At 32.1% G+C, this 72089-nt stretch overlaps 4 protein-coding genes across 6 annotated transcripts; 3 read left to right on the top strand and 1 right to left on the bottom strand.

Moving 5' to 3' along the window:
- The first annotated feature begins 12249 nt into the window (after nt 1–12249).
- LOC108321593 (uncharacterized) lies at nt 12250–25280 on the top strand. Of its 3 annotated transcripts, XM_017553393.2 has the most exons (13): nt 12250–12406; nt 12799–12969; nt 13050–13165; nt 14497–14526; nt 14639–14775; nt 20471–20650; nt 21481–21544; nt 21673–21780; nt 22056–22209; nt 23204–23293; nt 23560–23615; nt 24097–24154; nt 24765–25280. In XM_017553393.2, the coding sequence occupies exons 2-13, from the start codon at nt 12888–12890 to the stop codon at nt 25028–25030; spliced, it is 1341 nt and encodes a 446-aa protein (XP_017408882.1). In that variant the 5' UTR covers nt 12250–12406; nt 12799–12887; the 3' UTR covers nt 25031–25280. The 3 variants fall into 3 exon arrangements, 2 of the variants coding, with proteins under 2 accessions (XP_017408882.1, XP_017408884.1); XM_017553395.2 differs by lacking the exon at nt 24765–25280 and having other exon boundaries at nt 24097–24159; XR_008245227.1 differs by lacking the exons at nt 12250–12406; nt 12799–12969; nt 13050–13165; ... (7 more) ...; nt 24097–24154; nt 24765–25280 and adding an exon at nt 16263–20277 and having other exon boundaries at nt 20471–20599.
- A 15215-nt stretch (nt 25281–40495) lies between these two features.
- Nucleotides 40496–41194, bottom strand: LOC108321590 (dihydroneopterin aldolase 2). The gene is made up of 2 exons (XM_017553388.2): nt 40884–41194; nt 40496–40803 (listed from the first exon to the last, which is right to left on the bottom strand). The coding sequence occupies exons 1-2, from the start codon at nt 41099–41101 to the stop codon at nt 40602–40604; spliced, it is 420 nt and encodes a 139-aa protein (XP_017408877.2). The 5' UTR covers nt 41102–41194; the 3' UTR covers nt 40496–40601.
- Nucleotides 41195–56627: 15433 nt separating this feature from the next.
- Nucleotides 56628–58455, top strand: LOC108321586 (uncharacterized). The gene is made up of 3 exons (XM_017553384.2): nt 56628–57024; nt 57255–57310; nt 57495–58455. The coding sequence occupies exons 1-3, from the start codon at nt 56875–56877 to the stop codon at nt 58099–58101; spliced, it is 813 nt and encodes a 270-aa protein (XP_017408873.1). The 5' UTR covers nt 56628–56874; the 3' UTR covers nt 58102–58455.
- Nucleotides 58456–60593: 2138 nt separating this feature from the next.
- Nucleotides 60594–64816, top strand: LOC128193863 (uncharacterized). The gene is made up of 4 exons (XM_052868050.1): nt 60594–60665; nt 63714–63860; nt 63952–64056; nt 64136–64816. The coding sequence occupies exons 1-4, from the start codon at nt 60594–60596 to the stop codon at nt 64652–64654; spliced, it is 843 nt and encodes a 280-aa protein (XP_052724010.1). The 3' UTR covers nt 64655–64816.
- The last annotated feature ends 7273 nt before the right edge of the window (nt 64817–72089 follow it).

Genomic DNA, 72089 nt, shown 5'->3' with positions numbered 1-72089 from the left:
TTATAAAAATATATATTAAAAATCTTTAACAGTTTTCGAAAACTGTGAAAGATATTAACAGTTTTTGAAATCTAATAAAAGCCTAAACGATTAATTAAAAGTTAATTATTATTAAAATTTAAATTAAAAAACAAAAGTTTTAAAAATATTTGAAACTTCGAAAATCGTTTGACGTTTTTAAAGTTTTTTTTTAAATTAAAATTAATAAATAAATAATTTATTTTGAATATTTTAATATAATTTAATATTTATAATATATTAAATAAAATTTCGTATTATTATTACTTTTTTTTATTATTAGTTTTATTATTAATTTATTAATAATTATTAAAATAATAAAATACATTAAATTTCATCAAAATAAACTAAAGATTTTTAAAATTTTACAATATAAGTAATTTCAAAAGTTTGTTAAATTAAAATGAAACAAAATTAAAAAAATATAGTAAATTAATTATTTATTAAAATTTAGATTAAAAAAGAGAATTTAAAAAATATGTTAAACAGTTAATTTTAAAAAAGTATATTAAAGTATTAAATAAATGAATTATTTATTTTAACATATTAAATCTTATTAAAATGTTAAAATAAGTTGATTATTTATTAATTTTAAATGAAAAAGAAAATTTTAAAATATGTTAAAAGTAAACCTAACTTTCAACGATTTTCGGTAACTGTCCTTCAATTATTTTCGAAAATCTTGAAGTTTTGAACGATTTTCAAAAACTGTTCAAACCTTCGAATGATTTTGAAATCCATTTAGGCTTTTAATGTATATATTTTCGCAAAAATCACTAAAAGAAAAATTAAGAATTTGATTTTCTAGAAACTGAATTCTAACATTTTTTGTAAAAATTATTGAAATAAGAAGTGAGAATTCAGTTTTCCAATAATCAAATTCTCACCTCTTACAAAATTGTGCATATTAATTACAATATGTTATTTTTGTAAATTAAAAAGAAAATTATGTCATATGAGACAAAAAATTGTAATCCATAACTTTCATGTTCTACTCCTCTTAGTGGACATGATTTCATATGTATGTGATTAATAAAACTCTTTTGTTTCCTATTTTCTATAATAATAACAACTCGTGTTGTTCAGAATTCTCTTATATTGGTGCTTCATAATTATTTTATGAACTTCAAATTAATTTTAGTTTGTTGTGTCGATGTAGGACTTCTAATATATCTCCTCACATCGAGATATATACATTTTGAGCATGAGACTAGACATTAATGGGTGATCCGATAGTAGTTCGATAGCGAGTGAAACAATATGTTCACAATAATCTCGCTATGATAGGTTCTAATCTGACTTAGATACCATATTAATAAGTGGACTTTAAACCTAACTCACTCATACAAAATTGACTGTAAGATGAGATTTGCACCTACTTATATACTATAAATTAGTCTTTCTTAAATTTTTTTTTTCATTTAAAGGTGTTTAACTCCAAGAAAATTGTCGATAGTAAGCTAATTGAAGGATTATATATGTTATCTCTTTCAAATTTTTCATAGAATAAATAATTATATTCCTTCTAAATAATTATATTTCTTTTAATATTAGTACAAATGTTTCTTTTCAAAATATTGATTTTTTTGTAAGAATGCTTATTTAAGATTTGGACATGTCTTAGATAAAGTCTTTCGATTTTTAACTAATGACACTTCTTTTGATGTTCCATATAATTTTTTTATTTTTAATCGTCAAATATTTCCTCTTACAAGTTTAAAGGATTATTGTTCATTTCACATTATTTGATATATTATATTTTGACATTTAGGAATCTTAAGGTAAGCCTAGTTATAATGACAAGTGATTTTATCTAACCTTGGTAGATGATTATAATCATTTTACTTAGATATTTCTCACTCAGATATTTAAAATTGTAAGTTGTCAATATTATAAAACATATTTTTTTTTCAAATAGTTCAATCTTAGTTTGGGGGCAAGGTTTCGGATCTAACAATGCAAAACAACTTGTTCTTACTATTTTTCTAGCAGAACAAAGAACCCTCCATCAATTTTCTTATTCTGAAAGACCTAAACAAAATCTAGTAATTGATAGAAAACATCAACATTTATTGAATGTAGTTGGAGCTTTTTTTTTCAATCAAAGTGGTTAACTCAATTTTGGGGGAGTGTTTTTCAACCGTTGCTTTTCTAGTTAACAAGATTCCCTTTCCAATACTACACTATAGAAATCACCTTACTAAGTTCTATATAGATTCAAACTTGATTATCAATCATTGAAAGCTTTTAGATGTTTGACTTATGCTTATGCAACAACTTTGTCCTCTTCTAGAAATAAATTTACTCCTTCTACCATTTCATCCATTTTTGTTGGATATCCTAAAGGCTACAAGAAATAAAAATTGTACAACCTATAGACCAATAAATTTTTTATTTCAATGGATGTTTTCCTTCATGAAACAATTTTCTTTTTTATGGATGAAACCACTTCTAAAGGTTCTTCCTCTTTTATCGATGATGCAATAATTTCTTTGCCCATTATTTATAATTTACCTTAAGATACTTGTGTTGTCCATTACTCTAATAAGCCTCATGATGCATCTGAAACATTAATATTTAATATTGATGGTTAAATCTTCTATTCGAAAATCATGTAGGGTATTCAAGAAACCCTCTTATCTATCTAATTATGTGCACTTTATCCCTTTAAACCTTTATCCCATAAAAAAAATTATTCTTTTGAGAAATTCAATCCTAAGTACAAAACCTTCATTAATCAAATTTCCACCACCTATGAGCCTCAATTTTATCATCAAGCAATTCCCTACCTTGAATGGATAAATGTGGGCTTAACAAATTAGGTTTAAACCCTCGGGTAATCCTCATGTTTGTTCAGGAATCTCAATTCAGTCATTTCGTTTCAAACGATCCCAATTGGATCCTAAATTTTGTAAATTAGTAACAGTTAAGCCTTTCCCGTTAACTGGTAAGAAGCGACGTCAAAACCTACTCATGTGGTGCACAATAAACATGTCGATGTGGATGCTTTTATTATGTGGAATTGGGATTTAAATTATGATGTGGAATTTGAGGTTTAATTTATGAAGTAACATTATTTAATTGGATACCGTGGTTAGGAAAAAAAATTAGGGATTTGGTACAGTGAAAAGTAGGGATTTTGTGCAGCAAGGTGGCTTTTCATGGTATGTTGGTGGAGGCAAAGGCTTTGCGAGGAAGTAGATGATGAACATTCTTGCGTTTTGGTTCGTTCTTCGCGGTGTTCCTCTGGTTCCTCTCTGGCTTATGGAGGCACGACGGAGGAGAAGACACGTTCGCAATCTAGGTTGTGATTTGAATGTTTTTGCAGGTTCCATGGAGGTGTTGTGCTTCATAGTGAGATTGAGAGTTTAAGTGATTCGAATTTGCATATTTGTGACTTGATTTTCTGTAGGTTTTGGACAATGGTGGTTGTCACAGTGGTTGCGCAAGGAGGGAGATACAAGCGGCACATAGAGGTGAGGCTTTCGCGGAAGAGATGATTGAACTTGCGATTTTAGGGTTCTCTCTTTGAGTGCGACGAAAGGTTTCAAATCCACTCTTGCGGTGGTTTTTGGTGGCCTCGTGGTGGTTCTGTTTAGGGCTGGTTGGTCCGGTGGCAGCTTCTGAAGTTCAAGATAATGACGTGGCGGGGTGTATGACGAATAGGGAGAAAGAGAAAGCTTTATTCCTCTTTCCTTTTGCTTTTTTCTTTTTTCTTTTCTTTTACTTTACCGAATTTCACGTCATAATTTAAATTTCATTTCCATATAATAAAATCATCTACATCAGTCTTGACGTTGTTTCTTACTACTTAATGAACATGGCTTAATTGTTATTAATTTAAAAAATTTAGGACCCAATTGAGACTGAGATGATCAAATTAAGATTCCTGAACAAATATGAGGATCATCCAAGAGTTTAAACCAACAAATTAAGGCTTTTGAAGATAATGACACTTTGTCTCTAATCCCTTTACTAGAAGACAAAGATTGCATAGGGTAGAAACAAGTTTTTAAATTGAAATACAATGTTGATGGCTTAGTTGACAACAAAGTTTGGTTGTCAATCAAAGGCTACACACAATAGGTTAAGATTGATTTCTTAGACACCTTCTCATTAGTATTTAAACTCACTTCTCAAGAGTTTTATTGGTTATTGCTACTATGGAGAAATGGAGTCTACAATAGTTAAATATCAGCAATGCATTCTTAAATGGTGATTTACTTCATGAAGTATACATGGATATTTGCCAGGACTACAAAATAAGAACAAAAGGATTAGTTTGCAAGTTGAATAAATATAGACATATGGATTAAGACAAACTTCTAAACAATGATTTTACAAGTTCACTTACTACAACATGGTTTTACACAATCTAAAAGTAGTTATTCTCTATTTACTCACAATTTAGGTTTTTCATCGGTCTTTATATGTTGGTCTATGTGGACAACATCATCCTAGCATGTCATAATTCTTCTTATGTTGATAAGGTCTAATTAACATGATTTTTTTTAAGTAAGCATTCTTGGTTTTCTTATATACTTTTTAGCCTTATAAATTGTCAAATTCAACAAAAGTATCACTTTAAGTGAGAGAAAATTTATTTTACCTTTACTTGATGATATCGATTTTTAGATAGCAAACCATACCTGTGGATCTTAATTTAAAACTCAGCCTCAATGATGTTGACTTTCTTAAGATCCTTTGTATATAGAAGATTATTTGGAAAACTTATGTGACAATTTCAAAGTTAGTTGTCACTTTTCGATTAAGCACACATTTAGTTGTAGGTCATCATTTGTTACCATACTTGAAGTCCATTCAAGGTCAAGGTGTATAATTCCTAATCAACAACAAATTCATATTGAAGTAGACTTTGTAGCTCTTTAGATACCAAAAAATAAACTATTAACTTTCATATTTTTCTTGGCGATTCTCTAATTTCATGAAAGTAGGTCAAATAAGATATTATATTCAAGTCTTCCGCAGAATCACAATATCTTATTTTATATTTTATGGTCGATAAAATAATTTGGCTATAACGATTACTCTAGTATTTTAAAGTTTTAATCCATAATTATGGTATTTTGACATATCAAATTCACCATGCATGTTGCTTCTAATATCTCTTATCATGATAAGTCCAAACATATAAGTATTGAATATAATTAAATAATTAATACATCAGCAGAGGTCTTTTGTACAACTTTCAATTGATTTATTGAAAAATTGAAAATTACTAATAATTTTCTCTTGAGAGATATTAAAATGAATATAATTCGACACTATAAATATTATATATAATATTATATTATATATATATATATATTACATTATATATTATATTATATATAATATTTAATTATCTAATTTTTAAATATTTTATATATTACAAATATCATATATAACCAATTCTATAGTTTCTGAATATTCTAGGTATTATATATAATAATTTATTATGTTTCTTTTTATATTCAGTTTGCTAATATATTTTTCTATTATACATGAGTATTACTTTTCTATAAATAATATATCTTAATTTAATGAATTATTTTCTTACTTATAAGTTTATGCTCTTGATATTTTAAATTAGAAATAGCATTTTAATTTTTACATTGATTTGATTTTTATTTTATTAGTGTTCAATCCATCAGTCTTTCTCAACAAATTTGTAAAAAAAACCTGACCTAAAATTCTCTCTCTATATATACACGGCTTAAAAAAACTTCATATAAATGCTTGCTCTTAAAACGGTCAAAATTATAAAACTACATATTTTAATAGATATCAAAATTTATAAAGAATTGTGTAGATTTCAGATCCTTATATATTCTCTCCTACAACTATAATTGTCTCAAAATGAAAAAAACAAAAACACTAAGAAAAGTTTGAACGCACTACGAAGTCATTTATTGAATCTAAGTGGGTCAGAGAAATTTATATAAACCAATTTATAAAGTTCTGTGGGTCATCATCTTTTGTCAATCAAGCACAAAGAAGGAACTTTTGCTACAAAAAATTAAAGACAATTTTCTTCAATTATTGAGATCTATTTAAGATATTGATTTTTAGTGGATATTCTTTCTATATACAAACTAAAAATTGAATCTCCAATTGCGTATTTAAAAGATAAACTTTACCAATCACATCAACTTTAGGCAAATATGAATTGACAAACAAAAAATGGTGCTTGCTTTTTAAATTATTAAAGTAGAGTGTTTCAAAAGAAATAACTATATAGAGTATAAGTTTGGTTTGGTAAAAGAAAGCTTTTAATTCTACGATTTGTAAATGGCAAGATAATTTTGCAGAGATTTCTAAGGGTCGTAATTTATCTTTTTAGTGATAGGAGAAGTGATGAGGTGTAAGCAGAAAATGATAAAGTGCAAGAAGTAATTCCCGTCTGTATAATAACCCCACAGTCTTGTTTGTTTCTGTTTGGTTGGGCCTTTGCATCTTCTCCCTCCACCACCCCATCTTCTCCCTCTACTTCACCATTTTTTTCTAAATTTCAATCTTACCCCTTTTTACTTTTACCTTTACCTATTTTACTTTTTATTTTTTAAAACCCTAATCCTCTTTCACTTTCACTCTTTCTCTCATAGGCAAGCCCCCTCCACCCACTTTTACTTTCTCTTTTTCTTTTCAATTTTCACATCCGTTAACACCTAATATAATTAATCCCTACAATTTTCTTCGTCAATAGTGTCACGAGTCCCTTCATCTTCTCTATGTCACCACCATATATCACACCCTGTGACTTTGAATATCAGAACTAGTTTATTGAATCTACACCACATTCAGAAATCCTCACATCCACATATGTTGACGAAGTATCACATGAAATTTGTTGTTCAAATATGACAAAAGCGATCAAACCATATAAATATAACGTAACTAAGCTTTCAAGAATAAAGAATGAAGAAAAGGCAAAAATGAAAAATGGTGTTAACATATGTGAAAATTGAAAAGAAAGAGAGAAAGTGAAAGTGGGTGGAGGGGGGGCTCGCCTCTGAGAGAAAGAGTGAAAGAGAAAGAGGATTAGAGTTTTAAAAAATAAAAAGTAAAATATGTTAAAGTAAAAATAAAATTGGTAAGATTGGAATTTAGAAAAAATTGGGGAGGTGGAAGGAGAAGATGGGATGGTGGAGGGAGTAACATTCTCGTTTTGATTACAACATCCCATTTCATCTGTTTTCAATTTTCGCACTCCGCACTTTATTACTTACACCATTTTTTTTAGGTTTAATAGGTTCGGAGGTCCCTATATTTGTGTGTTCATTTCAATTGAGTCCTCCAATTTTGGAAGTGATCAATTGGATCCCTAATTTGGTAAAACTGAATCAATAATGTCCTTGCCGTTAATTTTAGTGGACGGTGTTAAATTTAATGTATCGTAGCATGCTGACGAATCAATTAATTGTGACGTGGTTCATGGGGGTATAATTTATTTTATTTTAAGTTTAAAATAAAATCCTTTCTAGGGTAAACACCTGGCTCTCACACTCTTCCTCTTCCAAATCCTCTTTTGACTTCAAACCTTCCTCACCTTCTTCTTCTTTTCCATTCTAATCATATTATTTTCATTTTTCTCAAACCACTGTCAGACATTCCAACAAAACAACACCAACTCTTCCATTAATCGGTAACCTCCTGCAGATCGATTCTCTTTAGTTTTTCATTTTTTGTTTTATTTATATATATAAGCAAACCACACCATCTAAACATAGATTGAGATTGCGACAATGGACGACCTGTAATCGACAGTGGAAGAGGAAACCAGGACGAAAGCGTGAGCGGCTCTTGTGTGATGCTGGAGGTCTGTGTGCCTTTTTCTACTGTGCGAAATGAGATGGGAGAGGAAAACAACGAAGGAAAATGAGATGCGACGAAAGAGAGAGAAATATAACTCTGTTGTGCACTGACCAATGCAGAATCTTTTATGTTGACGATTTCTCCCTTTTTTTTGTCTGTTTGTTTCCTGCTTTGTAGAATCTGAAAAAAAATTCTTTCAATTGATTTCTGGGAAGATCTGGTTGATCCGATCCTCATGGGGAGCGATTTAGGTTGTCAAAAAAAAAAATTGAATCGAAAAGTATGACACTTTCTCTCCAAGTTTTCAGCTTTAGTGAGAGACAATGGAATTGAACTCCCCAAGAACGAGAAATTCCACTGCAAAAAGGGAAAGTGCAGAACTTTGAATTGGGAGAACCCATAAACGAAATTTGAACAAGAATGGGACCTAATTGGGAACGAGGGAGTGGATTGAGAATTAACGAAAATTTGGGAGAGGAATGAGACAAATGATCGAAGGAAGAAGAAAGGAAATTGGATGAGGGTTCTGAACTGGAGATGAAAGGGTTATATATTAAGGGTATGGTGATTGATGAGTGAAATTTGATGAAGATGATGGGGCTACTGGATTTCATTACATGAGAGAGAGAGGTAACAAAGATTGAGAAAAGGCTCAAACGGTGCGACCTGGATGCCTCAGCTTGCCACCTGTTAAAAAAGGTTAACGTTGTTAACTACATTTAACGAAAAGGCTATTATTGAATCAAATTGACCAAATTAGGGACCCAATTGATCACTTCCAAAATTGGAGGACTCAATTGAAACGAACACACAAATATAGGGACCTCCGAACCTATTAAACCTTTTTTTATACATGTTTGGGTTGGTCTCTTTACTTTTTATGATACATGTTTAACTTTTTTATATATATAAAAATATTAAAAAGAAGATTTTAAAAATTGTTATATTTTTTGGTTTTGGCGTTTTGGTTATTACACTTGTAAGGCTTATAAGGCATATCTTTCAATTAATATATATTAAGAAAATGCTTTATGAAGGTAGATAGTTAAATTAGAACAAGATTACAAAATAAAAATATTGTAACATCCCAAATTATATAGAATCATATAACATAGTAAGTCCACATTTATATAAAAGAGAATAGTTAGAGTAGACTGTAAATAAAGTTTTAAGCTTACAATCATCCCAAATTGAGTCCTAATTTAAAACTTAAACAAAATAGAGTATTTCAAAAGATAAGGAATAACTGATAGAATCCTAAGGAGACTAAGCAGCAACATCATCTTTCTCCAAAGCCTGCTTTAGAGACACCTCATTCATCTCTGCTCACATCCAAGTGGATGATCATTGCAAAAGAAAGCATACCCAAGCAAACACAAACACACAAGCAAGGGTGAGCTAGATATAAAAATTATGTTATAGCAGTCACAAGCAATATGCAAGCAAAGACAGATACAGTACACTACACCCACATGACTTGTTGCACTTAAACTTGACTTGTCCGGACTTAGAATGATTGTCGAGCTATGGCGGGTCATGCACTCGTGGTGGTCTCTACTGCTTTGCAAAGCCATTGCCAATGGGTTTCACCCTACCACACTCACGAGGTTAGTTCGTTATCACTCACCTTGGGCCATACTGGAAGCACCCAAGACTAAGACCTCCTGCTACTACTCACGACATGATTCAATCCTCTCAACTTGAGAATGATTGACCATTATAGTTTCAGGATAACCCCCAAGACTGAGCTACCATGCAAATCATTCTAAACACTGAGGGCACCACCATGTATCCCCCCTTGAGGATCATGGAATTACATCCAATACTGATACTTTTCACTTTAACACCAACATGATAATGCACACATAAGCCCTTAAAGCAACTGGAACAATTAAGTAAAATAACATACTGGAATAAATAGGAATATACGCCGAACGGAAAACATCAACACATAATGAGAAAGACCGAACACCCTGTGAATGGTGGAGACTGAACGGTATCTCACTTCCCAAAGGACAGGACCGAACGGTCTATAAAAGGTAAGACTAAAGAAGTGGCCGAACACTATTTAGGACCGCCCACTAAGAGAGACCGCATGCTACTACGACCGAACGCTACTTGAGAGATCGAACGCTACCTAAGATCGAGCACTATCAAGACCGAACGCTACCTAAGAGACCGAACGCTACCTGAGACCGATCACTATCAAGACCGAACGCTACCTAAGAGACCGAACGCTACCTAAGAGACCGAACGCTCAACAGCGCATGGCCGAACGATTATCAGTTCACTTCCGGCGAAACTGCATAATTCTGCAGAATTATGAACAACACCTAACATAACCATTCCTAACCATTTTTACTAACTTCTAACACCCATAATTCTTGTTTTATACTTAATTAAACTTATCTAAATGATTCTAAACATTCCTACTACCATTCTAAAGTGATTAAGACTCAATTTCAACTCTAAAACACCAATTTTCCCAACTTAGGGATCCAAAACCCAATCCTACTGCTTTGCACCTATTTTGATCAATTTAGTGACTCAAACAAGTCACAATACACTAGCTAAGACTGCCCCAATAGCCCAATTGCGCTTTAGGCCCCAAATGCCCAAAATCACTACCTTACTTCCCCCAATTTGCCCTAAAACACCATAATTCCACTTAACTTTCCATTTCATTCAAGCTATAACAAATTTATCACTCTAAGCACTTCCAACACGCCCAATTACAACAGTCAGATTCAACCAATTCAGTTTACAGACCTAACGCTACAATTTCATACATCACACGCATCAACATGTATGACCCACTTACTTTAGAACTTAAACAAGCAAACCAAACAACACACCCATTAAGGAATTTAACATACATACAAATACTGCAAGCAAATTGAAAACAATATCTAGCTCCCCTTACCTGGAAAACTCCACAGCACAGCTTATAGTACTGTTCTCTACAGCACCTCACACAGCAAGGGCACAACCCCACTCTACAAATCACTCAAGTGGCGATAGAAATAGCTCTTAGAGCTAGAACGAACAGAGGAAAAACATAAAGAAAGGTACACTAGGCACATGCAACTTGCCCTAAGTCCCAAACAACGGAGAACAGTGAAGAGCTACTTACCCGCTGAAGAATGAAAATCTATTCGGATGGTTGCGAAAGTCACTGCACCGCGGTCACTTAAGCACCACCTAATCCAACATGCAATGGCTGAATGGGAGGGAATGGTAGAGAGAAGGCAAAGCAAGGTTAGGGAAAATAAGAATTCTAGAGAGAGAAGGGAAAGTTGGTTAATGAACTCAGATTTTGAAAAGATTCCTTCTAAGGTCATGATGTCATTAGTTTTACGGGCCTGATTGCCTCAACCTAAGGTCCAATAACCCTACATTTTCAGGCCCTTACAAATATAACTAACAAATAAATAAAAATATATGATTTAAAAAATGTAAATACTTAATTAACAATTTTTTATAATTTACAAAATCTATAATTTGAATTATTTTTTTTAACAATTGTATTCCTTTAATGTTTTAAATTATTTATCATATGGGTAAAAAATATTAAAGTATAAAAAATTAAGACTTAAAAACTAAAACTTTAAATGAAAAATTTAGAAACTAAAATTACGAATTTCATGGAATATTTGAATTTATAATCTATAACTATATACACAGAAAGAATATATATAGGGGAGATACACATGTTTGGATTCTTATTTTTTTTTAATAATTGTATTCCTTTAATGTTTTAAATCATTTATCATATGGGTAAAAAATATTCAAGTATAAAAGAATTAAGACTTAAAAACGAAAACTTTAACGAAAAAATTTAGAAACTAAAATCACGAATTTTATGAAACATTTGAATTTATAATCTATAACTATATATAAAAAAACGATACATATTTGGTGTTTTGTTTTTAATTTTACCTTCTTAATTTATTTTTTAAATTTAAATGATTATTTATAATAAAAAATATTTTCAAGTTTTATCAATAACTACATTTTTTTAATTGAAATAATTACTTATTTATTTATTATTTTATCATAAATATTTTTTCAAATTTAAATAATTACTCATAATAAAAAAAAGTTATTTACATAATATTACTTACATTACATTTATTTCAATATATTTAAAATTTATTTTATCTATAATTATATATACATTTTATTTTTTCAATTTTATATTTTAATTAATACTTTTAAAACATAAATAATTTATAAATATTTAAAAAGTACATATACGCATACTTGTGTATATGTTAGTATATATAATATAAATTCATCATTCTTTTAAGATAAAAAAATTAGTTGAATGAAATTTAAAAAATAAAATAAAATTGTAAAAGATAAATGGGCCAATTATATATAAACAAAACAATAAAAGATTAATGGTGTTTATTCATATAACAGTTTTTGTCCTCGAGCCTGGTATGTGTCGTGCTGTGTCATCTCCCTCCTTCTACCCTAAATAAACCCTGCGCCCACTTTCTATTCTCTTTCTTCTATTTCTCTCTATTTCTCCTTCTCAATCTTGCGGTTGCTTTCAACCTTCTTAAACGTAAGTATATATATGATTTTTTATGTTTTCTTCGTTATTACTTGGGCACTTCTCTCTGTTATTGCAACGTAAGTATAACTGTTTTTTGTATAATGAAATATTTATCCTTTTTTCTTATCATTTGTCATGTATGGTTTGTCTAACTGTTCTTTAGCTAAACTGCGTGTTTCTATTACATCTACTGTATTTATTCATTAAGGTTAATTGAACATTGGTTTTGTTTTTGATGTTTAGTTTATGAAATAGAGGGTTTGCTAGGTTTCGGAAGATACTTTTGAGTGTGTTTTTGTTGGGAGAGTTCGTACTTTCCAAAGCATGAACCCAAGACTTTGTATCGTTCATGTTGAATGGATATTCACGTAATTGTAATTGATACTCAATCTGTCTTTCAGTAGGATCTTCAGGCATTGTTTTTATCTAACTAAGCTTAAGCTGCCTTCAACGTTGCCCTTTTCGTCTCTACATTACTTGACTGTGAAAGATGCCTCGGACAACCACTCTGGAGTGTTCCGGTTGCCCTCCTCTACGCGCTTTGACATTTGACTCAATTGGTCTCATCAAAGGTGTTGCCTTTTTCAAATGCCCTTTTCTAATTGTGCCACTTTCTTTTTCTTATCTTTTTTGGTTTGGCTTGTGTTTTTAGTTTTGGAGGTCCCTGATAAGCAACGGGGAGTTCCCCAGGTGGTAGAGAGATGGGGCGACCCTGAATCATCCAAATGTGTGATGGCTGTTTCAATGATTGATCGCAACTCTCAACCTGTATGCATTGAGAAAATGTTTTCTTTTTCTTTTTTCTGTTCTGAGCATGTTTATTGTTTGAGTACTTATTTGTGTTTATGTCGTGTCTTCTAATCTAGATGAAAAATTGGGAAATTTAAACTAAGATTCATGCACTCGTTGACTGTTGAATTTAGTGGGAGTTGGGGTGCAATAGAGAGAGAGGGAGATAGGGTGAAATAGAGAAAGTGAGTGAGATAGGAGTAAATCACCTTATTGATAATGTGTTATGTAGTACATGTGTTTTGCAGAACAACATTCTCTCTCTAATTGAGGATTATTTCTTAGAAAAGTTTTAATGGGTGTGACTTCATAATCCTGAAATACTAATTCCTGTGATGACTAATTGTTTTGTAACAGGTGTTTCATGAACTCATTTAACATGCAATGCATGAATTTCACGTTAGCTAATACAATATCATTCAAACCGTATTCATTATGTTGGTGATTCCACATTGACTAGAGATATGACCAAATTATCATATATAAGGGGATGCTAAAGCTACCTTACAAACCAGTTTTGAGAGGTTGAGTTTAACTTAAAAATCCATTTTCTAGAAGGGTATTAGAGTCTAACCTAGCAAAGATTATTGGTCCCATCATGTCACCAACTATTGGACCACTATTGGACTACCCACAAATATCTATTTTTGCACTTTGAGATGATCAATTATCAGCATGAGGGAGTGTGTTGGAGATCCCTTGTCAATTAGAGAACTGACCAAATTATGGTATGTAAGAGAATGCAAATTTCACCTTAGAAGCAGGTTTGGTGAGATTGAGTTAGGCTTAAAGTTTACCTATGGTATTATATTGGGTTTTGATTAGATTGACCATTTCATGACATTCAATTCTACTAAAACTAAGTGTAAAGTAAAATCATTTAGAACAAGGTCTTTTTTAGTTGTTTCTTGTAACATTTTAGACATTCCTTAGTCCGGTAAATCTATCTATTTTCCACCTGATCCACCCTTCTCTAGGAGTCTACTATACTTCTTCCAATCACCAAATAAGTTTAGGTTAGTTGTCATCTTCTCCTTAATAGGTGCTGCTTGAACTTCCATTTACATTCATTCCTAATTTTGTTTTTGGAGTGTCAACTGCCAATTCACCTGCTTCAGGCATTCTCATTTTTATAACATTTATCTTTGCTTTTTTTTTTTGCACTCAACTGCCCCACATTCACTACCCAATTACCATGTAAAAGTATTGTGGTCTTCTATCTGTTTGGGAGGAGATTACCTTTTAAATTAAAGAAATGAAACCGAAAAATACAAATCTCATTTTTCACCCTATCATTTCTTGTATTGCAGTTGTTAGCTGTAGCAAGGAAAAACAATGAGGTAAGTTGTTTCAAGGTCTATACTTCTATTGTTTGTTCTGGAAAAAAGTTTTTTTATTTTAAATGTTAGTTATTAAACATTTAGTGCTTAGCTCTTTATATTCATTCTACAGATTGAAGTTTTGAGCCCTGTGAATGGAGACATTCAGACCACAATTTCGGATGCGAGTGGTCTAGATGTTAGCTCCGAAGAGAATAACATTGTTGGTTTGCATTTATTTGAAAAACAAAACACAGAATTAGATTCCAGGTATATAAATACTTGCTGTTTGAAAGTTTGTTTGAATTTGTCTTTTATTCTTGTCCGTAATGTACATATCAACTTCTTTGCTCAATTTTGTTGAAGTCTTGATGGACAATGGCAAAAGTGCTATTCCTGTATGAAGAATTGAATTGTTTTTGCAGTATCAGATGTGATTGGGTATATATAACAGGGCATATGTTAGACTTCTGTAATTTTTTAGATTTCTGTGGATTTAGATTTCACATATAATCCAATAGCTGTTAGAATATTAGGGATATTAATCTTTTTATTATGAGTTTTGGAATAGTACTAATGCTCAAGGCTTACAAGGAGAGAAAGGAGAGGGGAGGGGGAGGAGACTAGTGTGAAGGCCAATCATATAAATGAACTTTGAAAAGTTCTTGTATTTTTGTTTTGCACCTTGACAAATGCTTTATGAATCCTTTATAGCAGGAGGGAGGATTGACATGATGTTTATTCATTCATTAATATAGTTTCTGTACTTTTGGATGATTGCATGACTAGATTATCAGAAAAAATACTTGTAGTTTAAGCATTTTTAGCTTTCTTATTTCCAAATGGAAATGTTTACTCTAGGAAAATTAAGGATAGAACCTAGGAATCAACTGGCCTGCCCCTGTTAGTCAGACCTTGTTAGTTAAGGGTGTTAAAATGTATTATGTTTATGTTGTTGTTTGATGTTGTTTGTGTGTGTACCCAACTTGAGAAGTGGGTTATATTGTGTAATTGTGTTCTGTCATGGTATTCTATATATATATATGTATAGAATACCATAACCTTGTAACTTACACTTTTCATATATGAATAAAATGTCTTAGTGTTTTAACATGGTATCAGAGCCAGACCCAGTGTGCCACTGCTGTCGCCGCCAGTTTCCGCCGCCGCCGATGCTATCACCGTCGCCGCCGCCGCCGTCCGCCGCCGTCCGCCGCCGCCGTTTGTCAGGCAAAGTTGAGGGTTAGGTTCGCCTAGTGAAGCGCGACCCAACCCTGGTGGCCGCTTCCTCAGAAACCTCCACACGCTCCTCCACGCGCAGCTTCTCTCCGATCTACGCCGGCCACCGTCCGGCCACCGTCACGGTTTTGACCGGTGACCAGCGGATCTGGACCGTCTTCTCGAGCGACGACCAACATCGTCGGAGTCAAGAGCAGACTCCTCTTCACGCGCCGCCACGCGCCACCTATCTCCAGCAAGTTCCCGGCGCGTGGTCCTCACGCGCCGCCTGTTTCCGGCGACTCTCCGGCGCGTGTTCCTCACGCGCAGCCTTCTCTGTACTGGGTCGACACTGTGCCATTGCAGACAGTTTTTCGTAGCTTCCTCAGCGTGTTTTGGCCCCTTGCTTCGCTGGTTTGGTAGTTGTTGTTTGCACCTAGGGTTTTCTCTCTTAAATTTCACATTGGAGAGCTTCATTTCTTAGTATGGTTGAAGAGGGATTCTGATTTCCCATAGTCATAAGAGAACCATTTCATTCAATACAATACCATTTTCACAAATCTAGAATGACATCGTCTACTAAAACTAATTTCTCCTTATCTGCCACTTCAAGGAACAGAGCTAATGGAGGATGCCATAGTAGTCGAAGTGGGTATGTGCAATGTTCAAATGAAGAGTATCAAGAATTTTTGAGATACAAGTTTGAGAAATCCACTGGCCATTGTCAGTTTCCTTTAGTGCCAAGTATGTCAAGTGCACGTATCTCACAATCTGCGGAATGTCAAGATTCATGGATTCTTGATTCAGGTGCCTCAAATCATTTGTCTGGTAACACTCGTTTGTTTTCCTCCATTACCTCTCAAAAAGTTCCTCAGTTAGTTACTATTGCCAATGGATCCAAATTGACATCTCAAGGAATCGGCAAAGTGTCTTTATCTCCCTCACTGAACTTAAATTCTGTTTTGTATATTCCTCATTGTCCTTATAACTTAATGTCCGTGAGTCAATTGACACGTTCATTAAATTGTTCTATAACATTTACTGCTACTTCCTTTGTCATACAGGAACATGGTACGGGTCGTCGAATTGGAGAAGGATATGAGTCAGGAGGATTGTATTTCCTAAAACCTACCTCTCTTGTTTCTTGCATTTCAACTTCATCTCCTAAAATTTTACATGATCGTTTGGGTCACCCAAATTTGTCTAAGCTGAAGTTGATGGTTCCAAGTCTTAAACACATTCCTGTCTTAGATTGTGAGTCTTGTCAGTTAGGAAAACATGTTAGATCTTCTTATCCAAAGAAATCTGAGACACGATGTAAGTCTATTTTTTCTACCATTCACTCTGATATTTGGGGACCGAGTCGGGTTACTTCCTTTGGTTTTAACTATTTTGTAACCTTCATTGATGAATTTTCTCGATGTACGTGGGTTTATCTTATGAAAGAGAGATCTGAACTTTTAGCCATTTTTATGTCCTTTGTTAATGAAATTCAAAATCAATTTGGAAAGACAATTAAAATTCTCAGAAGTGATAATGCTAAGGAATATTTTTCTGCTGCATTTTCTTCATTTTTATCTTCCAAAGGAATTTTACATCAGTCAACATGTCCTCACACTCCACAACAAAATGGCATAGCTGAGAGAAAGAATAGACATCTTATTGAAACAGCACGTTCTCTGATGTTAAATACTAATGTTCCTGTTCATCATTGGGGGGATGCAATCCTCACTGCCTGTTTTCAAATCAATAGGATGCCGTCTTCCTCTCTTGAGAATAAAGTTCCTTATTCTGTTATTTTTCCAAATGACGCCCTATATCATATTCCCCCACGTGTATTTGGGTGTACATGTTTTGTCCATAATGTTTCTCCTGGTCTTGATAAACTTTCTCCCAAGTCTATTAAATGTGTCTTTTTGGGATATTCTCGCATTCAGAAAGGATATAGATGTTATTCTCCCTCCACAAGAAGGTATTATATGTCTTCTGATGTCACCTTTTTTGAGGATACACCCTTCTTCTTGTCTTCCAAGGAGTATCCTTCATCTGTTGAAGAGATGCTTCCTATACCATTATGTGATCCCTTGGTCATTCCCGCTTCTCCATCTTCAGCTCAAACTCAGAATGCACAAGATATTGTTGAACCACCTTCCTCCGTGCCTGAAGATCCTCGAGACTCAGCTCCTTCTCCATCAGATTCTCAGACCATGGATCCTTCATCCTCTTCGTCCTCTCTTGACTCAAATCAAGCTTGGCCTATTGCTCTTCGAAAAGGTATTCGATCTACTCGAAATCCTTATCCTGTTTATAATTTTTTAAGTTACCATCGTCTGTCTCCTACATATTTCTCCTTTGTTTCCTCCCTTTCTAACATCAAAGTTCCTAATAATGTTCGTGAGGCACTTGATCACCCTGGATGGCGACAAGCCATGATTGATGAAATGCAGGCACTTGACAAAAGTGGCACTTGGGACCTTGTACCTCTTCCTCCTGATAAGAAACCCGTGGGATGCAGATGGGTATATGCTATTAAAGTTGGTCCTACTGGTGCCATTGATCGTCTTAAAGCTCGTCTAGTCGCAAAGGGATATACTCAGGTTTATGGTCTCGACTATTGTGATACTTTTTCTCCGGTGGCCAAAATCAGTAGTGTTCGTCTATTTCTTGCCATGGCTGCCATTAGACAATGGCCACTTCACCAGTTGGATATTAAAAATGCCTTTCTTCATGGTGATCTGGAAGAGGAGATATACATGGAGCAACCTCCTGGATTTAGTTGTGTTGCTCAGGGGGAGTCTAAGTTAGTTTGTAAATTACGTCGTTCACTCTACGGTTTGAAACAATCACCTCGAGCTTGGTTTGGTAAATTTAGCCATGTTGTGCAACAATTCGGATTAAAACGATGTGAAGCAGATCATTCAGTGTTTTATGGGCATTCTACTCCTGATAAATGTGTTTATCTAATGGTTTATGTTGATGATATTGTAATCACAGGAAATGATGTTGCAAGAATTGCTCAATTAAAGGATCATTTGTTCAACCACTTTCAAACTAAAGACTTAGGTCGGTTGAAATATTTCCTTGGTATTGAAGTGGCACAATCAAAAGAAGGAGTCATCATTTCACAAAGAAAATATGCCCTGGATATTTTGGAGGAAACAGGTCTGACAGATTGCAAGCCCATTGATAGTCCTATGGACTCAAATAAAAAGTTAATGAAAGACCATGGTGAACCTTTCTCAGATCCAGAAAGATACAGAAGGTTGGTTGGAAAACTGATATATCTCACCATAACAAGACCTGATCTTTCTTATCCAGTGGGAGTTGTGAGCCAATTTATGCAAAATCCTCATATTGATCATTGGAATGCCGTGGTCCGCATCCTTAGATATGTAAAAGGGAATCCAGGTCATGGACTATTGTATGAGAACAAGGGAAGTACTGAGTTAGAAGGATATTGTGATGCAGATTGGGCTGGTTGTCCGAATGATCGAAGATCTACTACAGGATATTGTGTACTCCTTGGAGGGAACCTTGTATCATGGAAAAGCAAGAAACAAAGTGTTGTTGCTCGATCTAGTGCAGAAGCTGAATACCGATCTATGGCCATAGCTACATGTGAACTTATATGGATCAAACAACTCCTTCAAGAATTAAAATTCTGTGAAAACAAGCCTATGAAGTTGTATTGTGATAACCAAGCAGCTCTTCACATTGCCTCCAATCCAGTGTTCCATGAGAGAACAAAACATATAGAAATTGATTGTCATTTCATCAGAGAGAAGTTATTGTCCAAGGATCTCATTACAGAATTTGTCAATTCTAATGAACAATTTGCAGATATTTTTACTAAGTCTTTAAGAGGGCCTAGGATTCAGTTTATATGTTCCAAGCTTGGTGCATATGATTTATATGCTCCAGCTTGAGGGGGAGTGTTAAAATGTATTATGTTTATGTTGTTGTTTGATGTTGTTTGTGTGTGTACCCAACTTGAGAAGTGGGTTATATTGTGTAATTGTGTTCTGTCATGGTATTCTATATATATATATATATATAGAATACCATAACCTTGTAACTTACACTTTTCATATATGAATAAAATGTCTTAGTGTTTTAACAAAGGGTATAGCCTTTGGTGGTACAACTGTTGAGTTAATTGGTTAGGTTGCTATAAACAGAACAAGAGAATGTGATAGGAACTTAGTATCTTATATTTGAAGAAAATAAGAAATTGTCCTATGTATACTACGGTTAACCTGCATAACTTTGAAGGTCTGCTTCTCCAGCTCCTAAAGGCTTCAAGGTTCTCTCAAATGGCTGAGATTTCCCCTCTTAGGCAACATGACTTGTTTCTTTAATGGAAAATTGCCTAACTATTTATCTAACAAAGTAATGGGGATCTACCTTAACACTGAAGGCATTGGTTAGTTGATCAATTTGTTTTGGGTTTGGATTTCAGGCATTACAATTCCTTGGGAAACTTAATTCTTACCCTGGATACTTGACAGAGTTGGAGGAGGGGATCCAATTCAGATTTTGTCACTTTCTTAACCTGTATCTATTTTTATTTCCATAAGTATAAGTAAATCTTTAGTTTCAATGTACATGCACTTGTTCTTTCATGTTTAAAATGCATTAGTTTCTTGCATTATGCCCTTATGTATGTGTTATCATGTCCATGGGCTATCAGCAACTTGATTTTGTGTTTATGTACTTCCTAAATCATTTGGATGTGGTGATTGTTTAGGTATTGTACTCTACTTACATGCACAACCAAAGGAAATGCTAGCATAAGGTCCATTGAACTTGCTGATTCTTCTACAGAATCTTCCTGTACTGACTCTCCAAAAACATGGAATGTATGCTCTGGTGGTAACATCTTGTGTTGCAAGGTGGACAGACACGAGAACTTTGCTTTATTTGGAGGGTGAGTTTATTTTTCGTAAGTGTGGCAAATAAACTTAAAAGTTCGGTTGAATACAAATGAGTATTAAACAGTTTGAATTCGACTTTTGATAATGAAACCTTTTTGTGAAATATAAAAGTGATGAACAAAATACAAGACAAGTCACTAGGCATGGTAACAAATGGGAACTAAAAAGATGAAAGGGTATTTAAATAACAAATTGTTCTTTTTTGAAGATCAGTCAAAGGTATTCCCCTGAAATAAATGTTTTCAAAGAAATTTCTTTTTCAAAAAAAAATCCTCTTCTACACTGGCACAGACCCAGAATAAATCTGCAGCTTATGGGCAAACCTACTTCATGTAATAAATTCTGAGCAAATTCTTCATAATAGATGATGTTTGACTCAATCAAATAGTAAAATCAAATAATCATTGCCTTTTGATTTTGTTGTTATCCCTCCTACTTACTTTTGCTTAATGCAATCTATGGATGGGCCTTGCATAAACTTGGGTCTGAAAGATATGACCTCTTCACCTTTCCTTGTTTGGGATGCTAATTTCAAGTGGCATTAAGGACGGCGAGCATCCAGTTACCTAAATTTGTATGGAATTGAATTTTTACGAGTTTGAGGAAGCCAACGAATCTTCAATAGCACCTTTTATTGTGGAAGGCTCAAAGTGAAAACCTTAAAGAAATACTCAACCTTACTGCAGAAGCATTAATTATATAACATGAAAATGCGTACCTGTTAACATAATCCTTGAGAATCTAAACAAATTGTCGCCAAAACAGAAGTGTTATCTCCTCATATTTTGAGCTGAAAAATAATGAATAAGTACTTTGTCTGTAGGAAAGGTGTCGAACTTAACATTTGGGATATTAACAACCTCACTAAGATCTGGAACTCCAAACCTGTGAGTCATTACTTCAGCCCTTCTTTTCATCTTTGTTATTAATTATTAGCTTACCTTTCTCCAGTTTATCTTATACTGGTGCGCAGTATTTTCAGTGCTTAATTTACAATTTTTTTTAACTTATGCAGCCACCTAAGGATAACCTTGGTATATTTACACCTACTTGGTTCACATCTGCCGCATTTCTTATGAAAGATGACCATCGAAAATTTGTTGCTGGCACCAACAGCCATCAGGTAATAATCTAATTAGTGGATTTGTCTCAAATTCTAAAATAAATGAAGAAATTTTATTTTCCATGTATAATGATCTAATAATGCATGGAGTAATCTTCTTTGATATCCTTGAAAAAATTGTGCTAGATACTATATTTAACTGCAACTTTTCCTTTTTCATAACCTTTTTCAATTCAGAAAGGGATAAATTCTTAGTTTCTGTTGTTTTTTCCTCCAACAGACTCAGTATAAGTTTTCTCATCATTCTTTATTTGCAACGTTGGTCTTTTGAATAGGTCCGCCTTTATGACATATCTGCTCAGAGGAGGCCTGTTCTCTCTTTTGATTTTCGTGAGACACCAATCAAAGCATTGGCCGAGGATATAGATGGCCATTCAGTCTATGTAGGGAATGGATCTGGTGATATGGCTTCTTTTGACATACGCACAGGTATCCCAAAATGGAAAACTTGTCATATATTTTGGGCACTATTTACTTGATCAACGTCTTGTTTATTCTTTATATAAAATACTTTTTTCTTTTGGACAATGTTGTACATTAGTTATGTGTTGCCAACAATGATTGGACCTTATTTCTTAAGAAATGCACCAAGCACTTCAAATAGCGGAGTTATACACTTTTATAGCAATTGATATGAACATGAAATTTGTGATTTCCAAATATCGGGCAGTTAATTCATTGCTTTAACATTTCCTATTTTAGTCCGTAAAACAAAGGGCAACATTGCTTCATGCTTGTATTTACCTTTATTGAGGACAAAATTCAGTGAAATTTTAGTTTAGGTTAAGCATAAGATAATGAGGTATCTATATCATGACCAGTGCTTATATTTTTGGGATTCGGTTTAGGCTTGTGAAGTGTCATTTTTATGCCTCGTGCAACCTCTATGCTGGTGATTGTTTCTTCTTTAATTAGGTTTCTGTTACATGTTCCAAGAGAAGTGGTCCCCCAAAATGTGATTGCTTCATATGGCCTAGTGGGTAATCTATTCACATTGCAACTACTATATAGACTCCTGGTCGTCAAATGGTGCGACTGCATTAACTTAGCTTCAGTTTGGTACAAACTTTGTTTTATTTTGCTTCTGTTGTCTTGGATAGCACCTATTGTAGAGAAGTGGCAGAAACTTGCCTTGGTAATTTGGGCATTTGTGTAAAATCCTGTATAATAAGCCTTGTCAAGGAGATTAGATTTGATGGAGGCTAGCCTAATTGCTAGAGGCTATAGGAGACTGTGAAAATCTACAGGTTAAATAATTAGTAAGGATTTAGAGGTCAATATTTTATCTACAGACATGTTTTATTGCATGGAACTGACCTTAATTACTTAGCGTAGGAATGATTGTTATTGCTGTTGTCTTTTTTGTTGACTCTTTTTTAATGAGTGTTATTTTAATTGTTTTTAACAAATAATTATATTGCAGGAAAAATGCTGGGAGGTTTTTCTGGAAAATGCTCTGGAAGCATCAAATCCATAGTCAGACACCCTGAGCTACCTATTATAGCTTCGTGTGGTGAGCGCTCCTCTGTATTTTTCCTTAATATTGCATTTTCTTTTAATTATGGTGAAGCTTCTCTGTTGCAAGATTTGGATCCCTAAAATTTGTTTACTTGTTTCTAAAGTTGTTTTAGTTTCGGGGAACAAATTTATATCTTAAATACCTTTTAATAGCTGCTGGATCACCTTTTCTCTGGATGAAAAATGATTCATTGTTTCTTGGTCTGACAAAAATATATTAAGTTTCGGTTATCAATTCAGTTTCATGATCTTTCATTTCAGGACTGGACTGCTATTTACGCCTTTGGGATACAAAGACAAGACAGCTTCTTTCTGCTGTAGGTTTTATACTCTATTTCTTTGTCCATGGCACCATGCTATATAGTTCTTGTTATTTGGATGTGTAGGTCTGGAAACTAAAATAGATTTATTGATGTGTCCATTTGAATTTCTAAACTATTTATTGGAATATAACATGATCTTGTTATGAAGTCTATAAACTAAAGGCCATTAACCTGTTTTAAGATTAAACATATATTTTCTAATAAGAGGACTGTTTTATATTTCTTTTCACCTATTCATTTCTTTTAAGGGTTGTGAGGACTAGGGAAAAAGATGTCATATTGTGAAGAAACCCAGTTTTTTTGTGGCTGACATGGAAACCTGTCTGCGCTTTAAACTAAGATCCTCAATGGTTGTTAGAATTGTTTGTACTTATTTTCTGATTATAGTTGTAGGTATCTGTAAGTCTGTTGTTTTTTAAAGTAATTCTTTATTCATGTAGTCACAGTCATTTATATAATTTCTTACCGGTTGCAGGTTTTCCTGAAGCAACATGTTATGCACGTTCTTTTTGACTCCAAATTTGATATTAAAGGTTAGTATGTCTCTTCTTTTTCAATATAGTGGTAGAAGATCTTCATTGAAAGGAACTTAGAAGAAAGTCATTGGAGTTGAGTGTCACTGGTTCTTTGTTCCTGGAGCAGTCCACTCACTAGTGTCACACCTTAGCATTAGTTTGATAAACAGCAAAAGAATTGGATCTGAAATAAACAATTGTTAGGGGGATACAGATATTAGTATTCTCGGGAGATAGTAAAATTATCAACTTGATATGAGAGTCCTGTATAATTTAGTCATAGGGAAGGAAATGGATTTGTTGTTGAATATTAGAGACAGTGACACTGTCTAAAAACTCCCTTACTGTAGCATATGAAATATGCTTAAAATGGTAATGCTTCTTAAATTTCGAATTAGTAAATATACAGTGTTTTATATTGACTGTTGGATGTCATTCCTTCCCAAAAATGTCACCAAAAGTGTTGTAATTTTCTTTAATGCCTGATGTATCTGGATTAGTTTTCCTTGTCCTGAGTTGTGAACCTTGCCGTTTCTTAACGTTTATATATATTTTACCATGACCACTTCAGTGATTGTGGTCCCTTACTTCTAGTTGATCTAATTTTTTGTAACAAATACATCCTCAGGAGTGGATTCTTCGCTTCCTAGCAAGGGAAAAACTCAGACAGAAATACTTAGTGAGGAAGTTGAGGAGTTGCCTTTGAAAAGAAAAAAATCTTCCAGAAACAAAGAGCACACTGAAGATGGTAGTGAAAGAAAGAAAAAATCTAAACATAGTAAAGAGCGCAAGAAATCCGAAGGAAGGGATGGAGGTGAGAAGATTGGGTCAAGAGATGAGCGAAGGAAGTCAAAATTGAAGAAAAAAGATAGTCGCTCAATTCCAGAGTTGTGATTTGGATGGACTAAGTTTAATGTTATACAAAGGTTTCAGTATTCTTTTCTTTTGTTTGAGCTTTTTGTTACTTGTTCCATGTAGTTTATTCTTTAATCCTGTCAAAATTTTGTATTTAAAAGTTTCTGCTCAATGAATACAAGTCTTGCCTACAAATTGATGCTTCAAGTGTATCAGTATCTCCATTTCAAGACTCTGATCAGGTTTTCAAATATATTTTACCTTGGCATGGACCATGAAATTGGTGTTTACTTTCTTTGTGCACTTTTAGTTAATGAGATGTATATAAATTAAGTACTATCGAAATTCCCAATTTACTTAAAAATTTGACACTTATACGTTATTTTGGTTATTTATTCATTTTACACCTAATTACTAGTCGAACAATCAAAATACTCTTACTACTTTTTTAGATATACGAAAATGCCACTAAAAAAAACTTTTACTACCTTTTCTTATTGTGAAAAATGCTACTACTGAAATCCCTAATCTACCCCTACTAAAAAATGCGACATCTAACATTCTTTTTAGCTATTTAATTATTTTGCACCCAACTATTACTTAACTTATCAAAATACCATTATTACTTTTCTAGATATATGTAAATATCACTAAAAAAACCCAACTACCTTTTTTATTCACAAAATGCCACTAATATTATTTACAAAATGCCAAACATATTATATTATAATTGTTATTATTATTAGTAATATTAATAATATTATTATATTTATAATAATAAATATTATTATTATTATTATTATTATTATTATTATTATTAATATTGTAACATTTCAATTTTTCATAGTATTTAACTATCATATGATTTGTTACACCTCAATAATATAAAGTGGTTAACTCAAAGAAAGTATAGATGTTATTAAAAAACAATCCAAAAACTAGTTATAATAGCAAAATATATACTAAAACCTGGATTACTATGAGATATTACACTAAACCATAAGTGTAATAGGGTATTTATATTAACGAATTAAACTTGAAACCACACATTTTACTCTACGCTTTAGGTCCACCTCTTCCTAGCATCTGCTCACCATAAAAATTCTCCTAAATTCATACTATTAAGATGATCATTGTAAAAGAGAAGAAACAATACAGATAAACAAAGAGAAGAAAGAATAAGCTAACATTAAAATAATTAAACATGGAGTTTCATAATCATCATATATTACATTCATCCACAATCAAGCAAACATCCTAAGCATATTATTAAGACCTAAACATGATCATCCAGATACATGTATGGATGTCGAGCTATAGCAGGTCATGCACTTGTGGTGACCTTTACTGTTATGCAAAATCATTGTTAATGAGTTTCACCTTACCACACTCAGAAGGTTAGTCCGTTTCGCATCTTAAGCCATGAAAAAACCCTTAGACTAGGATCTCCTACTACTTTCACCATATGTCTCACCCTTCTCTACTTGAGAATGGATTACCCGTAAAGTGTTAAGATAACCTCCAAAACTGAGCTCATACATTCAGACATACAATACTTGAAACAACCATTAAGAATTTCCTCCTTGGAATTATTTTCCAATCACATATATAACCTCACGTAAACCCTATTATATAATTCCATAAATATTATTAAAACTTCATCAAAGTACTAAAAACAATTCAAGCTTAGCATGAAACAAGAGAATCGAAAGCACAACCAAAACCAATTCAAGCTTAGCACTAAGATTTATACGAAAACATGTTTTTATATGAAAAGGGAGTAGCACATTGCTCATTTGGATAGAAATATGATGTACTAGACCAACCCAACCACTCAAACAACACTATAACCAATTCTACACTTTATAAATAAGAATCTAGCAAACTAAGGGTATAAACAAGTCACAATTGTCCCAAAAACAAACCTCAAACCTTTATTTTTAACACAGACCTACTCCTTTAGATTTTCACCTTTTTAAACCCCTAAAATGAACCAAAAACTTGATTTATTGACTACTTACCAACTCAATTACATTCTTTTATTAACTAGAAGTCTAGACAAGTTTTAAATGACCCTAAAATAGACTAAAAACTCAGTTTCTCCTATTTGACCACCTTTTTAGATTAAAAGCTAACCTATAACTTAACCTATTCTCTGCTTCCCAATACCACATCAAGTTTATACAATTTACACTCTAGAACAACAACATTCAAAAGATCATACAAGTACAAATTCATAATCATTCATAGCCTCATGCATCATTTAACCAAATACACTCATCAAAACACAATTATCACTAAACAACCATTTCAAATTATAACAAAATCAATTGAACATCAACCTTACAACCTAGCAACCATAATTCATACTTTTGAAAATAAAGAAATCATTATCTTCCCTTATCTGCTAGAAGACCAAACAACCTTAAAAAATTCCAAACAACTCCCATAGATTAAAGGACACTAATTGCGCCTACAAATAACAAAATCATGATCAGAGTATGCTGTTAGGAGCACTAATCACCAAAGATTCTTATATAAGACTCAAAATTAACATGCAAAACAAAGAAGGCTAGCATGCAAGGAAAAAGGAAATCAACGAAAGAAATGAGTGTAACACCCCAAATTCTCACACTGAAATTTAATAGATAATATAATTATTGTACATTTATTTTACAATCATCTCTCAAGCAGTATAAAGAGTTCATAGTGAAAATACATTATGCTTACAAACATCACAAAAAAAAAACACTAATATTTTCTTTCTTTCTTCTTAAACTATTCTTCATTTCTCTGCTGCCTCCTACTTCACTTGTATTAGTTCAGACGTCGTTCCCTCATCTGCTCCCGTATAACATATACGTTATACGATCATCACAAAAATAAGATTTTTCGGCACAAATAAACAAGTAAGGGTGAGCTACCATGCAAAATTCTAAAATAGGCATAACACTATTATTATACGTAATACATTCACCATAAATTCTTGTAAGATGCAATTATTATACTAGACTCTATTTTTCGGATATAATGTTGATGGAAGCCTTGGGTGGTCATGCACTTATGGTGACCTCTACTCCTCTCACAACACAATCTTGGCCAATTACAATCTATCATATCACCCACAAAGTTAGTCCGTTAACATTTATGACCATAATTGAACATATACTATGATCTCCTACCACTCTCACCACATAATACATCCTTATCTATTTGAGACTGGATAATTATTAGAGTATTAGGATAACCACCAACAACAGGACCCTCAACATCAACACATACACTAATACATGCCATTATAGAGTCTCTCCCCGAGACTCATGCTATATTCAAATGCATAATTTCAAATTCAACATCATAAAATACATTCATCACAGAAATCATACAAAATGAATATTTCACAAAATAAATTAAAAATAATAAAATATCATTATAAATGGTCACCGAAGAAGAATCAAATGTTTGACGAATCAAACTCACCATAAACGCCACTACATATGACTAGTCACAACTTACTAGATCAGATCAGGGTTGTTTTATGATCAGGGATGTACCAACTCCGATTTTAAAGATTCCTCTATCCTACCATCAAAAATTAACCTTAATATAAACATTATGGGGAACTAAGAAATTGAATCTAGAATAGCCGGTTAGACATCTTCTTATACTTCCAAAAAGATGCAAGAAAAAAATAACAATAAACGTTTTGGGGAACTAAGAAGTTGAATCTAGCATAGCCGATTAGACATCTTCTTATCCTTCCAGAAAGATGCAAGAAAAAAATACACTAACACAAACATACACAATAATTCAATAAGAAAGATGCAAGAGAAAAAAAAAACAATAAACGTTATGGGAAACTAAGAAGTTGAATCTAGCATAGCCGGTTAGAAATCTTCTTATCCTTCCAGAAAGATGCAAGAAAAATACACTAACACATAGACATACACAATAATTCAATAAGAAAGATGCAAGAAAAAAAATAAGTATTATGGGGAAACTAAGAAGTTGAATCTGACATAGCCGGTTAGATATCTTCTTATCATTCCAGAAAGATGCAATAGAAAAAGATACACTAAGACATAGACATACACAATAATTCAATACATGAATAATAATTAAATAATTAACATAAAAGCCTATGAAAGTTAGCTCCCCTTACCTCTGTTCCAGACTCAATATCTTGGTCGGATTGTTCCCAAAAAAACTTCCAGAATCTCCTCTTTACAACTAGAATTTTCAACTAACACTCTCTTCTCAAAATTTCTCAATTCTTGGTGCAAATTTCAACCTCCCCCTCGCTTGCTATTTATAGGCTAAGATTTGATACTATTTTTTTTAATATTTTATTAAAATAATATTTTATTAAAAATAATATTTTGACTTCCATCACCACCGAAATTGGCTTCCTCCTCATTCAACTTCTGAAAGGTGCTTTGTCCTTTTGCAATCATTTTAATTTGTTTTTTTTTAACTTTTTTTTTATTTTTTTTTACAAAACCTTCTAAAATAAAATTTTCAAAATTTTGAATTCCTTCTTCTAAAATTACTATAATCAGTTATCATAAATTTTTAATTTTTCTTATCATAATTTTCTTATTAATTATATTTTCTACCTTTAAATTATTACTACTAAAAAAATGCTACTATTAATTAAAATGGATAATTTTAATGGACTTTACATTCTCCCCAACAACAAAAGTTTTCGACCTCGAAAATTTGACACTTCACAAAAACAAATGAGGGTACGAACGTTTCACATAATCTTCTAATTCCCATGTAGAGTCACTTGTTTTCCTATCCCAAACCACTTTGACTAAGTTGATAGTTTTTGCTCTAAGTTGCTTTATCCGACGATCTTCTATACTAACTGGTTGTACTTCTACTGAGAGGTTCTCTCTGATTTGAATCTCCTATACTTCTAGAATGTGAGAAGGATCAGGTACATAGTTCCTTAGTTGAGAAACGTGAAAAACTGAATGGAGATTGGCCAACTTAGGAGGCAAGACAATCTCGTAAGCGATTGGCCCAATTCTTCTCAAAATTTGATATGGACCAATGAATTAAGGAGAAAGTTTCTTCGAACGAAGAGCCCTTCCTACGCTAGTGGTTGAAGTCACCCGCAAGAAGACATGATCTCCGACTGCAAACTCCAGCGGTCTTCTCCTTTGATCAACATATGACTTTTGTCTACTCTACGAAGCCTTCATTCTTTCTCGTATCAACTTTATTTTGTCTGTGGTTTGTTGTAGTAATCCAGGTCCTACCAAAGCCCTTTCACCGTCCTAGTACCAACATAAAGGAGTTCGACATCGTCTTCCATATAAAGTCTCGTAAGGTGCCATTCCAATACTAGCATGAAAGCTGTTGTTGCAGGTGAATTCCACTAGAGGAAGTATTTCATCCCAACTACCTAGATGATCCAATACACATGTTCTCAGTAGGTCTTCTAACGAATGGATGGTTCTTTTAGATTGTCCATCGATTTGGGGATGATATGCGGAACTCATTTGTAACTTGCTGCCCATAGCTTCTTGTAGGGTTTGCCAAAATCTAGAAGTAAATCTTGGGTCTCGATTTGACACAATGCTTGAAGGGACACTGTGCAATCTTACTATGTCTTTTATGTACAGTTGTGCCAACTTATTCATCGACATTCTCAGATTTATTGCTAGGAAATGAGCACTCTTAGTCAACCGATCAATGATAACCCATATAGCATCGTTACCTCTCACTGTTCGTGGTAAATGGGTAACAAAATCTATAACAATGTTGTCCCATTTCCATTTTGGTATGTCTAATTGTTGTAGCATTCCTCCAGGTCTTTGATGTTCCACTTTTGCCTTCTAACAAGTTAAACAAGCCGCTATAAACTGTGCTACTTCCTTCTTCATTCTAGGCTACCAAAAAGACTCCTTAAGATCTTGATACATTTTAGTCATACTGGGATGTATGCTAAAACGACTCTTGTGTCATTCTTCGAGGATTAGTCTCTTCATCTCCACATTGTCTGACACACATACTCTACTTTTAAACCTTAATACACCATCAGATCCCAACCTAAATTCTTTAGCCTATTCTATTCCGATCAATTCTGTTATGTTTTTCAGGCTAAGGTTCAACAACTGCTTCTCCTTAATTAAATTAACAAAGTCACTAGATATAGTTAGACTACTACATCTAATGAAATCTACCCCATACTCAATCTGTAGTTTCAGATCTCTAAACTTCTCTACTAATTCTAATTCTTTAATCATCATTTGTGAAACATGAATTGTTTTCCTACTCAAAGCATCAGTTACCACATTCACCTTCCCGGAATGATACAAGAGTTCAAAGTCATAATCCTTAAAAAATTCCATCCACCGTCGTTGCCTCATATTCAATAACTAATGTAACACCCAAAATTGTCACACTGAAATTTAATAGATAAAAATAAATGTTCTGGGGAACTAAGAAGTTGAATCTAGCATAGCCGGTTAGACATCTTCTTATCCTTCCAGAAAGATGCAAGAAAAAATACACTAACACATAGACATACACAATAATTCAATAAGAAAGATGCAAGAGAAAACATTATGGGAAGCTAAGAAGTTGAATTTGGCATAGCCGGTTAGATATCTTCTTATCCTTCCAGAAAGATGCAATAGAAAAAAATACATTAACACATAGACATACATAATAATTCAATACATGAATAATAATTCAATACATGAATAATAATTAAATAATTAACATAAAAGCCTAGGAAAGTTAGCTCCCCTTACTTCTATTTCAGACTCAATATCTTGATCGGATTGTTCCCATAAAACTTCCAGAATCTCCTCTTTACAACTAGAATTTTCTCCTAACACTTTCTTCTCAAAATTTCTCAATTCTTGGTGCAAATTTCAACCTCCCCCTTGCTTGCTATTTATAGGCTAAGATTTAACACAATTTAATTTTTTTAATATTTTATTAAAAATAATATTTTGACTTCCATCAATACCGAAAGTGACTTCCTCCTTATTCCACTTTTGAAAGGTGTTTTGTCCTTTTGCAATCATTTTAATTATTTTTTTAATTTTCTTTTTAATTTTTTTTACAAAACCTTCTAAAATAAAATTTTCAAAATTTTGAATTCATTCTTCTAAAATTACTATAATCCGTTATCATAAATTTTTAATTTTTTTTATCATAATTTTCTTACTAATTATATTTTCTACCTTTAATATTTTTACTATTAAAAATTTGCTATTATTTATTAAAATGCAAATTTTAATGGATTTTACAATGAGCAGAAAGCCAACTTACTCTATTGAAGAAACCAATCGGTTAGATTTAAATATCTCATCACTGTGATCACTCAAGCGATTTTTGATATTCAAACATATGAATACAAGATAAGTACTTCTAGAGAAAAGTTAGAAAAATCTAGAAAAGTGATTTCTAGAGAGAATGTGTTGTAAAATAATATAACTCTTTTGTAATGAAACTATTTATATTAAAATATTTTAATATTAAAATAATTGAGTATCACTATTTTTAAACTAGTACAACTTCTAAAATATCATTTTCTAGGTCTTTACAAATATTATTATAATAATTATCATTAATATTATTATATTTATTATTATTAGTTTTATTATTAAAATTATGAATATTACATTTTTTTGTTATACTATTTATAATTATTAATATATTAATATATTATTATTATTATTATAATAGTTATAATAATAATAATTATTATTAATATTGCCATTATTATGATAAAAATTATTATTATAACTATTATGATTATTATTATTATATTTATATTTATAATAATAAAAATAATAATAATTATTATTATCATTAATATTATTATTTTTATTATGATAATAATTATGATTAATAATAATATTATCATTTTTAATATTATTAAAATTAATATTATTAATATTGATAATTACTATTATTATATTATTATTCTTAATAATAATATTATTATCTTTATAAAATAATAATAATATTATTATATTTATTATAATAGTAATTATTATGAATATTATTATTAATATTTTTTTCATTTATTAATGTTATTATTATTATAATTTTTATACTTCATATTATTATTTTAATTATTAATATTAATATTATTATTATTAGTAATATTATTATTATGATTATTTCAATTTTTATTTCTAATATTATTATAATTATTGTAATTAATATTATATTATTATTTTTAGTATTATAATTGTAAAAACTGAGAATAGTGGGTATTGGGGTGTGTACAAGTGGCAGCAGATAATGAGACTGAGTGTTAATGATAAAATAATGTTAATATAAAAATGTTGGATTCAAAGTTCCCCCCATTATCTGAGAAGAAACCTATATCACTCTTCACAACTCTACTCCTTCTTCTATGCCTTCTCTCTCTTTCATTTCTCTTCACTGAACCATTGGATTTTCGATCAAGTGGCGCCCAGGCATCCGTATCGTAGAGGGTTTCACAACTGACCGATTCATCTCTAGTCTTAGGCTGGTAAGTCCTTCTGTCTAGTTTCTCCACTGTTCTTGAACCTAGCACATGCGATTTTGCTGGTTCCATGTGTCTTGTGCTTTCCCTTTTCATTTTCTACTCAATCCTAGCTCTAAGAGTTGTTCCTATCACCAATTTGGTGGTTTGTAGGGTTTGGTTGGGTTCTTGCTGCAAAGGGTACTGTTGAGGAGTCTTTGTGAATTGGTTGCATGAGGTGTATGTATACTGAATTCTGAATTGGTGTACTGTTTGGAGTTGTATTTTACGTTTTTGAGTATATTGTGTGATATGTGTTTAAATGTGAAATCTGTGAACTATGCTGTGATGTTATGAACTGAGTGGATGAGTTTAATTTATTGTGATTGATTAGGTTGGGAGTGATTTGGGGTGTGAAATCTGTTACAACATTGTTTAGATAGAAAGCATAGTGAATTGGTAGTGTTTTAAGTTATTTTGGAGGAAGTGAGATAGTGAATTTGAGAGTTAGGAGTCTAGGACTCTTGTAGTCTGTTGGGACAGTATAGGGAGGTTATTTGTGACTTGTTAGAGTCATCAAACTGGTCAAAAACAGGTTCATAGTAGTAGAATTGGTTTTGGGTCCCTAAGTTGTGGAAATTGGTGTTTTAGAGTTGAATTTGAGTCTTAATCACTCTAGATTGGTAGTAAGGAGGGTGGGGATCATCTAGATAAGTTTAATTAAGTATAAAATACGAATTAGGTGCATTAGAAGTTGGGGAAAATGACTAGAAATGGTAAAGGGTGTGTGAGTTGCATAATTCTGCAGAAATTGTGTTCTACAGATTATGCAGACTCGCTATGCGAATAGTCTCGCATAGCGAGTCCCTATAGAGGGTGCTCTCTGTTTGAGTTATTCGCTGTGTGAGCTGGTGCGTTGTGCAAATGACTGGAGGGTGTTGCTCTCTGTCTGGTGATTCACATAGCGAATCCTGGCGCTATGCGACTGGTGATGGTCTGGAGCTGCTAATATTTTAATTCGAAAGGTGAATTGGGCGCATAGCGAGAGGTTTTAAGGGGTTGGTCTCTGTCTAGGCTCTCGCATAGCGACCTGCGTGCGCTATGCGAGAGGTTTGAAGTCTGGTACATTCTGCGAGTTAATTCGCATGGCGAGAGGTGTGCTGTGCGAGCAACTCCTGTCTCGCCTTGCGAATCAGGTGCGTTGAGCGAATCATCTAAGTGGCATATGCTTTTTAGTTCCTTATCTTGGTGTGGTTTTAATACAATGTTGTTTGAGATGTAAAGTGTGATTGATGTATATGGTTAAAGTAAAAATGTATGAATATAAGAGTGATGTATAAGGTTTAAAGTGAAAGTGTGGTTAATGGACGTAATTCCATGATTCTCAAGGAGAGGATCCATGGTGGTGCCCTTTTGTATGTTTAGAATGATGTGCATGGAAGCTCAGTCTTGGGGGTTATCCTGAAGCTCCAATAGTCTTTCTTCTCACTTAGAGATGATTGATCTATGTCGTGAGGAGTATCAGGAGGTCTTAGTCTTGGAGGCTTCTAGTATGCTCCAAGGCGTGGTACAAACTAACCTCGTGAGTATGCTCCAAGGCTTCTAAGTCCGGACGAGTCAAGTTTAAAAGTGTAACAAGTTATGTTATGTGATCCAGTAACTTTGAATGAAACTCGTATGTTGTGTGTGATTGTTATAACATGATTTTTTGTATATCTAGCTCTCTGATGAATGCATATTTATGCCCACATTTATGCTTTAAAATTTAAATTTTTGATGAGATATTTGTGCTTAAATGGTTGATTTAAAGAAGATTTGTGATGATTGGATTGATTGTGTTTGGAAATAAAAGGGGCGTAAAAAGTGTCTTTTAGCGCATAAATGATTCTTGGATGTTCTAATGTTTATTTGTGTAGCTGAAATTATAAGTTCTATTGGTCCAAATGGAAATTCAAGGCCCAAAATCAGGTTTTATTTGAAAAATAATGTACAGATGGGCCAAACAGGCAACTTTTACCCTTGCACCTCCCAATTTCCCTTCATACACCCTTCTCCTCTTAACCAGGCCTAATACTAAGCCAAACAGTAAATTCTGAATACACCTTCTAAATTTTCCTACCCATACCCCTCATACCACTAACTAGTCAGACTTCACCAGATCATGCCATGTGGCAATCCACCATTAACAGATTGAACCACCCACATGATGCCACATCACTGATCCTTTCACTTAACTAGTGAACCAATCAAAACACGCCACCTCAGTCCTAACACATGAGCATAATCTTCTCCACCTTCTCCACAGAAACCCTAGATGCCAATGCTGCCAATGCCGTAAGCCGTCGTTCCGCTTCCGCCGTACCATCCTCATCGCCGACCAACTTCTTCTCCCTCCTCTCTCGCCGGAAGGCCACGCTCGTCACCACCATGTTGTGCCGCCACCGTGAAACCACGACGCCATGAAACCGCGACACTCCTCCTCCTTCATCGCAAGTTGTGCTCCACCACCAACCTTCATCGCGCCATTAACAGCGAGAGAACCATCGCGAGACCTGACACGAGTTCTTCATCCACCATCATCGGAGCAGTGTACGCCTCCTCCTCTAAAATCATCACCATCACGCCGCTGTAGAATGCCACCCAAAGCCGCCATCACTTCGCGATCCTCGTCGTTGCCATGACCGCAACCACGCTGCAAGACCATCGCCACCTTCCTTCTCCTTCGCGCAAGGGTTCGAAGCCGCCGCAACATTCATCGTCATCGCGCCTATGTGAGTTCTTCCCGCTGCCACACCGCACGACCACCATCAACACGCGTCAGCCTTCGCCGTGAACCTCCATGGCCGCCGCAACCATCTCGCACCGTCATCTTCTCCAGCGTCGAACAACAAGCCCTTTCCCCAAATCTGAACCCTAATTTGGGAGAAAGGGGGAATGCCACGTGGCAGCGCGTTATTGGCCGCGTCCTTTCTCTGGTCAAAGCTGGTCAACAGGGGTTCTGGTGCAAATTTGGAGAATTCTGAAGGGGTTAAAGTGCAAACAGGGGAAATTTCAGGGCATTTGTGCAATTTTGGAAAGTTAGAAAAGTTAAAAGATAAAGTTCAGTTGTTAAATTAATTTAATTAGAGAATATCAACAGAAAATATCTTCCAAATAATGTTATAATTATTCAAATCTTTTAGTTATTTGGAAGATATAAGATAAAAGATTCTGTCAACTGAATATTAAGAGTCCAAGCCCAATCAAGCCCTATATAAAGAGACCCAAGGGAGACTTCACTTCATTCATTCATTCACCACTTCTCTCTCTTATTTCATCTTGTATTCAACTCCATTCATGGAGAGCTAAGCATCTAGGGCTATTTTGCTGTAATTCCCTGATGGATTCTAAGGTTACGTTAAGTTAATGCAATTGTTTATTTTGATTATTGATTTAAGTTGTTCTCTCTCTATATCTTTCATCTCTCTATCTTGTTAAAAATAAAGATTGTTGCATCATAATGTGTTTGAATCTACGTGCATATTGATTATATGAGTTCTAGGGTTTCTAGGTTTAATTGAGAATTTACTTTGATTTAATTTAGGAACTTTCATATGATTAAATGGTTTTTACTATCAATTGAGAATGTACTTTGATTGATTAGTAATAATTTCAACTATAATCAATTGAGAATTTACTTTGATTGATTAGCTTTTAATTTGGTTAAGAGATTTAAGAATAGACATGATTAAACATAATAGAATTTGATTGAGAATGTACTTTGGTTGAATTTATTGTGAATAATCTAGAAAGGTTTTGCATTTGATTAAAAATTTACTTTGGTTAAATGCATGATCGCCCTTAAATTAATTAAGAATGTACTTTAATTAATTTGAAACTTAAACAATAATTAATTGAACAATTATTTGTGAATAACCGATGATGAATCTATCTTGGAAAAGCAGTGGAATTAGCCTATTTAATCATAACTGTTTTTAAGTTTCTTATTTATTCTTTAAACATTCTTCAACCATTACTTTTATTCATAAGCATTGCATAACATTCATAAGAGTCAGATATTCGAAAGCAATTCCGTGTTCGTTGGGAGACGACTCAGGGTTACGTTAACCCTATCTACTTTCTTAAATACTACTTGACAATACTAAAGTTGCCTTGAAAAGTAGTATTAATTTGATAGCTTCAACGACAGCCTATCACTCACCCTTCTGTTTGTTTTGTGTCTGCTTGTGTGTGTTGTGTCCTTTTTACAATGATCATCCATTTTGATGTGAGCAGAGGTAGGTGATGTGCCTCTGGAGCAGGCCTTGGAGGAAGATGATGATGTTGCTTAGCCTAGTTAGGATTCATAGTTCTTATATTTTGAAATACTCTTATGTGTATTTAAAGTTTTAAATTATAGTCATTTTAGGATGACTGTAACCTTAAGACTTTATCTGCAGATTTTCTTCTAACTATTCTATTATCTTAAAATGTGAACTACTATATTATATAGTTTTATATAATCTTGAGCGTTACAATAATATATTATTATTATTATTATTGCTATAATAATAATATTAATAAGATAATAATATTATTATTACAATTACGAATATATTATTATTATTATTATATTATATTTATTATTATAATGACTATTATGATTAATCTTTGTATTAGTATTATTCTTATTATTATTAATATTATTATTTTTATAATTATTATACTATTAATATTTTACTATTATTATTAATATTATCAATATTAATATTATTATTATTAAGATTATTATAATTATTATCATTATTTTATTATTACTATTATTACGATTTGTTAAAAACAGTAATAATTAATATTTTCCATCGAAGGAGTGAATTGGTTTTACATAAATTTATACCTGAATTTTTGATTAGGGGTTTATTCTTTATATATTTTTAAATTATTAAGAAAACACAAGATTAGTGAAAGAAGAAGAAAATAACACACAATTTTTATATTAATTCGATTTAACTATATTTTACATCTAATTTTCTTTCAAACAAGATTTCCAGCATGATCAAATAATTCACTGAATCACAAGTATACTTTAATAATTTTAGACCCTATATATTAAGAACTAATGCTCGCTTCACACAATTACACCAAGATTATTACCTATACAGTGAATATAGTTAAAAAAAATGAGAGAAATGCACAATGTAAAAAGAACAAATACACGTATAAATGTTACAAATCAATTCTATTCCAACAAGATTATGTAAAATCAAATAGCTCCTGAATGTTACAAAAACCCGGTTGTTAAACTTTATACTCTTCTTTCTTACACTTAAATATGAAAAATTGTATTTTTAAATAAAAATGCTTATTATTTTTAAAGAAAATCATCTTAGTAATCTTACTAATCGATTATAGAAATAATCTAATCAATTAATATTATTCATATTTAAATTTTATAATTTTGATTCTATTTTAATCAATTATATAAATATATATTAACCGTTAAGAGAGTTCGCGAGAATTAAAAATAATGATCATGTCATCTAATTTAATTGAAGACAAAAATTAAACAACAAACATGATTAGATAAAACTGAAAAATATTTTAAATAATTAATAAAACACAATTTTTAATAAATATGAATTTAAAATACTCAAATTTATAAATTACTTCCATTTAATTAAACATAATAACTATACTTATTTTGAAATTTGATATCCAGACATTCACTCATGATAACAACGACTTTAATGAATTAATAATCATAAAAAAAATTAAAGAACATATGTGTAGTTTAAGAGGATATAAAAAAGTATTATTGGTCTATTCTCGAAATCCTCAACGCTCTCCAAAAACCATTAATTTTGTGTAAATTATTAGGTGGTGTAAAAGTATAGTAATCCCAACTAATCTTGTCGTTTCTTGTAACCACGAAGGGTCATTAATATAACATTTAATCGAGTGTACTTAATCAAATGACATGTCAATAAGTGTTATTAAGTAAAAAATATATCGGTCGATAAAAATCATAAATATTTGTATAGGATTTATGAATTTAGCATTTCATTGAATCAGGATTATAGACGAACTTCTTTATAAATAAAAATTCATAAAAATTATTTCGTATTCACTTCTTTAAAATTTGATATTTCTTTTATAAAAAAATTAATTATAGTTTTTTTTCCTTATAAAAATAATTTCTATTTTCTTTATCCAAAAAAGGCCTTAATTAGTATTTCTTTTCCAAATGACTTCCAATTGTATTTTCTCAGTGATGTTATTTGTTTAGTCAACTATAATAAAATACAAAAAAAGACGTAAAATATTACATAAATCTTATTATAAAAATTCAAATTATTCTAAAAAAAATCATATTTTGTTTTTAAATTAAACCATATACCTATTTTTCTCTACATTTTATAAAAATCACATATTTATAGTGGACTATGATACAACTTCTACTACACCTTGTTGAAAATAATATTTTACACAACTTTCATAAAATATACGAATAAAATAAGTATATATTTAATTTAAAATAAAACATAATTTTTAAAAATAATTTGACAAAAAAAAAACATATTTAGTCTATAATATAGTATAGCTCACTCTCCTCTTATTATATTTTGGTTTTAGTATACTGAAAATGTGTAAAAATTAATTTCCAAATTAAAAAAAGTTAAAAATATTTTATTTATTATCTTCTTGTAATATTAATTCCGAATTTTGAAAATACAAATTTTGTATCTGGAGTATTTTGAAATATATATAAAAAATTATATTTTAGACAGCACAATTCAAAATTACAAAAGGAAAAAAGGACGTGAGAGAGAGAAGCACGAGTAGGAGGAAGAAAGAGATGAAATGAAAAAAATATAAGAGTAAATAGATCTTTTCACAAGTATATGAGGATGCAGAATGAAGTATACGAATGTGCGAGAATAGCCTCTGAGAAATTATTGAGGATACCCATCGCTCGATCTATAAGAGAATTCCGACCATAGTTAAATGTTTTAACTATATCGAATCTTAAATGAATCAAATGATAACAACAAAATAAACATAGTCTTATATTAATAAGAAAACTGAAAAAACATTATTAAATATCCTAAATAATATAAGCATATAACAAAATAAGAGCAGATGAAAGTTCTAATTTGACAAATGAGCTCTGCGTCGAAATATCTCAACACCTAAATAATCAAGTGGACCATGAACTGCCACATGAGGCTTTTCAATCTTCACACGAACAGCAGATATTTGTTCATGATCTGTCAGAGTCATCACTGCAATTTTTTCAGCTACTGATTCCAGAAGATTCTGAGCTGACCCTTCAACAATGTCCTTAGCTAAGCTGCATCACCATCACCAATCATAATAATATGAGATGTTTATGCAGTGATTGAAATGATGAAAATTTTGTTGGTCACTCACTAATATATATCTGCGTAACTAACAGTATCTGATAAGTTGTCAGATTTGCCAGCTTGTTTGAGATCCATCCATGCATCAATGTCTACCACGAACTTTTGACCTAATTTCCTCTCTTCAGGTAATGCTCCGTGAAAACCATGGAACGACAATCCTCTCAGTAAGAGTTTGTCTCCCCATATCAGTGCCTCAGACTCCATTTCTGCAAAACCCAATGCCATATGTAAAGATATAAATACGTTAAATAAAGAAAGGTAATAATCATGACTTGTGTTCTTTCTTCAATGCAACAAAACATCAAAGAAACATTTGAAAATAAAATGATGACTCCACAAAGGAAAAGCTACTGGTTTTTTAAATCATATCATATCCAAACAAGATTGCTTGCTGAATTTTATAATACTTCACGTTGCAATCAGCCGACCTATATATGAATGATTAAGTTTCTTGAATCTATTCATCAAAATTTATTTATTTTTTAATTTATGTCTACGAAAGACTATTTAAATCTTATGTTTTCGAAATTTACTCTTTCAGTTCGATGAATTGTGATAGGAATAGAGGGTCAGGGAATTCTTTATGTATGAGACAAAATATATACAAGTCTAGATTTGGTTAGTCTTATATAGGTGCAAATTTCTTTTTTAGTTTCTATATTTAAAAGTTATTTATTAATTAATATATATATATATATATATATATATATTACTAGAACATGATATTAATATATTAACATCTATTAATTATTCTATTAAATATTAGCGTCAATGTTGTTTCATATACAAATATCAGTGATATTTTGATTTATTATATCTTTTTCATTAATAGGGATTATCAAGTTTTGTATTTAATACAATCGAAAAAAAATATTAATCTTAACATGTATAATTCTAATTGGGTTCTACTCATATTTATTATTTATTAATCGAATTATTAAATGTTTACTCACACGTTGTTTTAGGAATATTTACCATTTAATAAAATTATTTAATATGTTTTTTCACTCTGACATTTTTTATTAATTGCAAGGAAACAAGTCTAATTTTGGGAGAAATATTTTACATCGTAATTCTTTTCAATGATAAACTTTAAATTTATTTAAACCTGAAAAAAATCACCATTGAAAGGAAACAAAATTGAGAATTCAATAAAATAAATCATTCAATATGTTTTTTTCACTTTAACATTTGTCATTAATTGTATTTTCGTTTTTTTCTGCAAGTCTAATTTTTGAAGAAATATTTTACATGGTATGTCCTTCCTATGATAAACTTTAAATTTATTTAAACCTTAAAAACAATCACCAAAGGAAAAAAATTTGAGAATTCAATAAAAATAAATCATTGAATATGTTTTTTTCATTTTCACATTTTTCGTTAATTGCATGTTCGTTGTTTTCTACAAATCTATTTTTGGGAGGAATATTTTACATCGTAATTATTTTTCTATGATAAACTTCAAATTTATTTAAACCTTAAAACAATCACCATTAAAAGGGAAAAAAAATTGAGAATACAATAAAAATAAATTATTTAATATATTTTTTTCATTTTCACATTTTTTTATTATTCACATTTTCGTTGTTTTCTTGAAATTCTAATTTTGGGAGGAATATCTTACATCACACTTTTTTAATATTGAATACACTTATTGTATTTTTTCGCCAAGGAACTCTCACCTTGGACTTCTGTTGCAACTACCTTGGGTCAAGCCCAATTTTAGCCCAGCCCAGCCCGGTTTTTGTCGGACCAAAACTGTCAGACTGAATTTCTCTTTCGTTGCGAATTCCGAGTCTAGCAAATTAAAAGAGTGGTAGATTCTAAATAGGTCAAGTTCTTTGAAAGATGGTGATAGAATTCGAACTACTGCCATATCATATGTCAAAATTCAGAATACAAGTTATCTATTTTATTGATTTTTTTTATTGATATAATTAACAGTTTTTTTTTTATATTTGTTTCTAAAAGGAACAAAGCGAAATCTACTAGTTAAAATATTAGCATTTTTTTTAGACTAAAATGGATAAAGAATTGGAGAAGAAATAAAATAATAGAGTATTTTATTACATAACTAGAACTAAAAAGAAAAAATTAGAGAAATTTATCTTTACTTGTTTAAATAAGTGGAAAAATATATTAAAAAATGTTTATACTAATTGAAAATTATTTTAGTCTATAAATGATTTATTATTTGAAATTCCAAATAACGTAAATGGTTTTATATTATTTGAAATTCATTCCTTATATTTTTCATTTCTTTATGAAAGGCGTTTTATATAGTTTTACATTTCGGGCAGCATTTTTAAAAAGCTGTCATTTTTTTCATCCCTTATTCTTCCATTTCCCTGCTCCTGCTCGTTCATTCTCTTTACCAAATAATAATCAATTTTATTTACGTCATAATTTTTTTGGATAAAATAATTTTCATATCAAATAATTTAATACAATAAATAAAAAAGTCTATTTTTTCGATCATAGTTTTACTTAAACTTTATTAACATCTATTAATTATTCTATTAAATATTAACGTTAATGTTGTTCATACAAATATCAGTGATATTTTTATTTATTATATCTTTTTCATTAATAGGGATTATCAAGTTGTGTATTTAATACAATTGAAAAAAATTATTAATCTTATCATGTATAATTCTATTTGGTTCTACTCATACTAATTATTTATTAATTGAATAATTAAATGTTCATTCACACGTTGTTTTAGGAATATTTAATGATGCAATTAATTGATATAAATAAATCTAAATGAAATTATATTTGTACCTTTCATATTTTAAGAACAAAATTATGACACTTTTACCTTCTAAGATTAATAATATCGAATGTATTGGTGATTAATTATAACAATGTGAGAACTTTTGTTGTTTTTATAGAAGAAAATAAAAAAAATGCATTACATGTGCTACGAAAATATAATTGACCCAATCTTTTTATACACAAAACTTGTCCTTAATTTTTAATTATTCTTAAACCAAAGTCTAAAAAAGAAATTTCATTCCATTACTTTTGTGGTATGAAAAGATTAATATGGTCGGAGATCCGGACATATGTAAATTAGGTCTAATACTATATACATTTTTCACTGTTCCACTAACAAATTATGTCCCAAAATACCCCTTTGTCTTCACATGCCACCATTTTCACTGTCTCCCACCCACCAATTGTGTCTTTTCTTGTCTATGAATCCCCAAAAGATCAATAACACTTACAATACCATAAACACTTTTAATTCACAAAAATGCTTAAATGAGTATAAAACATGTGCAATAAACAAAAAAAAAATTAATAAAATAGACCAGAAAATAATAATATTAAATCTTTCAAAACAAAAACTTCTAAAAATTAAAAACATTTTCGAATGAAAGAGTATTGACTACTGATAAATTTTTAATATTCTAAGAAAATTTTCTTTTTCTTAATATATAAAATTCAAAGTATGGAATGATTTCTGTGAATGAAATCATAGTAGGTATTTTTTACTATGTATTACGACGTAATTTTATAGTGAATTTAGTGTGGTCTTCTTGTTTCTTTTTTCTTTCGCTTTTTAATTTTTAATAAAATATTCATGTATTGACAACGAGCATAGGCTTGTTTAGAAAATACATGTAAGAAAGTTTATTTAAACAAGACATAAAAAAAATATTTTTATGATAGTTATGAAAATAAACATATTATTAAATTATAAAATATTTTTATAAAAAATAATTATAAAAATAAGTAATTTTTATAATTTTATTATAAATAATTTGTATTTATTTAATAGATATTTCTTATTATAAATAATTATTTTAATCTTACAAAAAGATTATTTAGATACTAAAATAGAAAAAAAATGTAAAAAGAATTCCATATAAATATAATATAATGTAATAATAACATAATATAATATAATATGTACACGTTATTCTTAAATTGGTTATATTGAGAAATTTTGATGGTTTATGTTATCTAATTTATCGACAGAAATTTATAAGGGAAAAAAGATTAATAATTTTCTTTGATTTGAAATTATAATATTAATTAACAGATTTGTAATTTAATATCAAACACCTTATAGTATTTCATTTGAATGAATATCAAATATAATTAAATATTTTTTTAAAATTATTTGTATAACTTATTTGAATTTGATAATTATTTCATATTCTAAAATTATTCTAAATTTAAATTAAATATTATATTATTTTAAATGGTAACAAAATGTATTTCTTATTACTTAGTTTATAAAGAGTATTTTATATCTTAATTAATATTGATTAAATTATTACTAGTGTTGAACCTATAAGTTAAAGAATGGAGTTTGGAATTCGCATTCATGTAAATTTATATTTGTATGTATATACTAATCAATTATGTGGTTTCAAATTAATTTTCAAGTTGTAAATATATGATTCCTGGAATTTAAAGTGATTTATAAGTGGTTTTCATTTTGACACAAATATAGAAAACATGTCTATTGAAAACATGTTTATTGAAAACATGTACATTGGAAACCAAAATGTAATTGGTCCAATGGTTGGACTAATGCATGTAATTGGTGAAATTGTTGGGTTTTTCATGGTGTCATAAGAGAAAGTTTTGTGCTACACATTAATAAATACATTAACTAGCATTAAATTTCTTCTAAATTTTGTGTGATGCAAGAGCTCTAAGGAAAGTGGTAAACTTGCTTTATGGGATTTGTAAATACATTTCTTGGAGAGAGGTATAGAGTGGTCCTCCTAAAATCAGTCTTGTCGTTTTTTTTTCATTTTTTTTAAGTACCAACTTTTTTTTAGGAAAATATTGTTTTAGGAAAAAAATAGGGTTCGTTGGGTGGACTGAGAAATTTATGTCGAGTGGAAGAGAAAGGATGGGTGAAATTAAAAAGATTAAGAGTTTTTAAGTTGACTTTGTTAGAAACATAATATAAAAATTGAAACTTGTGGTGTAGGGTACTTAAAAGGAATTATGGTGTAAGGAGAATATGTTGAAAGTGGTGAGAAGAAATAAATATATTATAGGATGTGAGAACTATTTTGATTTAAGTTAAACTTGAAATTAATTTATTAAGATGATATTTTAGTATATATAATGTCTTAGGGTAGATGTTGGAGATTTATATTCATTAAAATAGGTCGAATTTATAATCTTAAAGTCAACACAAATGTCACTTTACAAACTCATTTTTTTTATAAAATTAAATTAAATTTAAAATTTAGTTTTTTAAGATTTTTATTTAATTGGTTCAAGTAATATGTAAAAAAAGTTGAAAGATGAGAAATGAGATTGGTATAGGGTGAAGATTATTTGAATGAAAACATGAGAGAGTTAAAAAATGAGGTGGGTAAAGTAGGAAATATAAATGTTTAGAAATGAAAAGAAGAAAATGATGTTTTATTTTGTTAAATCAACATAGAGTTATTATATATGTTTCTTAGGGGTTTTGTGGGTAGAAGCTGTGGAACAATTTAGTGGGCTTCAAGAACTTCAATCAAAGTCAGAGAAGCTAATTTCATAATCTTATATGTTTGATTGTTGTGAACAATTGAAATTGGGTATATGATCTTCAATTTTATGTAATATGATTTAAGATTTCGATATGTTATAAAATTTGGGACTTTCGATGGTATGTGTGGTGAATGTAATGATTTTGACTTGATTGATTTGTTTACCATGAATTTGATGTGCTTGGAACTTATGTGATACTCAAAATTGGTTTTTCTTTGTCACCTGGTACTGTCAAATTGTAGAATTTGCGTTTTTGTGTTGTGTGGACTCATTGGGCAAGCCCATAGCTTGTTGAGTGAGTGTAAAAATTAATTTTTGTAAAGAGTTCTTCTCGTTGGGCGAGGATTTCTCTCACTAGGCAAGTTGGGTTTTCCAACTCTAAATCATCTCGAGAAAATTTTGATCCTTGCTTCATTAACCGTCAGATCTAACTGAAATTTTACAGTTGGTCCAAGATATATCGTTTGTTATTTTGTCTGTTTAGATCTTTGATTGAAGGTCTATACTTAGAGCAATTTTCACTTAAGATTTCAGTAGTTTACATTGTTGACTACTTTGACTTTTATTGCTTGTTTGATGCATAAATTTTTCCAAATTATCCAATTAGGTTGATTATTATTGAATTGTGTTTGATTCAATTATCTTTAATTTAAATGTAATAACAATTTTATGAGTTTTGTGAAAGCTATAATTTTTTTTAATCCTAAATAGTTTATCTATATGTTGTTAAATTTGTGAAATGTACTTGCGAATGTGTAATATGAAGTGTAAAGTATGTATGATGATGAAGTTTGAACTGATGAGAATGTAGAGGATACCATAGAGGAAATCCTTTTGATGTATGTTTCTTTAGTGTATGCATTTATGTATGGATTCAAGCAAGGATATATCTTAACACTTTGATAAACATTCACACTTATATAAAGTAGAATGAAACATGTGGCAAGAGTAGCAGAAGTTTATAGTCTGAAGGTAGTATAATGACCTAACACACAAAGGAGACTAGCCTTGTGAGTGATAAGGTGAAACTCATCGACAATGGCTTTCCAAACTATTAGAGACCACCACAAGTGAATGCCTCTAGTGAATCTGATATAAGTGCATGTATCTGGATAATTAAGTCTAGTTTTACCTTGTCTGTGAAATGTGTGTTTTTTCTGAATGTTTAGTAGTTAGTTTATGCTGAAGTGCAATAATAATATGACTAATTTGAGTACATTGTATTATGATACAACTTGATTCATTAATTCATGATAATTCTTTTACAATTTAGCTTACCCTTACATTGTTTGTGGTTTTCTCTCTTAGGTGTTTTTTTTAATGATGATCACCATTTATTGGTGTGATTAGATGAGGAATTAGGTTTTGGTTTAACAAATGATGGTGGTAATGGTGCAACAGTTCAAATCTTAATTTAACATTTCACTAACATGTTATCTTTTTTTAAGAAAATCTATAGTTATTGCCTTTTTAGTTTATGTTTTTGAGTTGTATATGGATTCATTTTAGTTGCAACATTACCTTTTGGATAATTGTAAATGATACTAATTTATATACTTCATCTACGATTTGTTGGATAACATTTATATAATACCTAACTTAATAGTTTTACACTATTAGTTAGGGTGTTACATCATATCTCCTAGGAGAGGAAATAAGATAAATTTGATAAGTTATGAGTAAGGGAATACCTTTCAAGATTTATTTCTTGTGTAGAAGATGCATCATCATATAGTCTCTTCTCTTCAAAATCTACAATGGAGAAATATTATCCCATTAAATTAAATACATTACAAGGAGTATGGTTTTGAAGTGAAAGAAATTTAAAGAGGATACTTTATTTTTATAAAAAGTTGAGATGTTTTTATGATATTATCCTACACCACTCATTCATAAAAAAAAATCATATCACATATAAATACTCATATTACACTTAATTTTTCGGATACATGTATTGATTCAGACTCTGGTGAGTTATGCACTTGTGGTGGTGGAACAACTCACCTACCCAAGTTACCACACACAAGGTTAGTCCATCAACATCTTTGGCCAAGTAAAGCTCCTAGACTAGAACCTCTTGCATCCCTCACCACATACCTCACCCTTCTCTATTTGAGATTGAATGATTATTAGAGCGACAAAATAACTCTCAATAACCTGAATCCATATATACATACATACACTAAAGAAACGCCACAATAGAATTTCTCCACGAGATCTCTGAAATTATGCCAAACACCTAATGCTCATATCCATTAACAAGCTTATCATCATCATAATTTCATACATCATTATTCGCATGCATATTTATCCATAAATCTATCAACCATTCTCAGATAAACATCATAAATAAACTATCATTTTAACATCACATAACCCTACATTAAACATACCAAAAGAATAGATATAAAAAATAGTATCAGACTTATTTAATTTCGCTTAAAGAAAACATCTACTCACTCAATGAGTAGTGTCTAAAGGCCCACTCGTCCAATGATCATATAGTTAGTCCAACGACCAAATAGTTCACCCATCAAAATTATACCTGGAACTTGCAAACTTAAATCCCATCCAAAAGTTTCCCAGCGAGACTTCTCTTGCATAGCTACTACCAAGTCAAAAAGCTCTCTAACTCTATGTTTGCTCAGCGAGTATATCCTCGCTCATCGACAACCAAGTTAGAAGCTCTCTGACTTTAGTTTCACCCAACGAGTATATCCTCGCTCAGCGACAACCACGTCAAAAGCTCTCTAACTTTGGTTTCGTCCAACGAGTATATTCTTGCCCAACAACAACCAAGTCAAAAGCTCTGTGACTTTGACTTTGCCGAACGAGTATATTTTCACCCAATGAGTCTGGATAATTTTGCAGAACATAATTCTATAGACTTATGTCATTCTAACTTTGCAAATTTAGTCCAAGAGTAATCATAAATGCCAAAACATACCAAATTTGAATTACACAGTATTCATTAACTCAATTAATCTCATTTGTATCAATCAAAAAAAACTTCTCAATTTCATTATACAACATCCAAGTAATTCAATTAAAACCTAATTTTCATATCAACTCTTCATATTCTATCACACAGCTTCATCACACAAGAAAATCACTGCATCATAAAATTTATCAGTACAATAATGCAAGTAGGAATTATCTTCCCTTACTTAACCAACAACTCGCAAGATCCTAACCAGCGAAACTTCTCTCAACTTGTAGGATGTTCTATCTACACATAGAAACATCACAATAATGATCAATGCATACTGTTATGATCACTGATTAGTAGAGACTCATATAGATGAGCAAAAAGACATGCAAGTGAAAGAAGGCTCACATGCAATAAATAATAGAAAAAACCAAGAAAAATGGTTGAAACTTAACTTAGACAAACAAAGAAATTGATTGGTCAAAATTGAAGAGTTCGTCATAAGGATCAATCCAATGATCTTGATTCTTCAATCAAACAAACATAAAGGAAAAACTCTTGTAGAAAAGTTAGATAACTTTAATTTCTAGAAAGATAATGTGTTTTTAAATAATAAAATTTTTTCTTAATAAAACTATTTATATTAAAACTTTTTAATATTAAAATAATTGAGTCTCACTATCTTTAAATCATTATCTCTACTAAAATGATTTTTTTAAGTCTTTACAAAATTCTTTAAATATAATTTAAATTTTAAAATTTAATAAGAGCAATTAGATTAATAAAAAAAATTAAATTTTACTTAAAAGAGTAAAAGTTTAAATTTTTTATATTTTTAAATTTAATTATTTTGTTTTCATATTTTCTCTTCAACATTGTTGAAATAATTATTTTTATAGTTAATATTAATTAAGAGTTTTCTTAATTATTGTTGATAAAATTTATATTTTTAGTTAAATTGTTAAGATTTTTTTTTATTGTTGTTGTAAATCATTATTATTTCTAAACCGATATTAGTGAGTGTTTTCTATATCAACATTGCAAAAACTATTTTTGATACTAAATTTTTTATTGACATTTGTAATGGCTTTTTCTAAAACCATTTCAAACATTAATTAAACTTGTGCACCTATTTTAAACAAGACACACACACACACACACATATATATATATATATATATATATATATATATATATATATATATATATATATATATATATTATTTGCTTTTCACTTATACTTTTCTTATTTATTTATCCATTGTTTATTTAAATTCAAACATTAATATATTGCTATTGAAAGTATGTTCTCGTTCATTTGAAATCATCAACTGAGATATAATTTTGAAATAATTATTATAAAATTAAAAATATTTGATTATATAATAATTTATTATTGGTTGACGGTAATTTTTTTTAATATGGTAATACATGATAGCTATATCCTTCAATTTAATCTTTAGTTTTCTTTTTAAGTTTTGATCAACACAATATTAATTATATAAAATAAAGAAAATAAGTGTTACTTTTGAAAAAAAAAATACAAAAACGAGAAAAGTATGTATGTTAAAATAGAAAAAGAAAATATAAACACCAATTTTAAAAGTCTTAAAAAATGATAATCTAATTTTTCATAAAATTTATTATTATGAAATATACATCTTGCAGCCAAAATAAATAAAAATTTATAAATATCTAATTTTATTAAAAAACTTTTTCTATATATATATATATATATATATATATATATATATATATATATATATATATATATATATATATATATATATGAAAAGAAAAACTTTTTCTGTTATTGATTCAAAAGACATGACCCCAAATTTGGACTTTGTGGCCCAAATTCAGTTTTATGCAAAAGCCACACGCACCGGAAGCGAGTGTCTCACATGTACTGTATTTGTTTTCCATTTTTCTTATAGATTTTTCCTTTTTTGCATCAAACTCGGGTTTTTAACTAAATTTGACATGTGACAACACGTAAGTATGTACAGACACATTGACAAAAGTGTTTTAAAACAGCATCAAATTTTAAGAGCATGATATTCCTATTTAAGTTACATAAAATTACTACATATATTTAAAATTATAAATATTTTTTTTAAAAGTAAACTGAAATTTGAAAAAAGTAAAAATAATAAAATATTACTCACGTCCTCTCAAGGAAAAAAAGACAGAGATATATGAATATGGTTTATTCAAAATAGTTTACTTTAAGACCACTAATATGCCAAATATTATTGACTGCAAAAATATAATATAAATAATAAATAAATCAGGTAATTTTAAGTAAATAACGCAGATTTGAAAATTATGGGAGCATTATTCATTTATACCATTGAAAATAAATTATTAGCAGAAAATTATAAATGAGAGAAATGAGAAGTATAAAATATGATTTTTTTTCAATGAAAAAGTCACATGCTTGATAAAAAAGATAAAATCAGTAATAAATATAACATATTATGTCAAATTAATTTAGTGTTTGTTTTAAATTATTTATAGTAAATAAACTTACGTTACAAATGTAAAGTGTTCGTTTGTAACAGATGACAACAACATACATAGATCATATATACAACGTACGCTTTTCAATTTCTTTTATAAATAATTTATGTTTTTAGTAAACTATACAATTCTTTTGTCTATACTTGCAATATATTTATTTTAGAAACTAAAATCAAGATATCTAATATTGTAGACGAAGATAATATTCTCTTGCAATCTATCTTTCTTCTAATTGTTTACTTAATACTTTTTAAAACTACAATCTTACTAATCAATATAGTATGATAAAATATATCATATAAAACAATAATAAGTATTTTTTAAAAAATGATTTTTTTTTGTCACGTTAATTGATTTAGGACCAAAGGCAACCACCTAATTAATTATCTTAAAGCTTCCAGGGAAATATATATAAATAATATATTTCTTGGAATTGTAAATTATTTTCAATAATTAAATTCAAATATTTTCTACCTAAGTAGTGTGGTTTACGGATACATAAAAATGTTGTGTTTATTTTTTGTATTAATTATATTTTGTAATATGGTGCCGGGGAGTTGAGTTATTGTACATTTATAGTATATCTAGTGTACTTTTACACCCAAAAGTACCATTTAATAACTTGAAAAAAAGAGAGTAAAATAATCATATAAAAAGTGAATTTTTATATTTATAAAGAAAAAAAAAGATAATGAATCATAATAAAAGATAATGTAAGAACTTTTTGGATGGAAAGGAATCGTTCTCCAACATTTATTTTGATTTAGGTGAAACGAGTGTATACTTTTCTGGTGAAATATTGGAGAATGTGAAAACTGATAGCAGTGAATAGGTTATGTAATAAGTTCATTTATTTCAAACAAGCTTATAGTTAAGTAATTTAGTATGAACCAATGAATGTAATGGTTAAAAAAAAAAGAGCCACCACATCCTGTCATTCAGTCTCCACACCATTGATTCTTTCTCATAATGATATTCACCACTAGAATGAAAAGAAAAAAAGACAACAACACTGTAGTTGTGATAGACAATGATATTAGTATTAATCAAAGAGAGATTGCACAGAGTATATGAGGGTGCATTATTGTGTGTATGTTATCGATGTTAAATATTCCCATGGTGAGACTCAGCTGAAAGGAGCAAATGACTGAGAAGGCAGTTTCAAGAATCTGTTTGATGTGTGGAATTTGTGCATCCTACACTCAGAATTGAAGGCATTCAATGTCATATATGATTTTATATGGTTCTCTCTTTGACCAATAGGTGCAGGATAGGTAGCTAGCTCCACTTTAGTGAATAAACAAGTAATCTCAGTAATCATTCTGTGATTGCAGTACAATGGTGATGTACTTTGTCTGAGGAACACTGACTTGTTGTGGCAGGAGAGTAAGATAGCAAGCCACAAGGACGAGAGGCTCTGGATACGCTCTGAATCAGAGACACTCAGGCATGCAAACAAGGATTATCAAAGATAGTCATTACTTGTCAGTTGTGAGACTAGTGTTTATACACACACACACCAGGATCACTTTCCTTTTATGAATCCACTGTTTCCCTTGCCCAAAAGTTAAACATTACTCTTTCAACATACACTCAAATCTGTTAATCATATGTTAAGAAGTGCTGCTTACAACAAACACTACTTTGAAGCAATTGCATGTGAAAGCACAAGGGTAAAGAAGAAGGGTGTGTGGGTAAGAACACCCAGAGAGGTTCTCATGAGAAGAAAAAGGTCCCAGAGAGCACATGTTTTGGCAGTCAAAGCAAATCAGTGTTATTTTGCAAGCCAAGTTGAAAACTGAGGACTCTGCCATTGCCCTGTTACTTTTGCATCCATTTGGTAAGTGGGGTTAATAAAAGAAGAAAGTTTTTGTCTCAGATTTTGGTTGCTACAAAATATGTTAAAAAATGCACTTCAAACTCTCCTTGGTTGCTACAATATCTAGCAGTTTCTGGCTAATGCAAATGAACTTCTTCTTGTTACAACTTTACATGATAAAAAGTACCGATAATTGTGATTATGTATTCCTTTCACTCATCATTATACATCACAAGCAGATAGTGTAAAAAATATACAAATTGTTCACAGATACAAGCATCAAACACCAGTTTGTGTGAGAAATATATTAATAACCACAGCCTCTTGTTACCAACCTATCTGACACCCAGTACTCTTCTTTTTTAACAAAGCATCTTATTTTATCCACCTCTATTCATTACTTATAATCCATTGTGTTTATCTCTTTATATTCAAACATATGTTTTGCTTATAACATGTGTTTTTTGTATGGGTTATCTAAGTTTAGGGTTAAAGTTGAAGCACATTATTTCCTTATGTTTTTTTGTTGTATATCGTACTTAGGGTTTGAAATTGTTTATTTTGAACCTTCATATTCCATCGTCCATCATTGCTCCTGAATAAGATAACACAGAGCGTGTTTTTTGTGTTATCTCTGTTGCAACTGGGACAAGGAAACAAGAGAATGAAAACACATTTACATACAAACAATAGCAAATAGAGAAATTTTCTGAGCTTAGAATAACTATATATGTATATTTACCTATAATTTTCTTGTTCAGCTTTGGTTATTCTTTTTACTATCCACAATTTCTCAACTTATATTTAATCTGTATGGTAAACTAGCACCCACATAAAACTCTGTTTTTTCTATTCTTGCATAGTATTTTCTACAGCTATAAACAGAAACAACAGAAGTGGAATTTATGGAATTCTTGGTGTTTCTGTGGATGTTATCTGCTGCCAGGAAGTTCATGAGATCCTAGAAATAGTGCCGACTGCTGAAGTGAACAGCTTTCGTGTTTTCTCTAGAACATCATTATTATCACCATCATCAGTACAAGAAAATGTGCAAAAAATGAAAATTGTACCTGGGAAATTGTGGAAGTCTCCACCTGATTAGGTTCCTAATATATAGGAAGAGAAAGTAAAAGAGCATATCCTATTCTGCGCATGTAAATTATGGTCAAAATAAAACAAACAGAGAAGAAACCCTGTTTCTTTAGATGGATAAATAGTGAGATCAGGCAGCACCATGGCAGAAGTTATATATATAGCAAAAAACGAGAACTAAAAAACAGACAGGGACATCTCTGTGCAATTACATAGACCAAAAACCAACCTCTGCATCTTCAGTGTTGACATGCAGAACCATAATAAGAAACAGAAAACAAATTCAAGTGAATCTTATACTGTAAGACGTGTTAAGAAGTACTGTTCTTAATTCCTTATTTTCTTGAGAATAGCAAACCTTAGTCAGGTTAAGATTAATTTGATTAAGGTTTAATTTTGATTACTAAATATAGTTAAAATGAAATATTTGCAGTGACAAACCTATAATCTCTCAAAATAAAGATCTGAGGTAATTATATATAAGGTTGCACACATATGAACTTGTACGTGGAAGAGTTGTCGTGTTTTTATTTTGGATAATGGAATTTCTTTGTTGTTTCTGAAATAAAGCATGTATATTTTTTTGGTATACGGATCTCTTTCCAAATGTTATCGTCATGATTGTTAAAAATCACTTTATGAACTAAGCCAAATATACTATTCTGATATTAAAAGGAAACATTTTGTAGGTATGAGAAAAAAGAATGTATATGATGAAGTAAGATGTTGTATGATGCAGACACGTAGAAGGCTGGTTGGAAGAAGTAGAGTTATAGAATTTGTTTTTTGTTTTTTAATTATTGGGGGAGACTGAGGAAGAAAAGAGAGACAGAAAAAGAGATTAAAAAAAGTGTGTGCTTTCTATTATATTACTCTTTTTAGTCTTTACCCACACCTGCTGCACAAATTGGCTGCAACTCTTTTCATCTCGTGTGCCCCACAAACTAGTGTTTATGTTTAGTCATTTTTACAGAAAAAAGGATCAGATATATACATATAATGCCATACACTTGCAATGGCTCGGATCACACAGCTCGTATATAATAAATAGTACTCCAGAGACAGAGAACCGAAAAATGGTCCTTTTTTATAATTATTTGTAAATTATTTATTTATTTAGTTCCAATTCTTTTAATATTGCATTTGGGCATGCTAAAAGGTGAAAGCTTTGATTACACTCTGAATTGAGAGACCATTGTGGTTTGAATAAATTCACCAACTGTTTTAAATTTTTTGGAAAAAGAAAAAATGAAAAAGAAATTGATTAAATGAGAAAGGAAAGAGGAAAATGGCGATAAAAGACATGTTCTATAATTGTGTGGGCAAGGGCTGAGGTTTTGTGCCACGTATGTGGTGTTGCAATGGCAAAGATGAAGGTGTTTTGTTTTTGGTATCAGATACCCCAAAGTTTAAACTTTTCATGCAGCTTAACTCTATTAGTTCCGTTTTTTTTTTATCATCAGAACTGTTCATCTTTCAGGCTGAAATGGGACCCAATCAAGTACAATGGTCCAGCCAATTTTCCTGTGGGCCACTCCTGTTGGCCACTCCTACATGATTTCCTGCGTCTAACATACGCGCCTTCATTTCTAACTCCCCTACCACATACAGAGAAAATCACAAGAAAAATTATCTATATATTAAAACATTTATTTTTTTCACTGTTAATGCTATGGTAAAGGAACACGTATATGTATGCAGTCTATGGACATTTTGTTTTTGATGAGGGTGGACGGTTGGGGATGCAGGGGATATAACGGTGGGAGTGTGTGTAGGTGATGAATCCTGAAAAAGAAATAAATAAATAGGGTTTGGACAACGAAGAGTGACGTGGTTGTGGGTAGCGGCAGGGGTTGCTTTGGGGAAGTAAATAAGGAAAAAACCTAAGGGTAAAATGGTAAGAGGGAAAAAGAAACAGAAACATATGAATGGAAGGGGAAGCAAGACGAAGGAAAAACCCTGATTATCGTGGAGGTGAGGGAGAGAGTGAGATCTGTGAGAGAAGAGAAGAGAAGAGAAAGAAGCAGTGTTCGATGGTCATTCCATTCCTCTGAGATTGCAGAGAATCCATATATGTGTGTATCGTAAAGGTATCTATCGGAGTGAGAGAAAATCTGGGTGATGAGGATCCGCAAGAACGCGAAGCTTTCCCCTCTTCTGTTCTCGTCGTCGTGCAGTGTAGAAGGTGGTTCCGTTCCGGTGGAGACGCACGTGTGCCAGCTGAACCAGTCGCCATGGGATGTCATCCCCTTTCAGTATGACTCCTTCCAGGTTAGTTACTTCCTCTTCCAATCTCTTCCTTCCATTCCTTTTCCTCCTTTTTCCCTCTCCGTTTAGATCTATTCTCTTTTAGGGTTTTCCTCTTCTTCCATTTCTTAGGGTTCCCCTTTCTTCACACACGCTAAATTCTCCTCCTTTTCTTCTTCGCTTCTAACTCCCAATTAGGTTTATCTCTATCTCTCCCTCCTTTTTCACCATTCCCCTTTCTTCATTCTCTCCAGTTCGACCACGCCACCGCGCCAAACGACAATGCCCATTCCTTCGCCGCCGTTCAGAGGTACGCACGTAATCCCCACCGAGTTAGGGTTTTTTTTTTCTTACACAAACTCAAATTCTCTAGATTTTCTTTCCAATTATTTATTATTCTCCTTTTGTTTATCGTTCTCATGCATATGGTTATCCGGGTGGTGTTATTGTTATTATTTTTATCGTTATCGTTGTTATCGTGGTCGTCGTCACAGCGTCTCCTCCATGAAAACGGAACGCGCCTCGGTGGTTGACGACGATGATGATAATGATAAGGTGGTGGCGCGGCTCGACGCCACTGTGTTGAACCCTTGCCAAGGGATTGACGAGAAGGGTTGGGCATGTAAGAATGAAGCCAAGCAAGGGCAATCATTCTGCGAGCAGCATTTGTCTTTGTCTGTGCTGGCTTCCTACACCAGTAAGAAATCGCAAGGTGGGACTCGCCGAGTGAAGACTCGGGGCGCGGGGAAGAAGGCGGCGGGAACGGCTGCGGCCAGCTCGAACCCGTATGAATTCTACTACTATTCTGGGTTCGGACCATCGTGGAGGAAACGAAGGGGCGAGAGGAACGGGGAAGGTAGCAAGAATAATGCGGTTGGGACTGAGAATTCGACGATGGCGGAGTCGGGTGGTGGCGGTGATGATAATGCGGGTGGCGGTGAAGTTGGTGGTGGGTCGGTTTCTGAGATGGATAATGAGGGGATTATTGATTATGTGGAGGATGATGATGATGACGAAGAAGAGATGGTGGTGGAGGACGATAGTGGGAAGAAGAGAACGAGGAAGCCTGTGAAAGCAAGGTCGCTGAAATCTCTGATGTGAAGAAGCGAAGATTGGAGTGATATAGTAAGATCGAGGGTTGGGGTTCAATGTGTTTTGTGATTATCGTAATTTGTTCTTGTCTTTTTATTATTTTTATTTGTATTATTTTGGGTTTTGTGTTGTTGGAATGGGATATTTAGGGTTATGAAAATAATGATGCTAATTTTGGGTTCACATGAGAAGGAGGAGGAGTAGGGGTGAGGTTAGCCTTGCCAACATGAGGTTTTTTTCCAGTGTGAATGAGGTGGACCGTAAAAACTGTGTTGGGTTGAAAGGAATGGGTGTATTGGTAAATTCCTTCTTTTGTAGTGTATTTTTATTTTTCACTTTAATATTTAATATAACTTAACTTTATCCAGAAGGGGAGGATTGGACTTTATAAATTGGCAGTTATATCCATGCATAAATATACTGTGGGCCACTTTGCAGCATATTTTGAAAGTTACTCTTTTCCCCGATTTAAAATATCTTTTTTTTTCTGATACTCCTACCTACCTACCCTTTTATTTTTCAAGTAATAATTATGATAATCATGGAAAAATGAATTTTGGGTAATGATTAATTTTTTATTTATTTAAGCGCTTTCTTTTAAAATATTGACCAAAATCCAAGGATGAAAATGTAATTGTCGAATTGAGACAATAAACTGATATACACAGTCAATCAATCGTGTGCGCTTTTAATGGTTTCTCTTAACACCGTCTAATATCGCAACTGTAACAAAAAAAATTATAATAACTTTTCGCTTCCGTTTAGTTTTAAAATATCACGTGTAGTTAAAAAAATCATATTCTGTTAAAGTTAATGTTTATTTAAGACTTTTTATTTTGGAAAGAATTTTATGTCTTTTTTTAAGAAAGGATAATCATATGTTAAACATAATTTTTTTTTAGAAAATTAGTTTGAGTTTAATTTTTAATGCACCGATCTTATAGAAATTTATCTTGTGTATATTATGTTAAAGGTATACATAAAGATTAAGATGAAAACGTTTAATATTGTGATCAGTCCAAATCAACAAATCAATAGTATTTGTTTGATAGTCAATTAAATGTATCTATCTCTTTCTTAATTTTAATAAATATATTATTAAATACTTCAAACAATAATAGGTTTTAGGAAGTGAAATTGAAATAAATGTTTTAATGTTTTAATGTTTTATTAAATTGTTAATCAATGACTAAAATATCATAGACTTAATTTTAATTTATTAAAATTCATACAAAAATATATTAAAAATATGTATTTAAATATTTCGTAGGAAATAAATTATTTTTTTAACTTAATATAATGTTAAAAGACTAGATAGTATTTATTAAAGTATAAAATAAATATTAAACAACTAAGAAAATTTTCATTTTCATTTAAATTTTAAGAGTATTAAAAGTTGTCATAATTTTATTTTTACTAAGCATGACATTTTTTAACAGAGCGATAAAGCCGTAGTCTAAGAAAGTATGATGGAAAAATTTGTGGGTAGGGAAGATATGCGCTTTTGTCAGTTGAAATTGTGACACTTGGCCACCCTCCAGTGCTAGAATTTGAACATAGCAATAACTTATGCACATGTTTATATATTCTTGAATGTCGTCAAAATCAATTTGATTTAATTTTATTACCATCTTTCAAGTTTGAAAAGACAACCTCATTAATCTGTTCAAAACGAAACTATGTAAATAGCTTAAGATGGATGAAATATATTTAATAAGAGTATTGATATGATACAAGTTACTCATTGTCTTGGTGACCTACACAAAGCATGGAATGTGTGAGAAAGAAAGCATGCCATAACTGTGATCAATTTTTCAATTGCCAACAAATTCAATGACCAAAGCATTTACCTAAAAGAAGGACAAGCCTTTGCTGCAAAACTTCCCGCAAGAAAGATTCTAAGAAAGGGTCGTTATTGTTGGCAACATTACCTTACATCTATAATGTAAGAGAATGATTTCATGGCTTTAACCAAGGTTTTGTTCTCCAAATAAAAATAAAGAGGAAATAACGAAGAAATTATAAAAAGGAAGAGGAAGATTTGTTATCCTAGAGGAACAAGAGCTCACACTAGTAAAAAAAAGTCTTTTTTAACGCGTTATATACACCTCGGTTTTACTGAAACCGAAGCATATAAAAACGCGGTGGTATTTTCGTAAATATTTAGTGGTTATATGTCTCGGTTATATATTAACCGGTGCTTATAGATGTTACTGTCTCGAGTAAAAAGCCAAACCGAAGCATATAATATAAAGTTTAAATGATTTAGGCACCGGTTTTGTGACTAAAAGGGTTTAGGCACCGGTTTTGTAATTGAAAGGGTTTAGGCACCGGTTTAAATTTGACTGAGGTAATACGTTAGGTTAAAATCAAAAGAGCAAATTTCTCTCTCGCACTCTCATTTGCCTCCCTCGCCTCTAGTTTCTCTTCTCCACCAAACCCCAACATCAGGGCACGCCGCAAGCCGCCGTTCAACCCTTGCCGCAAGCTTCCGTTCAACCATGCCGTCGGTCGCCGCCGTTCCATGGTACTCGAGAGAGGGATCTCCTCATCGCAAGCCTTTCATCGTCACAGTAAGCCTTCTACACTCACAGAATCATCTCCATTTCTTGTATCCTTCATTTTCCATCGAAATATTCATAGATCTAAACCCTCCGTTAGGGTTTCTTCTCCTTTTCACCATTTCCCTTCGATTCCACCGATTAAAACCTTGTTTTCATCGTTAGAAACTTTTTCCACCGATTAAACTTTGACACTACAAGATTTTTGCTTATTACCGAAGGTTAATTACCGAAGGCCTAGGGACCGTCGGTAAATAAAGTTTTTCGACGGTCAAAATGAGCATTACCGAGGGACATGGTGAAATGAATTTACCGAAGGTCAAAAGAGCATTACCGAGGGGTTTGGGGCCTTCGGTAAGAGGCTCGACCCCTTAAACTGAGTAATTGGGCGTATTGGCATAGGTCGTTCCTAATTTCGTAAGACAACACCCTATTCCCTCTCTGTTCTCGCGCCCAATTTTGTAAAAGGTAAACTCTGTGTTGTGCTCCCTCATCCCCTCCCTATCCGTTCTTGTCCCCAATTTGTGCTTCCCATTGTCGTCGCCCAAGTTTGTCTTCCTCTCCCTCTCCCTTTCCCGTATGTCCGGTTAGATTGTGTGGGTAGGGTTCAGTGGTGTTCCAGCAGTGCATTGGCATTGCCGTTAAGAGGGTGGTCCGTTAACATTACGAGGTCTGCGAAGGCGTAGAGAGGAGGGTGCTCCCGTGACGTGAGGGCGGCTGTCGTTGTCAAGGGAGGCTATTGGGAGACGCATTGAGGTATGTTCTTTACTGGCTTTTGGATTAATAAACTGGGACAAGTTTTCCTTAATATTATTGGAAAGTCAAAATAAAATGAAAAGCAAGTTATTTTGAATTGGTTTAGTTAAATGGGAATAGGAATAACAAGAAAGAAAGATGTAGATTTTGAAAGTTATATGAAAATTTTCTTTCTAAACCATCACTTTTTGAATTAAAATGGAAGTGGAGTATTGATTTTGAGCTGCAAGCTGTTTATAACTCATTTTAGAGTTTAAACACAAATAAAATCATCAAACAAAGTTGCTTGAACATTGAGCTGTGTGTTTAAATACCTTTTTGGATACTATTAGGTAATGCTTAAACTGTTGCTATGGTTATTAAATTAATGGAACAATATCTAATGAATAACCTTAAATACACTTCTATTTGATGTCTTAGGTGAGTTTTTAAAGCAATTTGGGCCAGAAGGGGAGGAAGGGAGTCTACAAAGAAGACTTGAGCAGGAAAGGATAACAAAGGCGAAGGTATGGTCACCTAAACTAAAATTGCATGATTATATGTGATATGTTATTTTCATTCTTGTTTCATGAATTTGATGTTGTTATAAAATGTTGTGAATGTCCACTTTGAATGTTAAGTTATGTTGAATGGAGTTTATGATACTGTATACATTGAGTTTTGTATGAGTGTGAGTGAAATCTTCCACTATGAGCAGCCATTATGGAACGTAAGCCTCCTACTATGCCTTGTTTACTAATACAAATTAGTTTTTTCAACAAAAGAAGAGTAGAGTTTCTACTTTTCCATTCTAATCTTGGCTGTTTCATTTCTCTTGGTAATTGAGCAAAATAAAAAAGAGATAACAGAGAAAATTAAAGATGAGATATGAGATATGAACAAAAATTCCCAAAAATTATTAAACTTTACATTATAAAAAGTTTACAATGTTTCCAAAATGGTTGTTTGAATACAACACATAACAAGATTTAGGTTCAGATGTTTAAAGCAATAAAAAAGGGTGTAGAAATGAAGGAGGCACACAAATAGACCTTAGGAATGGATCCAGAACAAATTATAGAAGACCAAAAAAATAGAAATGCAGATTGAAACCAAGTCTGCAGATTGAAATGCAGATTAAAATGGTTCTTAAACAATCAGTATCCTACATTACTGATATCTACAGTCTAGTTTTGTTATGACTAGACCAGAACCTATATGTATTTAAACATAACTACAGAAAACAACAAATTTAATAGCTTCTGTTCTGTTTTTTCCTGACAAGCAAAGTTAAGAAATGCTTGTGGAATTAACTGTTCAAACTTTTTGATATGACAAGCAAAGTTAAGAATCCTTTTTAACACTTTGCTTTACTTCTTTTAATCATTTAGTTCTATTTTAAATCACTGAACCAGGTCTTGCTGCAACCGAAATTGAATTTTAAAGCAACTTCATCAAAACAGTACCTCAATTTTCAACTCTGCACCAAAAATTGACTCAAGATTGATGGTTTTAAAAGTGAATTCGTGCACAAGTGATTCTGACACTTTGGTAACACTTTCAACTGCTTTAATTCATGAATTTAAACTTTTTTGAACTCTAATTGGGTTCAAAACCAAACTGTATAACAGATTCACCCTTCTACTTGCTAATTTCACTCAAAATGGAGGTTTGAACATACTATTTTGCACACAGATGAATCTGAATTCAATTGGAATGTTCTAACAGTTTTATAACAACAAATATGACTTGTTTAAACTGAAAAATAGCACAGAATCACACAAGCACGAAAATGACAAGTGTAGCTTCTTTTTCCCCTTCCACTGGACAATGTAGCTTCTTTGTCCCCTTCCACTTGACAATGCAGGAACTGATCAAAATAATTAAAACAAAGAGCCTCCAAATAAAATGTCTCTTCATAAATGTCCTTGATGCATCTTCCACAGCTAATGCAGCGTGTTATGCAAAGAAGTAGATGAAAAAGCTCAAAATACTACTCAAACCTCCAAAAAAATTTTCACAATTTGCAAAGTGCAGTAAAGTAGGAAAATATACTACAATAAACTATCCTAACAAGTTAAGAATGGTAGAACCTACCTATTTAAGAACTCACAGTAAAAGATATAGGTAAAAGTAGTAGCTTAAACTAAAATTTTGACAACTTAGAACCTAAAACTAGTATCTCAAATACACTAAAAGTGCAAACCTGCATTTAGACCATCAGTGAATGTTCATCTATATGTTGTATGTTGATGTATATATTGTACGTTCGTATATATTGTATGTTGTATGTTGATGTATATATTGTACGTTCGTATATATTAGCACATTTGGAACTCTTTACTGGCCCATTGGAATACAGTAGAGTTCCGCAATAAGTGTGCCAAAGCCCAGCGGAACAGAGCGTCTGAAAGGGGTGGCACCCTGCATACTGGTGGGTCGATCACCATTCATGAGCATGCCATTCGTATGGTATAATCTCATTACATAACTTTTTCTTTCATAAATAAGTTATGTATATTGTATTTCATATGTACGCTTGTAATTCTTAATTATGTTACAGGCACAGGCTCTAGGACGGGCGGTCCATGTTGATGAGGTCTTTGCACAGACTCATGTTCGGAAGGGAACTGATCAATTTGTTGATGAAAGATCTCGGAAGACTCATGTAAGCAAATAACACTATTAGTAATTGTTCATTTATGTTATACTATCGTTCCTTGACATTGCTTTTAATGTTTCAACAGGAAGACTTTTCTACGAGACTTTCACAGGTTAGATCTGAACATGAGTCAGCTCCTACACCGGATGATGCCAGTAATGCAGATGATGACATCCGTAGGACGCAGTGCTGGATCGACACCGTTGGTGGGAAGAAAAAGGGACGAGTCTATGGTGCGGGACAGCTTGCTGCAAACTATACAGCATCCAGAGGAGGTACTCTGAAGCACCAGCCTTCTTCTTCCACCAGTACTCCTGACGAGGTTCTTCAACTCAGGCGGGAACTCCATGAACGTGACCAGGAGCTCACTGATCTCAGAGCAGAGTTTACAAATTTGAAGGCCCTGGTCATGACTGTCTTGCCTCAAACCTCACAGGACGTACAAAATATCCCTCCCACCCAATCACGACCTTCCTCATCACCTGCTGCCACTCAGCAGCCCACTTCAGTCCAACCCTCATCAGTCCAACCCACACCAGTCCAGCCATCAATAGAGGAGCAGGATGATGAAAATCATTCTGATGATAGTTATGTACATTATTAGGTTTCATTTTCTTATTACTTGTTAGACAAACATTTGGATATTAGAACATTTTGAGTTGATATCATTTCAATGTTAGATGTACTTACAGACTTTGGATGTTACAACATCCTTGTGTTACATTGTTTTATGTTTGAACTATAAATACATTAATGGATGTCCTGTGGATTATTTGATGTGCCTTGGATATTGATCATTGTTTGGATCTTTGAAATGCACATTATGCATCTTTGTATGTGTTTGAAAACTGTTATGCAGGTCTGTTTGTAAATGAAATTTGTTATACAGGTCTGGGTTGCAGAGGGAAAACCATTTCTCTGAAACCTGCTCTGCATTTTACCGAAGGCTTTTGCCCTTCGGTAAATGCCCTCGTCTGCCCATTATCGAAGGCTTTCGCCCTTCGGTAATTACCGAAGGCTTTCGCCCTTCGGTAATTACCGAAGGCTTTCGCCCTTCGGTAATTTCCGAGGGCTTTCGCCCTTCGGTAATTACCGAAGGCTTATGGCCCTCGGTAATTACCGAAGGGCGAAAGCCCTCGGTAATGGTTAGCGACAAGGGATTTACCGAAGGATTTTTGGCCGTCGATAGGCCTTCGGTAAACATCCATTATCGACGGCTTTTGGCATTTTCCGAGGGCTTCTGGCCTTCGGTAATGCCCTACTTTTTTGTAGTGTGATTTACACCGATCAATCGGTCCAGAATAAGTTTCCTTTTTCTTCTAGGGTTTCTAGGGCGGAAGAGGGCTTTAAGGGCGGCAACGGCGGCAGTGGATTGAGGTTTGCGAGTAGTGGTGAGGCTGTTGTTTTTGTTGGGGTCCAGGAGGGCGAGGCGTTTGCAGAGGCATGCGGGACAGAAGCCGGTGAAGGCTTCGTCGGGGTGGCAGGGCAGGAGGTGGAGGGACGGTGGGCCTGCGACGGTTGGGGTTTGGAGGAGCAAAAGCTCACACGGTAAATCTGAGGCTTTTTTATTTTACAAACCTTTGGACCTCTGACCACGCCGTTGGGGGAAGAAGAGAGAAACTTGGCTGTGCGAAGAGGAAGAAATTTGGGTATGCCCTTTGCTGTGTGACACGCATTTTGCTTCTTTGGCTTTCTGTTTCATCTCTGAGTTTCTTCTGTTGTTGTAATATTGCTTCTGAGTATGTAATTTTGCTGCTTCTCTGAGAGAATTTTGACATTGGATGTTGTAATGTTGTAATATTGTAATTTTGACTTCTGAGTATGTAATCTTGTTTGATTCTTGTTATAGATTTCTTGTTTGTTTTAGATTTGTGACAGAGTGAATGAGAATGAATGAACCGAGAATAAAGTCTGAAAAAAAATACACGCTACTGCCTCGGTTATCTAAGAACTGAGGCATATTCTTGTCTCATTTTATCTCGGTCAATGACCGAGGCATAAAGCTTAACCTTTTTACCTCGCCCACATATGCCTCAGTTGTAGAATCGATTTCTATAAACATAAACAACCGGTGCCTTTTCTCTTTATTGTACTAGTGTCATAAAATACCTATTAAGTAAGAAAAGAAAGTTAAACAACCTTATTTAAAATACTATTATCAAATATTAAACAAAACTAAACCACATACCATATATAGTGTTAGAAAAATAAAAGTATCATTAATGTCAGGGAGTTGTTTTTCTTATGGCAGTTAAAAAACATTTATACTAAGTGGTATTGAAAAAGTTTTATGTTGGTCATGGAGAATGGACATAAAAAGTTCACATGCCGAATGGTAGACTTCTTCCTTCGCCTCAGTAACGGGATGTTCCTCTTCTACTTGAAGTTGCTACAAGCTCACTAGCATTAGAGTTTGTCATATTCTTGATCATCTTCGTTGAAGCTCGCATCTAAATCATTTTGTTTGACATTCCTACGAACTATCGTGAGTGCTCCTCGTACTCGCCTTTCACCATGAAATCCTTACTACAAACACTTACATTTTGATTGGATTTAACTTTTGTTTGTGTACCAGTAGGGACCGGGATGCGCATAGACCGGACGTCCGTATGACCAACGACCACCCAATTACGCGACTTCGCCACTCGTCATCCGGAGGGGTCGGACAGCGTATGGACCAGACGTCCGTATGGCCATGATTATCCAATCACGCGACTTTGTCGCTCGTCGTCCGGACGAACATCAACTCATATGAGCCGGCCGGCTGTAAGACCAAATATCAGGAGGCCGGCCGGCCCTACTACCAATTGACCAGATTAGGATTAAGATTAAGGTAAGTAGCTGCTAAAAGCTATTGGGCCAAAGTTGGGCCGTGATTAACTTTTCACTAATCCCAAGCCCATAACAAAAACTATAAATACAGGTCAAAGGTGAGTGGTAGAAAGGGGCATTTACTGCATATTTATTACTGTTTTATTGAAAACGCCATTGTTCTCAAACTGACTTTGGCATCGGAGAATCTTTCGCAGGTCTCCCACCCGCACGCAGAGGAGTAAAACGAAGAGTAAGAAGCGAGACCAGATGGCCGAGAGACTGAAAGAGAAAGACGTGGAGGTATTATACGACTCAGTCCCTACAACCGAAACAGTTTGTTTTCTGATTGAGATTTTTTAAATCAAAAAATGTAATGTAAGATTTAGGGTTCAAAGCTCACTTTCTCAATGTTTTTCTAAAACCCTAAAATAGAGAAAAAAACATAGCACGATCATAAGGGCTTACATATGATAGTACCAAGACACAATACAAGAGCAACACCAAGGCATGACAACGACATCAACACCAAGGCACAACGTGTTGGGTCTATCGAGGAGGAGGTTACCATGTGGGTTACACAAACACCAATAACATCTGAGCCAATTATATAAGGGATCGACACCACTCTTTACCCAAAACCTTAAGGCAATGAATTAATGGGTCTTTTATCTTTATATATTGCTCTACTTTCTCATTTCCATCCAATGTGGGACTTGGACTCACACTTGGATACCCAACACAACAATGACGAAAATTGGGTAATGTGAGAGCGAGACGAGAGGAGAGAACTCTAAAGTGAAATGAGTGTTGCGTGAAAAAGGGAAGATAAAATGTTAAGATATTATGTCGAATATAGGATTCCACCGGCATAATATTGATTTTAAAATTAAAAATATCATACAGTTGTATTTTATTACAAAATTGTTATCGTCCTAACTTTTTGTGTAGATTTTAGATATAATCCAACATAAAAAGTCTTTTACTTTATTATAAAATTGTCATTACTCCAACTTTTTATGTTAATTATTTCTAAAATTGACATAGAAAGTCTTCTATTTTATTACGAAACTACCGTCATACTAACTTTTTATGCTAGTTCTAGTGATAACTGACATAAAATTTATCTCATTTACAGTTTTGTCATCACATCACTTATGATGTCGAGTGGATTATAACCAACATAATAAGTTATCATTAAAAGTTATTTTTGTACTAGTGTATTACATGTAAGAACTAATAACCAACTATATATATTATTTTCAAGATAAGTATACTTTTGAGATAAGTACACAAAATCATTCTTACGTAAACAATAGAAAGTTGTTAGTTTACAATCAAATTTTTTCTTTAAGAGGATGTACAATAAATGTCTTTTGTTCAATAGTTTCACTTTACAATGTGAAGAATTTGCAAGTGAGTTTTCTTTAAGTCATTTATCATACACACTAACATTTTAAGTACTTGAAACATTTATTCTCTCTTGCTTTTTCATGTGGTTTATGTATATCTCACTTCATAAGTTTGTTTCATTGATATTTTTTTCTGGATACACTTCATGTGATAAACATTCTAAATTGGACTATTGTGGCTTGCCTGTTGTGGTTTATTCTTGTGTCAGTGCCTTTTTAGAATTATGCTTGATTTTATGCAAAAACCTTTTGAGAGCATTCAAAATATTATATAAAGAAAAATCTTTTTCTCTATTACTTCTTTGCTATTTTGACAACACATATTGAGCATGTAAACTCTTATGTTTGGTACACTAAGTAAGAATATCCTTAGGATGTGCTTTTGGTCAACTAATAACTTCTAGTCATTCTTACATTATTTTGATTTGTTTAATGTCGAGTACTTGTAGTTTGCATCTTCTTCTAAAACTTCAAGGGATCACATTTAATCTTTTGTATATGTCTTGTTGAAGACTTTTTCATCACCTATATGTATCTAACACTTTGTCCCATCTTTAAAAACTTTGTTTAATCTTTAATAATTTAATGTTTTACATTATTTTATACTTTGTCTAATACTTGCTTTACTGTAAATTGTTTAGACCGCAAAACATGCTATTGTTTGTCATTATTAAAATATGAGTGTCTTGGTCATGATTTACTTATCAAGAGTTGCATTTTATCATATTAAAACTCGTTTATACCTTAACACATATATGAATGAATTGAATTGAGTATGTTATGTTAACTTGGATGAGACTAATCATACATGAGATGATATGTGAAATAAGTTTATGATTTATAGTATTAAGTTCAAGAACACATTATTGAAAGAAGACACCCTTCATGTCATGAACTACATAAATTAAGATATCGGGTGATGAGAAACTAAGAGAAGTTATTGTACTAGTTTAAAAATTATTTATGCAATAAACTTAAACTAACGTGTGGGATTGAAGTTTGTAGACTAAAAGAGCTTATAATGAGTTAAATGTTAGCTTTTAGTGGAACATAAGTACAAGTCTTTCATAATACATTTTGTATTCATCAAAGTTAAGGTTTAAATACCATCAATGTTTTATATTAATTATAATTTCTTGATAGTTTACCTCTCTCGCAATTTTATATGTGGGTTTCTATTGTGTTCGTATTTAGTATTCATAAGTGTCTAGTTTGAGTGAATTTTAAGATAATTTAGATAACTATCTTGTTTTGATTTTTGTAAGTTTATGTTAAATTCACCTCCAAATTAGTTTGTTTTACAGTTTCAGGCACCATAGGAGAGTCAAAGTGGAAAAAGAGAGAAATTTGATTGAAATAATGCAAATCTTGACAAACTGTAATTGACGTGACTAAGTGGCAGAATTGTGGTTGAGCCGTAAAGAGAAAATTCCTTGGAGAGGAAACCTCGAGTGCTAAAACCTGTTACTGAGTCATGAAGACTCCTTCTCAAAGAATTTATCTTAGGAGCTGAGCATTAAATCATTAGGGTGAGCCACAAAAGCAAACCTATACAAAAGGAAAACCTCTACTGTTGAGCCACAAGTGAACTTTGAGCACCACCCTGGGTAGTTTATAAAAATAGAGTTGCACCTCTCTTTTAGAGAATTTTTTTTAGAGACTTTGTAGAAAACTTTTTAAAAGCATTGTAATGTTTGTGCAGAGCATGGGAGGGATGGTCATTCAAAGCATTGTAATGTTTCAATCCATCACGATAAGATAAATCCCTTTTGCGTTGAGGTTATAGTGTAACCCATTGGAACTCTCTTATACTGGTGTTGTTTTATTTATCAAAGTACGCTTTTGTTACATGTTTGTGAATTAGTTTATGTTTATTATTGAATGAACTTATGAGCATCTTTTTTCACTAGCTTGGGATAGAGTGAGAATTGATTCTAAGTTGGGGTCTAACTAATTCTCCTTCTCCTTTTAGATACTAGTGTTGGAACAATCGGTACCGATTTTGCGCAGCGAAAATATTAAAACAGAGTACGATACGAATTGTTTAAAAGCGAAGAGCTTATTCGGTCAATTTAAAAAATGGTTCCTTTAATTTTCTCTTAAACGTTTTATCAAACAGTTGATGAGCAGAAAATATAAAGAGTGTAGGGAGTAGAAAAATCACACAAATGATTTTTATCCTGGTTCGAATCAAAAGATTCTACTTCTAGTCGTTAATCACTATGAATAATGATTAACCTTTTCACTAAAATAGTTTCACACTGACAATGAAAGTGAATAGAAAATGACAATAACAAAAACACCTTCCTTCGACAAACGAACCGAAAGAGTGCAGCAAAAACCTTCTTTCGACAAACGAACCGAAAGAGCTTCCTTCGATAAACAAACCGGAAGCAACAGCTCTACCAACTTGAAGAGAACCGCTCTGACCTTTGACACACAAAGCGCGAGCTTCTCCTATTCACAAGACTTGACAAAAGGAGGAACTTGCACTTGAGAACTTCCTCAGATTTCATGTATTCTCAAATTCGCAAAAGTTACATTCTAAAGTGTTTGGCAAAGGTATATATATACTACTGGTCCGAAACTGAAAAGACGCATTACAATTGCCAGTGATAATCGATTATTGTAAGTGATAATCGATTATCTGCAGAGATGGAATAATTTAGAATATTTATTCTTCAACCGATTGGTTCCAGTTCTTCACCTCCTTCTACCGTTCAGTTTGAGCCCTAATTATGTTTTGCCGTTCGGTTTGAGTTTGACACAGTTCGATCTTCAACTTGTGTTCGGCCAGTGTTAGTGATCGTTCGATATTACTGAGTTTCGCCAATGTTCAACTTCGTTCGGTCCTGAACTGTGTTCGGCCAGTGTTCACCTTGTGTTCGGTCTTGAACTGCTATACACTGCCATGCCTTCTACTACATACCGTTCGGTCTTTGACTGATAATGATCGTTCGACTGTTGACATATAGGTACCGTTCGGTCTTCTAACTATGTTTAGCCATGAACAGTGTTCGGCCTTTATTTATTATATGTCGTTCGACCTTTATCTATTATATGTCATTCGGCCTTTATCTATTATATGTCGTTCGACCTTCAAATCCTGAGTGACCGTTCGGTCTTGATGTCTTCTCTTATGCAAAAATGCTTTTAAACTTTCATACAACAAAAGTCTTCTTAGTGTTCACTTTGTAACATCATCAAAATCATTATCTTCAAGATACCAATGTTTTTCATTGGTAACAACTAGGACTAAATCTAAGGCTATAGTTGCTTATATAGTCCTGATCTTAGTGCAAGTGATTCATTCAAGTAATCATTGAGGGATCATATTGAAGTTAATTGATCTTAGACTCCATATTTCAGGAATTTAACCTCTACACGCTTTTATTATATTGAACTCAACTTTTATATGTAAATATGTTTTTCCCACTTTTCATGCAACCCAAACATTATTTTGTTCAAATCAAAATAATTTAAACGTTGTGTATTATTTTAAATCCCTACAAACATGACAATTGTTGTATTACTACTCAGTATACTTGCTGAAAAATTGATTACATTGGAGCATCAACAAGTGTGTGAGTAGATGATGTTACAAGTTCAAGTGATAATTTTGAATGAATTCAAAGAGTATGTGTTATGTGTATTTCTTGTTTGTGTTCTTTTTTGAAAACCCCTTTTAGCATAAATTATAAAAGTAAACTTTTAAATGCATGCATATGCTTATATTTTGGTGTATTGTTAATACATTGTGTTATATTTTATGGTATAAAAACAACAAGTTAGATAGCTACGATGGGAATGAGTTTT

This window comes from Vigna angularis, chromosome 9, assembly GCF_016808095.1.
Source record: "Vigna angularis cultivar LongXiaoDou No.4 chromosome 9, ASM1680809v1, whole genome shotgun sequence".
In the NCBI taxonomy this organism is placed as follows: Eukaryota; Viridiplantae; Streptophyta; class Magnoliopsida; order Fabales; family Fabaceae; genus Vigna; species Vigna angularis.
The sequence above is the reverse complement of the archived record's forward strand: the minus strand, read 5'-3'. Positions and strand labels throughout refer to the sequence as shown.

What these genes read in the sequence shown, in the direction of transcription:
- LOC108321593 (XM_017553393.2), top strand. Translation starts at nt 12,888, where the DNA reads ATGCCTCGGACAACCACTCTGGAGTGTTCCGGTTGCCCTCCTCTACGC. An exon ending in AACTTTGCTTTATTTGGAGG is followed by an intron (nt 20,651 to 21,480) that starts GTGAGTTTATTT and finishes CTTTGTCTGTAG; the next exon opens with GAAAGGTGTCGAACTTAACA. An exon ending in CTCCAAATTTGATATTAAAG is followed by an intron (nt 24,155 to 24,764) that starts GTTAGTATGTCT and finishes ATACATCCTCAG; the next exon opens with GAGTGGATTCTTCGCTTCCT.
- LOC108321590 (XM_017553388.2), bottom strand. Translation starts at nt 41,101, where the DNA reads ATGGCATTGGGTTTTGCAGAAATGGAGTCTGAGGCACTGATATGGGGA. An exon ending in AGTTACGCAGATATATATTA is followed by an intron (nt 40,804 to 40,883) that starts GTGAGTGACCAA and finishes ATGGTGATGCAG; the next exon opens with CTTAGCTAAGGACATTGTTG.
- LOC108321586 (XM_017553384.2), top strand. Translation starts at nt 56,875, where the DNA reads ATGAGGATCCGCAAGAACGCGAAGCTTTCCCCTCTTCTGTTCTCGTCG. An exon ending in TTCAGTATGACTCCTTCCAG is followed by an intron (nt 57,025 to 57,254) that starts GTTAGTTACTTC and finishes CATTCTCTCCAG; the next exon opens with TTCGACCACGCCACCGCGCC. An exon ending in TCCTTCGCCGCCGTTCAGAG is followed by an intron (nt 57,311 to 57,494) that starts GTACGCACGTAA and finishes TCGTCGTCACAG; the next exon opens with CGTCTCCTCCATGAAAACGG.
- LOC128193863 (XM_052868050.1), top strand. Translation starts at nt 60,594, where the DNA reads ATGCCGTCGGTCGCCGCCGTTCCATGGTACTCGAGAGAGGGATCTCCT. An exon ending in GCAAGCCTTTCATCGTCACA is followed by an intron (nt 60,666 to 63,713) that starts GTAAGCCTTCTA and finishes CGTATATATTAG; the next exon opens with CACATTTGGAACTCTTTACT. An exon ending in ATGAGCATGCCATTCGTATG is followed by an intron (nt 63,861 to 63,951) that starts GTATAATCTCAT and finishes ATTATGTTACAG; the next exon opens with GCACAGGCTCTAGGACGGGC.